The sequence below is a fragment of the Amphibalanus amphitrite genome, unplaced genomic scaffold, assembly GCF_019059575.1.
Source record: "Amphibalanus amphitrite isolate SeventyFive unplaced genomic scaffold, NRLGWU_Aamphi_draft 000590F_arrow, whole genome shotgun sequence".
NCBI lineage: Eukaryota > Metazoa > Arthropoda > Thecostraca > Balanomorpha > Balanidae > Amphibalanus > Amphibalanus amphitrite.
Window position 1 is genome coordinate 7,014 of NW_024882084.1, and position 72,089 is coordinate 79,102.

The 72,089-nt window shown below is 45.2% G+C and overlaps 1 protein-coding gene and 2 long non-coding RNA genes across 4 annotated transcripts; 1 reads left to right on the forward strand and 2 right to left on the reverse strand.

The window, feature by feature from the left end:
- Positions 1-7,516: 7,516 nt before the first annotated feature.
- LOC122394413 (cGMP-dependent protein kinase, isozyme 2 forms cD5/T2-like) lies at positions 7,517-37,869 on the forward strand. Of its 2 annotated transcripts, XM_043391282.1 has the most exons (14): positions 7,517-9,688; positions 15,102-15,215; positions 15,655-15,760; positions 17,372-17,435; positions 19,092-19,169; positions 20,881-20,975; positions 21,824-21,970; positions 24,596-24,743; positions 26,152-26,315; positions 27,912-28,089; positions 28,522-28,651; positions 29,074-29,263; positions 32,827-32,898; positions 36,544-37,869. In XM_043391282.1, the coding sequence occupies exons 1-14, from the start codon at positions 7,570-7,572 to the stop codon at positions 36,635-36,637; spliced, it is 3,699 nt and encodes a 1,232-aa protein (XP_043247217.1). In that variant the 5' UTR covers positions 7,517-7,569; the 3' UTR covers positions 36,638-37,869. The 2 variants fall into 2 exon arrangements, with proteins under 2 accessions (XP_043247217.1, XP_043247218.1); XM_043391283.1 differs by lacking the exons at positions 7,517-9,688; positions 15,102-15,215; positions 15,655-15,760; positions 17,372-17,435; positions 19,092-19,169 and adding an exon at positions 20,362-20,579.
- A 14,402-nt stretch (positions 37,870-52,271) lies between these two features.
- On the reverse strand, positions 52,272-52,901 carry LOC122394414. The gene is made up of 3 exons (XR_006258860.1): positions 52,857-52,901; positions 52,535-52,659; positions 52,272-52,356 (listed from the first exon to the last, which is right to left on the reverse strand). It is a non-coding gene; the product is annotated as an uncharacterized LOC122394414 (long non-coding RNA).
- Positions 52,902-57,955: 5,054 nt separating this feature from the next.
- On the reverse strand, positions 57,956-58,657 carry LOC122394415. Its single transcript, XR_006258861.1, has 3 exons — positions 58,587-58,657; positions 58,166-58,290; positions 57,956-57,998 (listed from the first exon to the last, which is right to left on the reverse strand). It is a non-coding gene; the product is annotated as an uncharacterized LOC122394415 (long non-coding RNA).
- Positions 58,658-72,089: the final 13,432 nt, after the last annotated feature.

A 72,089-nucleotide genomic window follows, 5' to 3' on the forward strand; every position in this document is an offset into this window, starting at 1 on the left:
TCTTCCATATTATCGTAATATACACCATACAGCTTTACATTGATGAACAGTGATTTTCTGTGTTAGTCCGTGTTATGTATGAATTTGGTAAGGTTGTTGAAATATTGCCGAAGATAAGATAATTCGTCAAATTATCTAAGCTCTCTAAGAATTTCATAATCTTTGAAAATAATGGCAATATTCTATTGCATTCATCACGAACTCATCATTGTTTCTGACGTGGCACGGGCTCAGCCTGTGATGCCGTTTATCAACGAGCTACGAGACCCCTGTGGATTAGGTGCTCTAAAAACTGATCGCATTATGCATGGTTTACATAAACACCGTTCAACTGTTTGATTTGAAGAGACAATCACTTACAATGGAATCCAATGGACACAAACTATCATATATGTATGTTTGTACAAATGTTCGTACGTTTGAGCCGTACAGTTTACCCTAAGTGCTGAATTTACACGGTTCACGGCCAGGAAAATCTCATGAGAGTCCCTCAAAGACATTCCCATGGCTGCCGAACAGAGGAAAATATCTGCAAACACACAGAGGAAAACTTTGAAAAGTCTTGCTCTGCGGCTGACTGCGTACATTTCCTCCGGATACCTTTTCCGCGGGAAATAAATGTATATCACTGCTTGCGCTGTTGTGTGAATGTTGACGTTTTGATTGCGCGAGAAGCTTTCACAGAAGCGTGCCGAATTATTCGTGAATTGTCGTTTTTTGTGTGCTGAAGCTCCTCTTTTCTTGTCTCACGTTTCTGTGTGTATTTTCGGGAAGCTTTACCATTTTTAGGTGCTTTTCATTATTTGCAAGATGTTTATCAGCCTTATAAACCCTTTTGTATGATTGTACATTATAATGTTTCCAAAATATTCTTATAAGGGTAGAAGCGTAGGTACTCATTGCTCAGTGCTTACATCTAACTTGAATGAGTGTTAACCATAATCTGGAAGAAGTAAGTCTTCTAAAGCTCTTCTTCACCGAGGCTTAGCTGTAACAGGTCATGCTAAGATAAAACATGAATGAATAAATAAAGAGTTTAAAATAAATAAAACATCGTAATGAATACGCATAATATGTGTAATATAGGCGCTGCTCACGCAGCGTTGATCTCAAAATATCCCTTATGTATTCTTCTTTAGTGCTTTTCATTTAATTACGTAGCCAGTGCGTACCATCCTATCCTCGAGCACTATAGTCCATTTTTTTTTTTTCAAAAGGCTCATGGCCCGAAACATTATTTTGGAGTTGGCAAGTGCGAGACGCTGGAAAATAACGCAAGCTGAGATGAATTTCTCGGCCATTTTTGAAAGATAAGCACAGTCAAGGCCATATATAGCACAGTGCAACGGAGCAAGTTGTTCAATTTAGCTTATAAATCGTGTCATATTGCAGAATGTTAGTAAATTCATATATTTGAGCGGTTGAGCCATTCTGTTCAATTTGCATGCTAATCTAACGTCACTCCTAGATTAACCTTGATTCCACAGCCAGGCCATCACTTGAGAAATAACAAGCGGCAAATCCTTAAATAATCAAGACAGAACAATATTTTTTGCTACAAGGCTCTGTCGGGCGCCAGAATTCTGAACGGCAGGCTCACTCATCATGTCATTGTTAGCTGCTGAAGCTGGTGACGTTCCATATTGTTGTCTTACATTGTGTTCTCGCATGCTACGTACAAACTTCAGTAGTCTTTTTATGAGTCTTTCCAGATTTAGTAGGCGCATACCCGACTTCTTCCCAATGCAGGAATCGATCGATCAACATTGTACTAGATCGGCAGATATGCTGGCTCATGTTTCTTTTTGTACTCAACAGAAATAAACGTAAAACAAAATGCCAATCCGTGTGTTACTTTTGTAGGTCTGCAAACAAGTCATCCACGTAATCATCTTAATCATTTGTTTAGTGCCTATGGCTAGACCCCGTGTGGAAGCATTTTCGATTCACAGTTCCTCATTATGAGTCGTATGTATATACTTCTCTCAAAACTATCGCAAATCAGAGACCAGTCGACCAGTCTGATTTCGAAACGTGCCAAGCCGGTGTTCGTTGAATTCTGTCAAAACCATCACTTTGCACGTGATAATTCTAAAATCGATTTTCGGGCCGTGCGCCTTTTGAAATAAAATGGACTATCATTGCAAATTCCCTCATTAAGCTGGTGTAGGTAATCAGTTATATGGAAGGTGAACATCATCAGCCGGTCCCGGTGTAATGTATTTTGTTGACAGGATCCGGAATTTCGTAAAAAGTATATTCCACTTTACTAATGATATGAGGCCTCTTGCACCAAACTACCTAGCTAGGTAAAATCGAAAAACCGGTTTCAGAATAAGCTAATCTAACGGTGGTAAATTTGTTTGCAATAGCCCAATACATAATCCTACATGTGCTTGCTAAATTTTGCACGCAAATTGTTACATTTGAGACTTGGACTGGGTATACGATGCAAAATAATCCAAGCATTGGTGCAAGAGGATTTTGGTGCAAGAGGCCTATGCTCTTGAATTACGTTCGCTTCATTGCCATTCTAAGTAAACTTTAATTACTTTTTTGTATTGTAGTGATCATCGGGTATTTTCCGATTCGACAAGCAGCGTTAATTACAATTTTTAATTGGTTCCTTACTTCTAGTGTATAGGTATTGCGTACGTCGATACACGTCATAGATTATAAGGCACGCTGCATTTTATTTTGATATCCGCATGTGGTAGGCATACCAAAGCTGTGTGCTTTTAATTTGTTATACACGTAAGCTATTAACTCGCCCTAGATGGAGACCTATGTGATGAAATGTCGCAGAATATGAAGATTTATACAGATATACGGCTCTCCACCATTTTCTCTCGTCAGTAGTGTCTCACAAACTTGAGATTTATCACATTCTCGCAAAGCAGGTATCCTATTTTTCATCATTACCAGACTATATTTCTCCATTTAATTGATGCTTTCGCTCACATTTTGCCTGTGGCCCAACGTCTTTTTCAATGCCGTACATAGTCGAAAAAGTGACGATGCCACAGTAGCGCGAAGGCTTCTGAAGTGAGAAATCCTGTCTGAATTATCGGAGCCTTATTGAAGGTCTGATATTGACAGATGAACTTTCTAAAGTGGGTTTCATTGTATCAAATTCCGCTACAGCTGTATGAAAGGTTTTCACGCATTTCAGTCCATCGTATGTTGACAGTCCAAAGAATAATTTCGTTGACTCGGAAAACCGTTTGTCGGCACTGGTATCACTGTAAATGTTACCAACTGCCGTGAATAGAGTATACGCGTTCACGGTGAGGGGAGCCAAAATCGAAACCAAAATTTTGTGTAACATACAAAATCATGTTACAAGTTGAAGATAAAGTTAATAGGTTGTTGGGTAAAATGAAGAAATTGGGTATGATCTCGAAGGAACTGTACAGCGACTTATTCGCGTCCGGCTCCGTCCCAGGAGTTCTCTACGGGCTCCCTAAGGTACATAAGATGCTTGTTCCATTGCGACCCATTTTTTCAGCATGTGGGACGCCTACGTTTAAACTTGCCAAATATTTGGTTTCGATTTTGGCTCCCCTCACCGTGAACGCGTATACTGTGCAAAATAGTTAGTCCGTGAATAGAGTAGTACGGCATTTTATCAGATTGGGCCCTTGTGAGCTTCTAGTTTCATACCAAGTTCCAACAGCTGTCTCAAATGGGCAGACGCGGCGCACTGTGCGCCATTTATGTCACACGTGTGCCTCTAATGGCGCAGGACCACTTTCTTCTCTTGTTGTCCCGTCTGAATGGTTCGTCAGCTGTGTGATAAATGTGTGTTCGTCACTAAGCGAATATATCCTCTTGCCGGGTTTTTCGTATACAGGTGAGGGTTGGAAAGGAATATTCAACTTCTATCACATGATTAGGCAATTTGTATAATTTTTTAATATAATGGAATGTAGGAAGTAAGTTGCAGGATTACTAAGGAGAAATGTATCGTACCGCCGGGCATGTGCAATGCAGGATTTTGAGTGCGTGAGTCGGAAAAACCGGACAGATAACATTCCAGATCAGGTTCCGGGTATGAGATTAGCCTGTTTCTAACGGTTAGATACTGATTCACACTGTGATGTAACTCTAGACAATCTGAAATGTCCGCAGTACGCACACTTTTCAAACATTTGTCTTGTTCCGGCATACAGTAACGGATGGTTTTTACGGTTATCTGACTTGAGACGGTTGATAATGGAATACGATTAGGTGCGAGTACATACGGCCTGATGTGTGCCATATTTACGGACAATTCAGTTGGGCAAACTAGACCTTTGGAATCAAAATATGGAGGCATCAAAAGATTGATTCCTTTTGGGCATAAATGCAGACCATTTCTAACTTGCCAATCTCATAAAAATAAGAGAGTGTTTCAAGAAAGAGCATGCCTGATCTTGAACAGAAATGCTTGAACTATCTCCTAAGCAAAATAATATTGCTCCTAACATAACAATTTGAATTCTATAGGTGGTGAAAGGCAATCAAGGAATTGATTCACTTTAAACAGATAATCATAATATTGATTCCCCATCAGCTGGCTAATCATTATTTTGATTCACAGGTAATGTTAACAGAAAGGCAACAATGACTTGCAAGAATACAGCATTTATCTTGCAGTTGCTATTGTTCTCATTTAGTGGTATCCTCAGCACCACAACTGATACCTATAGCATTGTTGTACTTTACCTTCACCACATTTGATAACAATTCACAATTTTTAAATGTCAAGAATACAAAAACTGAAGCAACAGGTAAAAACCATATAAATAATATAAAAGCACTACAACAATGATAATTAGCGGTTTAAAAATTTCATTTTGCCATTTTACACAAATACTGATTGGTTAGTATGTGATTCATGATACAAAAATAATATACAGTGTGATTTCCTCAAAACAGCTTTTACGTGATGGACAGTGGCTCTGTCTTTTTCCCATTCACAAGGCCAAAGGGACAATTTCTTAGCTTTGAGGTAACACTTTTTGCAAACCTACCACATTTTTCTACCTTTTAAAAGAAAAATCTCACCTTTTTTTCTCACCTGGGCCTTTTTTCAACCGTAACGATTCATTTGAAGTCAAAAGTGTGCCCAAATGAATCAAAAAATTGATTCCATGCCCATATTTGGTCATGGCTCCTCCCACCAGAATCAAATTATTGATGCCTCCATATTTTGATTCCAAAAGTCTAGTTTGCCCAACTGAATTATGATTACGATGTACTCTGATACGGTTTACATTGTAATTTAACTACAAGCGTTTTATACAGTGATAGTTTCATCTCCTCTCTCTCTCTCTCTCTCTCTCTCTCTCTCTCTCTCTCTCTCTCTCTCTCTCTCTCTCTCTCTCTCTCTCTCTTTTCTCTCTCTCCCAATTTGGAATGCACTATAGGTTTCATATCACGAACGTCGAACATGTCATCCCCCCTCTGATTGGTCAGATGACAGGTGGGTGACGTCACACGCCAACAGCTGACCGGCTGTCAGCCGACGACACTTCACTGTCAATGTCAGTAGCGAGAATTCGCATCGCTAGCCCGACTTTTGTCAAACTACCTATTGCAGCTTATATGCAATAGGTGTTATTTTATGGAGTGAATTGAGCTGTAAGGCATTAGACGTCACGTTATTGAATGATTGGGGTCGCTGGCAATTGAGCTACATTTGGTTTTGTACGAGAAGTTCGCACACATTGCCTTTCAGATCAATTCATGTAATAGTTCATTATTTCCTTTCATACGCACATACAAGTGAATGATGATTCCGTAACATCTCCGAGACAATAGCCCTTAAGTAACCACGTTACAACAATTAAAATGAACAATGGTGCATAATTACATCAGTCCTCTTCACATTGAGTCCGTCATAACCGCAGGTTGTTTGAAATAGACAAACACTATTCGTTAGATAATTACAACGGTCATCACCGTCCTGAAATCTTCACGAAACTCCGGCCCAACTCCGGCCTTGAAAGTCAGCGACACGCTCACTGAGTTTTATGAAGCTGAGTTTTGTGAGTTCGCGCATGTGACGCAATACGCACTGACACTTCCTTTCGCTAGTTTCGTTTCATTTCGTTGCACTTCAGCGAATTCCGAGTGCGAACATTTGAAGTCGACGTTTTAGACGGAGCTACGAGTTAGATGGTTTTTATTGATGGATTATCGGGCTGATGTCCTTGATCTCTTTTGCAATGGATTGCATCTTGCGAGTATTGTTTGAAACGTGTTTTATCGGGTTGCGTTGGTTGTCAGTTGATGTTGACATAAGACTTGAATAAATGACAGCACAATCACAATTCTGTCATAGATATCAAGTGATCCAGGCCGTTCACTTCCATATCGTTAGACATATCGCATGTATCCCGTATAGCGCGCTTTACCTAGGTTGTTGTAATGCTATAAATTATCATCTACTGACTGATATCCCCCCCTTCCCCCCGTATGGAAAGATGCCAGTTTTGTTGGTAGTCTTGAAGGCAGTAGAAGTGATGCCAGTTGCAGGTCATTACGACAGCTGAGGGAAACACAATGCCAACCAAGGCAATTTGCAGTTATAATGAAACGAACCAGCCTCCGGTTTGTAAATTTAAGGAAAAACTTTACTTTCATATCGAATTTTAGCCATCGCAGAAGTGGTGACTCATTACACCAATGAAGTACCAAAAAAGTCCAACCCCAAACGCCAGAAACACTACAATCCAGAGCAATGTCAGTTTCGCGCACCAAAGTGCGGCATCAACTTGGCATCTCTAACCAGGGGTCTTTAATGAAAGTGAAAGTAACGCTAACCGGTCGCAGCGGTAGCTCGTTCATTGCATTATGGACTGCCCAAGCGTTACGGGAAGTCGACTCGTAACTCGGCCGCGGGAGGTAGATGGTCCACGGAGACTATCAGATGAGGGGAAATCCGGCTGCCATATCTTGTGTCGTCTCTACGTTTGACGTTGGATCAACATACTGCACTGATACAATTTATATATTTAGGTGCCTGGAAAGAAACATGCACCATTCACAAATCTATCAAAGCACTTCTAATCTAGTCCAAAGAAATCCAACCTTCCTTTCCTTTTGATCCCGCCCCTTTAGTTTCCCCGTGCGTTTACCGAAGGTCCAATATGTCACATTTCGGTCCCGTTTTCATGACCTTTTCATCACGTTTTCGTTGCATTTAGTACCGCGAGGTCAGCCCCAGGGTCAGCCCAGCTCTCATGCCCAATGACGTCATGATTACCTCACTATGACGTCATTGGTGACCGTACATGCACACCGGTCGCAGCGGCGGCCGTCCGCCCGTGCGCTCCAATGACGTCATTGTTATGTGATCGTGACGTCGCTGTGACCGTGAGCTCTGTCAGTAAGCTCCGCCTTTGCATCGCACGGCGAGCGAGCCGGCGAGCTCAGTAGGCGAGCGTCGCGCAGTAGGCGAGCGTCGTTCCAAGCGCGCGAGCTCAGTGTATGAGCGTCGCGCAGTAAGCGACAGCAGTGAGCAGCATCAGTGTTCTTTCAGATGTGGCCGGTGTCTCCAGCTGCCGACGAGGCCCAGAAGCGATGCTGGTTCATCCGGGTCGTGCCGTTTTAATCGGAGGAAGTTCCCCAACACATCGCGGGGAGACTTGGAAGGAACGTCTGGATAGAGCTCAGCGCGGCGACGAGTACGGCAGCGGGAGAGCTCTTGGTGTATGCGGAGCTTTGGTGGTAAACGTGCGTGATTGCACTGACGAACGCCCGCCGAGGGTAGTTGGTGGAAGTGGAGAAGTGGGGGCGGATGGTGTGACAAGTGATAAAGTTGAGGTAGTTGGTGATAAGGTGATAAGTGACACCAGTGGTGAGGCTGGAAAAGTCACTGGTGACGTGACGTGTGGTACACCAGCCAACGGGCTAAATAGTGGTGTCGAGAAGGAAAATAGTGGTGCCAACGGACTGAACAGTGATTATAGTGGACTTTTCAGCGGTCCAAGTAGAATTCCCAGCAATTCGGGAAGACTCTCCAGTAGTTCCAACAAGCACACCAGTGGTATAGCGGCTGGTGCCGGCGCTTCCAGTACCAGTGCTGCTTACCAACCCTACAAGAACTCCAATAAATCACCGAGTGTGAGCCTCACAACATACCCTACCGCTACAAACGAAAGCGATCTTCCGGGTCATCACAAACGTTATATCGCCGGGAGGCGTTCCCCTTCAGACCAACGCTCTTCCTCTAATTCTTCTTCTTCCTCTTCTTCGTCCTCATCTTCCTCATCTTCGTCTTATACGACGCTCTCTGAAGACCGAACCTCATCCATCGCCGACATCATGAACCTCACGTTCGTTCCAAACTCCCGCACCGATCCCTCGGTGGGCAAATCCGGTCGGCCGAAACTCTGGGGGCCTCGCGCGGCTCTACAACTTCAGCATCAGCGCCAGGCCGTGTTGGAGAGCGTGGTGCAGCGCGTAAGACCGCCGGCGTTCCAGCGCAGTGTGTCCTTAGACCCAGGGAGAGGTCGACAAACTCTTCAGGAGATGTGGGAGGAAGAGAGTCAACAGAGACCTCTGCATCAGACCGCTTCGGCAGATCACCTTGCTGATGTGGTTGATGATGATGAAGCTGCTGAAGACGAGGCGAGGGACCGTGTGGTGGCTTTCAGACCAATGGGCGAGTGGAGGAGACATCGCGCACCAAGAAGTGCTGGACAGACAGCGTTAGCTACACGACGCCTCGCTTCAGTGACAGACCAAGCTGCATTAGTGGAGGAAGCTCCCGCCACTCGACGAAGAAGTCCTCGAGAGAACGCTCGTGAGGGTAGCACCCCAGCGGTTGTGGTAGACTCTGCTGTCACTCATCTAGACACCTCCAGTGATGTAGAAGAACATGATGAACTCGGTTCTCAATCTCCACGACGTGCGTCACCTCCTGGTGTAGCCCAATACGAAGAGCGAGGTCCACAGTTCTCCCCGCAGTATCGGCTCAACTCTGAAGTTCGCATGGAGCATGAGCTTCGTGATCGAGGCATCACACCACGTCCGGGAGATCTCAAGTTTTCGAGGTCGCGAGTGATCAAACGGAGACTCGTGGCAGCTGAAGGAGGTGACGACGTTGATGAAGATGCTGCTGTACGGAGGGGTGAGAAAGATTTGGCAAACTCGACGGCGCTACGGCCTGAGGTAACGCGAAGCCGAGGGAGTAGTAACAACAGCAACAACAGCAGCAGCAGTAACAACAGCAGTCACCTCAGTAATGGTAGTGGTGCTAGGAGCAACGATTACAGTCGTGAGGACGTATCCACAGATGTAGACGATCCCGCTCCTGAGCTTCACTGCCATGGAGTTGGTGCTCGTAAGCAGCTCTATGCTACCAACTGGTCTACGCTTCACGCGTCTCTTCAGGACCTCCGCGCAACCGCAAACGAACGACGCGCGCCCCCACCACCTCCACCAACTCGGAGGAGGTACGAGGGCTCTGTGAGCCTTCCTGGGAAACCGGCGGTGGTCCAGACTTCTCTTGAGAGCACAACAACACAAGAGGAAACATCGGAGAGTGTCAGCTCTCTTCAGAGATTGGCGGCTCTTGCGTCGGGGAGTGAAAGCGGAGAAGTGACGGCTGGAACGCTCATTCCGAGGCCGAAGCTGATCCCGGATGTGCACCAATATGGGAGGAAACGACGGACTGGAAATCTATTCCAGTATGCACGTGAGTTTTGGATTGAGGGGATTGCGCTATGGGGGGAGGGGTGCTCATGGAGGTGCTAAGGGGCAGTGTCTTGGGGAAATATGAAGGGTTGAAAGCATGAAAGGGAGGGTTTAGCTGGGTCTGAGAATGGGTGGGGGTGAGTTAGGAGGAAGATAAGCACCGGAGTAAACCCTTCCGTCTTTGAAAACAAAATGTGTGTCTCTGCCACGTCATATGAAATCGACGCAAAAACACAACTATTTTGTCTACTTTTTAGCTCTTGCTCCCATTCTGCCTGTATTTCATACAGGCATTTGGTAGCTTACTTTTTATTTAGGATTATCTAGATATTTTGTTATCACCTTTGGCCAACGATCTAACATGCAAAGTAAGTCGTACAACGAGTCAGAAAAGCCTAACCTCCATCGTCGCTGTAGTTTCATATGACGCATATTCTCGACTTCGAATCAACGCATCAAGGTAAGATAAACCATCGACTTCTCATCCACAACGGCTGATATTTTAAAGGTAAGACATGCTTGCAAGGCAGCCAAATGGTGCTCGACCATTGTCATCATATATTCCATGGTAACTTCGTCGTTGTTGTAGGTGGATAACTAGTCCACCGGCCAGTGGTAGAAAGTGGGGACTAGAAGTGGGCCCTGTAATGGTCCACAGAGCCCCAGGTCCTACGCAGGTAAGTCGTCCGCTAATGGATTGTGCCTTCGTTTCAGCTGTTTACTTGTGTTTTCCACTAGATCTAGTCATATGAAGTGCTACTGTTGTAAACTGTTCCCGACTGTTAAATCAAAATTAAATGTTTGTTTGGTTTCAGTGCTGATCATTGATGTTCACCATACTTTTCAGAAACATCTAGAAAGATGCTGGTTTAAACATTTTTTATTTGTTGCTTTCCTCTTGCATTTTTCAAAATACTTAAGTGTGCAAGGGTAATTTCAGTTTCTGTTAAACGTATATCCTCATATGTTAAGCTGAGCTTTTAAGCTGACTTCATGACAACGTAAATATCCGCAATTGACATCTTATAACGTAGACAACGTTGTATGTGCGGAAGTATGCGTTGTGTGTTTTCAGGATCTCAACCTGAACCAGTACTTCCAAATCCCATCTACATATATTATCTGGTAAGCCTGAACCCGATTAAATAATCCCTTCCAGTCTATCTCCCTCTCCTCTAAACCATTTTCCCTAAACCATTCACCACCCAAACCGGTTTATGAAGCGTCTGCTTCCGTGTGCCTGGGGCTATGTCCTCGCTTGTTCCTGTTCCGCGATGTTACTGTTCCGTGTTATCAGCTAGGTGTGTGCCCCGGAGGTGTTCCGGGTCCTCCCTCCCCCTTGCCCCATCCCCACGTGCCCGTCTGTCTGTCTGTCTGTCTGTCTGTCTGTCTGTCTGTCTGTCTGTCTGTCCGTCTATCCGCTCCTCCCTCCCTGACCGTCAGTCCATCAGTCAGTCTGTCTGTCTGTCTGTCTGTCTGCCTTTCGACCTGTCTGTCTGTCACTGTCTGTCCGTCTGTCTGTCTGTCCGTCTGTCCGTCTATGTGTCTGTCCGAGTCAATCTAGTCTGAGTGTTAATCTAGCTGACCTTGAGCCAGATCTAGTGGATTGGGCTGTGAGCGTTAGCGGAGTTCAGATCGCGTTGGCGTGGATCTTGCCGCCGGCGGTGACGCCGTGGTGGGAGTAGGTTGGGATTGATGGTCGGTGGCTCATAGTTCTTCCGTGTGTACGAAGGATGGTTCGGCCATTCTTATTCGAGTTTTCGTTTCATTGTTTGTGTGTTTCTTTATTCGTGTTTCTCCGTTTGTTTGTTTGTTTGTTTGTTTGTTTGTTTGATTGTTTGTTTTGTTTGTGTGTTTCTTTATTCGTGTTTCTCTGTTTGTTTGTCGAGTTGTTTGTTTGCTACCTACCTCGCTCGCTTCTTTACCTATTCGTTTTATTTTTCAATCATAAGTTCGGCATTTGTTTATTGATTCCATTTTGTGTCATTTGTTTCTTCGGTGACTCGTTCGTACGCTTTGTCGTTTTGCTGATTCGTTTATTTGTCCGTTGGCATTCCTTTTGGTACGTTATTTTGCTCTACGTTATTCATACCTGTATGCGCCGACACATAATGACAGGGTAGCTTTATCATCACGTCCACTTGTTTGTCTATGTAATAGTACCTTTTGGGGTCAGCCGTGCGCGTGAACACTTTTCCTGGGTTACCTGTGTGATGCCTGAGGATGTGTATGTTTTTGGCTGTGTTAACGTGATCGCAAGTACGACAGTGCATGCCTGAACGTGACCCGATTTGACTTTAGATCGTCACGTCTGTGTTTTTCTCGTTTTTATGAATGCAACGTAATTCTACGTGTTTGATACGGATCCTAGTATGAACCCACACCTTGACGCGTCAGCCTAATACCACCACGCCAATAGAGAGCCAGTGTGAACATACCTTTACTGAACGCATCAATATCAATAGAGAGTCAGTGGGAACATACCTTTACTCAACTCATCACCCACATACCTTCAGTGGCTAGATTCACTCCCACTTTTCTCCACTGGATTCCTTTGCAAACGGACGTCTAACCGGTTTCAATGAACGAGCTAGTCTCTTATAAATCTTGCCAGTCTTTCATGCACGCTGTACCTACGCTCTCCTGCTAACGCGCGTGTTATAATCCGTTGCGTAAATGCAGATTGGTGTGCAGCGTTGCAGCCGCCGCCGCCGTGGTTTCTAAGCTCGGTCCCCACTAGGTCACCTGGACAAGGTTAACCCCTCCCCCCTCCCCTACCCCTTACCCCCTCCCCTCCCCTCCGGGACTGAAGCTGGGCTGCTCCCACGGCCGGGTTAGGTTCTTGGAGTGGGGTGGCGACTGGATTGGAATGGCTGTTACACCACCGCAGGGTTGTTGCTGTTGGTTAGTAAACTTAGCCTCTTATATTGTTTTCAATGTGTGTTTAATAAAAATATAGGTTTTGTGTAAATCACTAGGAATCATTCGGAGTTATGTCCGATGTCAAAGCCTAACTCATATGTTATTTATATTTGTAAAATGTTATTTTATCAAACACAATATATAATGCAATATATAGCGCCGGGAGGTTTTCCCTAGTGAATAATATTTCTTGATTAAAGCACTCAGAAACACTGTCCACAAATTTGTTAGTACCTATACCTCTGCAATGCTACCTCTATGGATTTCCTTTATTATACCCAGCTGTCCTCTTTGAGCGCTCAAGAGACACCTGACCCAGTTTAGCCCTCCCTCTTTCTCTCCTCTCGACCCCTCTCCTATCTCGGCGTTCCCTCGTGCTCCCTCCCCTCCCCTCTATCACGATTGGGGGGGGGGGGAGCGCCACTAGGTCACGGGACTCACGGCGGGTCACGGCGAGTCTAATGGGCGTGGCTTTATGTTTGTAGGCGTGCTTATGTCTTAGTACGTGTGGCTATACATAAGTGAAGACTGATGGCTTCGATGCTAGCGTGTTCTTGATAGTGACTTCATTCTCACTTGCAATGCCTAATTGGACAGTCTTGAAAGTACCGCATATCGGTGCGGCATGAATCAATCAAGCCTGACCCAAAAAGGGCTGCTAAATTTGATTATCGCCGAACCAGCTCACATCTTCTTCCATCCCCCATGTTAAATGCTTCGTGACTCTCACATTTAGCAGCCATTCCTCAGTCGGACTTAATAATCCACTGCACTGTTGCGCGGTACTTTTAAGACAAACTGTACATGACATTGAATCCCTACCTTATATCAGGCGACCAGGCGTGACCCACCGATACGCCCCGCTCCCCCACAGCCGATAAGGGGTGGCCTGCTAAGACTGGTTTTTAGAACACGGTGACCAGACGCGATACAGGTTACGCCCAAATCTCTGCCCAAAACTGGCCGAGCCTGATGTAACTATAATTTCAGGATATGAGTCATGGGGTCAAGATGGGGCAAGTGGAGAGATTGTGGCTATTCGGACAATGTTAGAACTTTGCTTCTTATGTAATTATACTTTTTCGTCTACTAGTCATTCATTAGGTAACCCAAGCAGTAAATGACAATGGGGCAGGATTAAACGTATGCCCCCCAAAAAGATGGGCACTGGTTAAATGTAACAGTGAACCCAGGTTGCTTTAGGTATTGTACTGACAGTACTTGCACTTCCACAAAACAAACTACCAAAACAGTTGATTTGATAGTTTGTTTCGTGGAAGTCCACGTACTGTCAATACAATGGTTACCTACTTGTCCAAATAAAACTACTGCTTGCTTTAGTAGTATGGCAATCAGTTGCATATTGCCAAACTTCCAAGACACGCCCATTTAACACAATTGCAAGCTGTGACCTTGCACATTGGATACACATACACAATGCAATGACGAAACATGTCATTTCACAATCCGAACTCAAATCTACACACTTTGATAACAGTATCACAATATTCCGTGGATTGGTCCAGCTCCCTTGGTTTTTACATCTGGTCGTATGTTACTTGTGTATGCTACAACTGCCACTCTATGCAGTTCACGGTCTTGCTTTTAAGACCGTGAGTTTTAGCCGTGATTGAAATTATCGCACCGTGAGGCTGTGGCTATGTGAAAAGCTGTGATTTGTGTGAGTATGGCTGTGGTTTTGGGTCTGGACCGATGTTGCTAGGGTTTACTTCACCGTGTACGTACACATAGTTCACGGCCTTGATTTTGAACTGCGGGAGTCACGGCCGTGATTTTCAAACCGTGAGTTTTAGTGGTGATTTAACGTTATTGCACTACTGGTTACTTGCTGGCTCAGAGGCGATGTGATTTCAATAGGTGCTGTTCCCTTGTTCCACATGTTGTCAATAGAATTGTTCCAGTTGTTCCCTGGTTTACCAATGTGCGCATATGTCACAGTGTGAGTCTATGAGACTTGGTAGAAGACTCTAGCAGCCCCCACTGTGTGACCTGTGCTGTGTACTGCTAGTTTACTTACCCCTACCCTTCTACCCCGCGCTTCGTCCCTCCTCTATCTACCTCTGTGGATCGGTCCCTGAAGAGGTGGATATACACTATGACATATATGTACTCTGATGCTGGGTTCAGGGTGATGTTTTTTTAGGAAACGGTTATAAACTCATAAATCCAACTATGAAACCTGACTCCTCAGTCCTCATGCATTGAATTCATACGAGCTTCAGCTGACCTTTTTATCCCTATTCCCTTACTGACCAATGACCTCGATGACCTCTGGCCTCGCTAAGCGACCTTTGTTGACCTTTGGCCCTCCTTTTTCGCAAAGGGCTCGTTTATGAGTTCAGCTAGCATCCCCTGCTGGCTGACCTATGCTGGCATTTAACCTCGTATGCATTGACCTTCGAGTGTATTCCTCGCGACCTCTGAACCCTTCTGACCTACCTTTGCTGACCTTTGACCCGGTATTTTCACAGAGGGCCAAGTCGAGGTCTCCAAAGATGGGAGGACCCTCAGTCAGATGGGACCGGGGAAGGTGTTTGGAGAGCTGGCCATACTCTACAACTGCCAGAGGACGGCCACCATCAAAGGTCAGATTTGTGGCGTGGAACATGGGGTTGTGACCTTTATTGACTAGTAGCTTCCGATAAATGTTGGTTTTGTATCGTACAACATCGAATTGTGAGCCTTATTGACTAGGATCTTACATTAAAGATGAGATTTTTATCTTACAACATTGACTTGTGGCGCTTATCGACTATTAAAAGAATGGCTACCATTAAAAGCCACTAAAGGAATATCAGCGATATGATCATAATATCATTTAAATATATGTAATTTTGATATAAAAATATACTAATTACAATTTTTACGGTTACAGAAATCCCAATAAAAGACCCCATTTAAAATATGTGTAATTGTGTGCGTGCCTTTCTACGCTTGCATATTATGTGTACCTATTCCTGCCGCTCTCTGTATCTATCTTGTTTGTATATTCTCTCACATTACCCCCTCCCCCTCCCCCTACAGCGGCCACCGACTGCAAGCTGTTTGCCATCGAGCGGCAATGTTTCCAAACCATCATGATGAGAACTGGCCTTCAAAAGCAGGCAGAGTACACGGCCTTCCTGAAGAGGTGAGGCATTCGCTAAAGCTCGCTTTATATCGTGCTGTACCTTATAGTTCTCTCGAAGCGGGACTAGTTAAACAGCTGTCTTCAAGATCTGAGGCGGAAGTAAAAGCTTAGTTTATGAATTATGCCTTGTAAAGCTCTTTTAGTGAATATCAGATTGACATGATATGTAAAAATGCAAGTGTCAGTAAGGCCGTTCCGTCGCTCATTACATTGTAAAAAAAAAACACTTTAACTCCCTTAACTTTAACTTAAGGTAGGGAGTTAAAGTGTTTTTTTTTTTTACAACGTAATGAGCGACGGAACGGCCTTGCTGACACTTGCATTTTTACACATCTGTCAAATAATTATATTTGACATGATATGTGCTGTAGGTATATCAGGTCTGCTTTCCCTGTGCACTTCCTGAAGGAGTGAATGTACAGTCACTTCATACTGTATCAAGTTCATGTCGTGAAGCAAAGTCGTCCATCAAATGGATGACCACAATTCTATGTTGCAATTTGTTTTATTGCATGCTACCAATTTTGACTTGCCCCATTATATCCGGTTTTCTGAACAATGATGCTATTTCGTCCATCTATCCGTCTTCTTGTCCTCAGGATTAACCCTGATCCTGATCCTTGATCACCTATACTACTGCTGTGAGGCTGAAGATCTCACCGTCACAGCGGTAAGGGAGTAGCGCTCATCCCTCTAGCTATAGGGAGTAGCTATTCCGTTCAGCTCCTATAGGGACGCTGTCTCTGTGGGATGGCCTTTTGAGGCACCGAGTGTTCTCAGTGCTCTCCCATCGGACGATCCTCTCCCATCGGGACACACCTATCCCAGCGGGACGTTCTTGTCCCACCGGGACGTTCTTGTCCCATCGGACGCTCTTGTCCAACCGGGACGCTCTTGTCCCAGCGAAATGGGTTCAGCCGCTGCGGCGCACTAGCCGTTGGTCGAATATCTGCCAAATGTTTTCCAGCATTCTCTCATCTCTTGGTCCCCGTATTACCATAAAATGAAGAGTTCATTATCAACAAACCAAATCAGTTTTGATAAGTCTTGTTCTTCAAGTTTTACCCCTTAGCCATTTCATTTGTCACCACATGGTTGCTGCAATAAGTAAGAGCGTGTGGGCTATAATTTACGCCGACACTTTGGGCGACGTAGCATGATAACTAATATATATGTAAATACACAGATATATATATATATATATATATATATATATATATATATATATATATATATATATATATATATATATATATATATATATATATATATATATATATATATATATATATATATATATATATATATATATATAAATCTCAGTGACTTATCTGTCTCTGACTCCGCCTCCTCTGTCTCTGTCTCTGTCTGTCTGTCTGTCTGTCTGTCTGTCTGTCTGTCTGTCTCTGTCTCTGTCTCTGTCTCTCTCTCTCTCTCTCTCTGTCTCTCTCTCTCTCTCTCTCTCTCTCTCTCTCTCTCTCTCTCTCTCTCTCTCTCTCTCTCTCTCTCTCTCTCTCTCTCTCTCTCTCTCTCTCTCCCACCCCCTCTCTGTATCCTTACATGCTCTGGATGATAGCTAACATTTCAATTAACATGTTTTTGTTTTGGCAGCGTGCCAAGCTTCCAGAACCTGCCAGAAGAAACTGTCATCAAGCTGGCCGACGTTCTAGAAGAGGTAAGAAAAGCCGAGTCGGTGTTTCTCACAAAACTTTCAAGACAAGTAAAGTTAGATTTTTTAAAGACTATGCCTACTTACTTCTGTGTACCTACCGCAATGAATGCAACTACAGTAGATGAAGCCTGTCTTATCGCTTTAATTAACCCGCGAGTTGCTGGGGGGGGGGGGGGGGCGTTAAACGCCCCCACTTTTTTCGCCGGGCCATAGCATAAAAACGGCGCGCCGCAGGCGCGCCAAATTTTGGGTACCTGTAGGAAATTGATTGAAGTTTATTGTGACAAAGTTTCAAAAAAATCAGTCGGAAAATTTTTGAGATATCGAGGTTTTAGTGACGTCATGATTTCTGAGTTTTCGACCAAAAACGGCATATGTTCAAAAAATCATATAAAATCACAGAATAGACATATAGACATGCCGTAAATGCCATTAGACTGCCAATACCATGAAGAATCAAATGGCTATCTTCGATTATTGATTATCGTTCCGCATTTTCCAAAATCTTGAACTGAATCTTGGCAATTTCTCGTGACTACTTCACGACCATGATACATGAATATCTTAAATTGAACTTTTTTAGCCAAACACGTACACATATGATAAAATGAATGTCACCATCGTGTTCTACGCCCCAAATTACCCATAAAACATGTGTCACAGGCTGCGAATATCAGTTTTTATTTTCGGGGATATGCACCCGCCCGGTTGACCTGACCTTGACCCTGACCTATGCTTGACTGACCCCTGCATGGAGCTGACACTCTTGTAGGCCTTATATGATGGATTGTGCACCGTTTTGACAGAGTTTATGACGAGAGGCGCCCATTGCGAAGTCCTGAAGTCCATGCTACTGAAAGCCCGATTTCAGGTGTTTGACCTGACCTTGACCTGACCTGTGACCTCAAAATTCAACTTAAAAGTACTCATCTGAAGCGTCTCGTCGCGTTCTTTCGTTTGCCGCCTCGTGCGTTTCGCTGCGCCTATTGGTTCTCGAGTTATCGGCTGGGGGCGTTTAACGCCCCCCCCCCCCAGCAAACGGTGGGTGGCGAAATACCCCAGCAACTGCCGGGTTAAGTGTTTTAATGAAAAGCGAACGTGAAGCGTGAATGCCTTGAACAGCGTCCAGCTGAAAATATCATGTAGGTATAGTTTGTTTTTATGTTCGACTTTCACTGTAGGTATACCTCTTTTTGAACACTGCCGAGATTTGCTAGCGAGATTTGATGTCTCCTTATTTATTCGTTTATTTGCTCAATCGCCAACAGAGCAATATCCACTTATGGACAAAGTCATAGTCTAATGAGAGTAGTAAGGAGACGTGTTATCTGTTTCTGTCTAGTTGAGGTTTATATGCCATTGGGTCACAGTGCAAGGTTATTTCTATACCGCACTCCATTGAGATGCAAAGATAATAATTTGTTATCCTTGCACCCCTCTGAGCTGCGCAAGCAAAGATTAAGTCTCTAGGGTTCATGCAAAAAATCACTCGTGCAGAAAGATCGGGTAGGTATCTTTTCTTCGCGTGTTCCAGAAAACCTCGCTCCTTCTTCGCTCGTTTTTCTTTCAGTAACCCGCTTGGAAAAGCTATCCTTATCTTCCACTCGGAGCCATGAAGAATCCTCTGTATCTTGCTAACGTTGTTGTTGTTTTTTTCAGACGTACTACAGTCAGGGCGACTACATCATACGACAGGGAGCCCGCGGAGACACCTTCTACATCATCAGCCGGGGACGGGTCAGTAATCGGTGACGTCACTGTGATGTGTGTTTGTGGGACGTCAGTGGTATGCTCTGTGACGTCTTATGTGATGTCAAATACGGAACATTTGGAAATCGATACTATACCAACTACCAACGGAAACAATAGAATAATACCGAAAACCGAATCTAATTGTAAAACTAATGGAAATGCGAACTTTTTGCCAAGTACGGAGCATCTTATATATAACTGATGGTTCCTAATACCAACAAAATACCAAATGCATGAGGTTTGAAATACTAAATCCCAAGTTGGGATCGGTTTGGTATCGGTAAATTAAAAAGGTGGTATCCGATTGACATCACTTGTGACGTCATATATGATGTGGCGGTCCATGGTGATGGGATGTCAGTGATGTTTTATGTGACGTTGATATCAGCGATGTAATGCAAGGCGTCATAAATGATGTGACGTTATGAATGAGGTGATGTGATGTGGTGTGTGACTATATATGTATGTATTTACCTACATGTGTTGAGTTCGGAAATTATTACGGAGCGAGCGAAGCGAGCGGAGTCTCATACTGAATTAAGGGAAAATCCTGAGTATGAGCCCGGCCGTGGGGACGCTCTTCAAAAGCTAATATCTTAGGAACGGGACATCCGATTGACAAGCGGTCTTTTTTACTGAATGTCACTTGGACGTAAAAGTTCTGTGGTGTGATGGCCACCATGCGTTCTTGCCTACCACCGCACGTGGCGCGTGGTAAAGTTGGACATTTTTTAAGAACCCCCAAAATTGCAACCTCAATAACGGCACAACGGTTGGGCCGATTGAATTGAAACTCGGTACACAGTTAGGTCTCCATCAGATAATTCATCTGCATGTGTTAAGGTTGGGGTGCTACAGCACGTGCGCACGTGCAGGGGGCGCTCCCAGATCTCGAGAACGACTGGGCCGATTGCGCTCAAATTTGGTACACGGTTGGGGACCAGTTAGTAGGGTGCCGTGCAAAAGTCAGTTTGGACCCCGCTTGCACGTGCGCACGTGCAGTGTGCCTCTTCCAGATCTCGAGAACGGCTAGGCCGATTGCGCTGAAATTTGGCACATCGCTAAAGACCGGTTAGTAGGGTGCAGTGCACAAGTTAGTTGGAGGTACCCCCTCGCAATTTCGCACGTGCAAGGCCCATCCTCTCGCTTGCTCCGTTGGTCGCCCAAAAGGCGTTTTACTGGTTTCATATTGGCTTTGACTGTGGAGTGATTGGCAATGTAAAAACTAACGCGAGTAAATAGTAGTGACGCATGCTTGTAAAAAAAAAATGACTCGGGAGCAATAAATTACGTATCGCAAGGTACGAAGGACGAAAATACTTGCGGAAATGCTCAAACGTAAAATAACGTAAGCGAATGTACATACCTAAGGATAAAAATTAAAAGTACATACCGGTAAGAACCTGGTTTTACCTGACCAAATTTAACCTGTCACATGACCTACCTAACCCTATGTTATACATTTCTACATTCGTACGCTGTACCTTACGTACATTTGCGATAATTGTTTTGTCTTAAGTCCTGTTGATGATGCATTTTTGCCACACGAGCATCTTCGATACGTACTCGTACTTTTCTCTAAAACCCGTAAAATTTGCATCTCTCCCGCCCCGAATCACTATGATGCAATACAACCGGTCCCCGCTTCGCTGTGTCCATGACCTTCGATATGACCTTGACCCCTTGCTGACCCCAGGTCAACGTCACCATGAGGTCACCCGACTCGATGGAGGAAAAGCTGATCCGAACGCTCGGAAAAGGAGACTTCTTCGGCGAGAAAGCGCTCCAGGGGTTAGTGCTGCCACCTGCTGAGAGGGGCGGGAACTGTAGTTGGGCGGATTGTGCCGTGATGGCGCTACTTGAATGTGCTTGTATGAACTCGTATGCCGTCGTGTAAGCAACACGGCGCCCACGGTATACAAGATCATCCCTACCATCCCTACATGGCGACTATTCAATCCCAAAACTTCATGAATGCAGTGGCGGATCCAGGGGGGGGGGGGCAAAATGGGCATTTGCCCCCCCCCCAAACGGCATAATTATAACATTACGCCTATGGACGAGGCATGGAAAGAATCGATAAATTGTTATGGTTTGCCCCCCCCCCAAAAAAAAAAACTCTGAGCTGGATCCGCCTCTGCATGAATGAGAAATGCGTGTGTATTTGAGTTGTAACCTCGTTTGACTCCAAATGACCCTGCACCTCCGGTTTGTTTGTGGTTTGTTTGTTTGTTTGTTTGTTTGTTTGTTTGTTTGTTTGTTTGTTTGTTTGTTTGTTTGTTTGTCTCGTTGCGTCTGACCGGAGGTTAGACTTTTTGGTCTGACTGACCAGACCATTTCAGAGCGGAGGGGTGATAGGAATTAGGGGGAGACATTGGTACCCTGGTGACCCGGTGAGGCCTGAGCCCATGCAGTGGACAGGCTACCCAACCCCCCGACACTCACCACGTCCGGCTTCGGGCCTGCTCCTGAAGGACCTATCCGCATGGGATAGCGCTGCCCGTCCAGCCCGGAACAGGGGGTGGAGACGTGAAGGAAAATGATTTCACTGTCCTGCGGAACGGATGTGACAGTTCTCCCTTGACTTTTCCCGTGACGTGACCTCCTGTCTGACCTATCGTACGCCCTCCTGCCTTCAGTGAGGATATTCGCACTGCCAACATCGTGGCCGACGACCCCGACGGCGTGGCCTGTCTTGTCATCGATCACGACACGTTCGATCAGCTCATCAGCAGACTGGAGGAGGTCAAGAACCGATATGTTGACGAGAGTCAGCTCAGAAAACAGTGAGTGGCGGTGCTGACATCTAGCGGGGGTTTGGTGCTGACATCTGGCGAGGTATTGGGGAAACATTGGTGACTGGGGTGCTGACATCTAGTGGGGGATGGGGGAAACATTGGGTGAGTGATAGCGCTGACTTATGTGGGATGTATTTACGGCGAATAAGAACTCGTTTGAGCCTTATGATTTTCCAGACCCAGGTATTCAGAAGCTTATCACTATCTTACAGTGATGTATGTGTGTTTGCGGGAAGGGGGAGGGGGTAAATTTCGGTCGGCAATAGTTCAGGTTGACTTGCAAACTTCATTTGAAGTTGTGAAAAAGTAAGCGCTGTATTCGGGACAAGCATATTGTCAGCTGAATAATGAAGCCGGTAATTCAGATATAATGCCTTGAAAGATAAGGGGCTTTCCACTTTATATCCGGAAACAGTGGACTTTGAGTGTAGGTACCCCGGTGCTCTTCGGGGTTATTTTGCATGTTTTGTCCAAAAGTTGAATAGGTGGACAACCTTGGCGTCACCCATGAGTTAGTACCGATTTGTGGCACTTTGGCTGCTTAGTGTCAGTCGTAGCTTGAAATGCATGTCTGAAGTGAAATGTGTCTCGTAAGTCATTAAAATGCCCCGTTTGATATTTTAATTCAAAATGAAATGGGGTGTTAACGAAGTTCTTGTGTGGCATGGAATTCCCAGTCCTGTCTCAGGATAGTCTTTAGGAGAGTAAATCGCGACTTTCTGCAGCGCATGGCCTACCACTTGCCCTATCTTTCAGGAGTATACCGTTCTTTGACGAACCAGATACGAAGGAATCCGATCACAGGTTGATTTGATGCTATAGTATTGAGTACCACTAACCTCTTATAGTCTGGCAAACCCAAGAAAGAACGGAGCTAGAGCACCTTGGAGTTCTTTACACGTGCATTGGATAATGGAGATAATATAGGTACCTGTGTTTTAAGACTGTTGACTGAAAGAAATGAAAGAACTATCGGGCGTATAGGAAAGTGAATATACGGGCACGTGCATCAGTAACTGTTGCGCTTTGAATCCGTTCTTTTTTATGTTTGTCAGACTGAACTGTTGTGTCGTGAATTAACCAGGGGTGCGATAGCTTTAGATGTATGCCGTCATACAAAAAAAGATACCCAGTATCCATGTAACTGTCAGCTGAAGTCAGCAACATAATATCTGTTTCATAAACATCTAATCGCACCAGCTAATCGCACATAACAAACCACAGTTATAAATGTGTATTATTCGAATTTTGACTCGTAACATTTTTCAAAGTTCCCAAGATGAACACTTGCTATTTTCTTTCACGACGCATTCCCATTTACACTTGGGTACAACACTTTGGCATCATATTTTTTAGGGTGTGAAAGACCGTCTACCCAAATATGCTTGCCTAATATTTGATAGATGTTTCCTCTTTCTTTTTCGGATGCCGAGCATATACGTTTGCTGTACATACAATACAAGCTCGTGATAGGCACATTTTGTAACAGGCTACAAATTACAATACGATGCAGCTTTTGACACAGTAGTACCTACGACTAGCGGTAGCACTAGTAAACATGATTGCTTACGAATTTTATTACTCTGTGATGGTATTTGCATTTTATTATGATTTAATTTTTATTGCCACTAATTGCATCCACACGTAAGAAAAGCTGCTCCCCCTACAAGGGTTCACAATCATACACGAGTCATCATCTACCGAAGGGATGACCTCACCTTGTTTTTCTCTGCCTAGCGGAATGTTACTTCCGAACATATTCGTACATATCAATTAGTTTATTTGAGCAAATCCACAAATTTGACGTTACAAGATGGTCGACCACCTTGTTGATTTCGGGAAGGCGTATGTGGTTTATCCATAAGCTTATGCTCAGCTTTCAATACATTGTCATATAGACAAAACGTTACCACTTGTATTGATGTTTTATACCATGTTGTTGGACGCAGTTTTCAGGATTGTCTGACTAATGTGTGGTTAGTGTGTTGAAACCGCTTTATTTCTTACATACTTCTCTTACCCTTCGTCCTTTGAGTGTTACTTTAGTAAATCATTTTTCGTATGTTTCTCTTCTCTCAGAATTAACTGTTACTTTACCGACGTCATTCCCCACGAATTCCCAAAGGTCCCCACGAATTTCCTACTATTAACCCAATTATCCCCTATTAACCCCTCTGTTACTCCCTCAGAAGCAACCATATATTTCCCGACCTCACTACCCTCCAAGAAATCCTCTATATTCCCCCAATAACCCCCCCATAGCCCTACCATGACTCCCTCAGAATCAACCGCGAGTTTGCTGACGTCACTCCCTCATATTCCCCCAATAACCCCCAATAACCCCTCTATTACTCCCTCAGAATCAACCGCGAGTTTGCTGACGTCACTCCTATATATTCTCCCAATCCCCCTATTAACCCCTATTACTCCCTCAGAATCAACCGTGAGTTTGCGGACGTCACTCCCCCATATCCCCCCAATAACCCCTCTATTACTCCCTCAGAATCAACCGTGAGTTTGCTTGTGAGTTTGCTTGTGGGAGTATGGGAGAGTGACGTCACTCTCCCATACTCCCCCCAATAACCCCCAATAACCCCTCTATGACTCCCTCAGAATCAACCGCGAGTTTGCTGACGTCAAGCTCTCGGATCTGGCGGTGATTGCCACGCTCGGAGTCGGAGGGTTCGGACGGGTAGAGCTGGTTCAGATGGTACACGACAAGTCTAGGTCGTTTGCACTGAAACAGATGAAGAAAGCACAGGTGAGTGGAGGGTAGAAAAGGGGTAGAGGGGAGAGGGGGTGGAGGAGGCCATAGAGCGTTAGAGGAGGGGGCTAGACAGTGGTTTTAATCATAAGTTGGATTGGATATAAATGGAGTGAATACTGGATTGTATAATATGTTGTATAATGTGTTGGCCGTTGGGTTAGCTGGATTATTTGTCGGATAACCTGCAGTGGCGGCGGAAGCAGGGGGGCAAGGGGGGCAGCTGCACCCTAAAGCTATGGAAAGGGGCGCCTCGAAAATCTGTAGAGGAGGCAGGAAGTTAAGAGGTGCGGCAGCCATAAAGCTGAGCAGTGCGAGGCGACACCGTAACTGATAAAGGCACTTGTGACACGAAGAGGGTGGCAATGAAGTGGGAAAAGTATCTTTTGATATGCTGAAGAGTGGAGGGCATCCTTATCTGAAACAAAGGCAGATGCTGCCGACCCTGTCGAATATAATCTTGCCAGGCGATAAAGGCTAGGAGGGCGCAGCTACTCGAGAAGCGCGCCATGCGGAAGAGGGGCGCCTGCATGCGAAAGAGGGGCGCCTGTGTGTGGGACGAAAAAGAAACATTTGGAGACGTCTTTGAAGGCGATAGCCTCCGAACGCCAACACGAACATATGAGGGATTATAGCGTTGCAGGCTCCATGCGACAAAAAGGGGCGCCTGATGGCCGATATGCGAGAGGAAATTAGTTTGTGTAACATTTATCGGGGGCGGTTTGCCGTTTACAACATATGAATGTTAAGGGAGGTCCGAGATTGGGGCCTGTAAAATTGCACTGTCCGTATGGGCGGTTACACCCCTAGTGCTAGGGCGTATTTTGCATTTTTTTTACTGGGGAGATGATTATGACCAGGAATAGCACTCTGCAAACTTCTATGGGCGCCTGTATAGGGGCGAAACTGATTTTCCAGTGCAGGGACGGCCATCGGCATGGTAAGGGGCGCCCAGCGGGAAGGGGCGCTTCAATATCGTTTGCACCCCTATCCTTGAATACCTTCCGCCGCCACTGATAACCTGCTCGATGAGGTGGGTTATTAGTTTGATACTGGGCTGTGAATAATGGGTTGGATAGTAGGCTGGATAATGGTTCCGATAATAGGTTGGATAATGATTTGAATATGTGATGGATCATGAGTTTGGCAGTTAACGAGGCATGTGAAGTGGGCGCCTGGGTTGGAATGATGCAGGATTATTGCATTGTTTGTTATGTCGCAGTTAGGTCAATAAAAAATGATGTTTGATTAAAATTATCAGATTTTGCTATTTTCTCCGTAAAGATGACATGCTATACAAATTCTATTACTTTCAGACCCCCCTCGAAATTATCCGTTAAACATTTCCTCCCAACTCACCAAAAACATTAGCTCATCTCGGGGTTTGAACCCTCGCCTCCCTCAGATTGTGGAGACGCGTCAGCAGCAGCACATCATGTCCGAAAAGGAGATCATGGAAGAAGCCAACTGCGATTTCATCGTCAAGCTGTACAAGACGTTCAAGGACAGGAAGTACCTCTACATGTTGATGGAGTCGTGTATGGGAGGAGAACTGTGGACCATACTCAGGTGGGCAGTCACAGAGATGTGGACAACTGGGGTATTATACAAGCGATCTTACTCGCTTCGCGTCGCCATTGAGCCTTTGATTTGGGATCGATATTGCATGGACGGAGGGCTTTATACTTAATATTTACAGCTAGTTAATCCTATTCGCTGCCCAAGTGTATAAACTCTCCTCTCTCTCTCTCTCTCTCTCTCTCTCTCTCTCTCTCTCTCTCTCTCTCTCTCTCTCTCTCTCTCTCTCTCTCTCTCTCTCTCTCTCTCTCTCTCTCTCCTCTCTCTTTCTCTCTCTTTCTCTCTCTCTCTCTCTTTCTCCAGTCATTTTTACATGTCTGTTTTTTCCTTTTTAACCCGCGCCCTGCTGGGGGGGGTGTTTGAACACCCCCCTTGTGGTTTTTCGCGAATATCTCAAAAACGGCGGCGCGGAGCGCCGCCGTTTTATCATACATCAATTCTACACATGTTGTGAAAATTTCAGACCAAGGTCATTCAAGGTCAGGTCACCAGGGCACTTGAAGTGACCTCACCTCATAAAAAGTGTTAATGTCTGTCATAGCTACACCGAGTAACCGATCACTTTGAAACTTTCAGCGATTGATAAGAGCAATAGCATGTACAAAATGTATATCTCAGAATTTTGATATCGGTGACCTAAGGTCAGGTCAATTTTGCGACCTCCCCATTATAAGTCAATGGGAGAAAATTGAAATGCGCCTCTTTTGGACGAAAGACATTATGAACACTCCCAAACACCAAATTGCAATTGGTTTCGACACACTGAACATGAAAATGGTGTCCGTGACGCTTGTTTATGCCCTGAGGTCATCTTAGGTCACGAATGGTATCTAACAGTTTTTCGCAAATAACTTTTGATAGAGGCATGCTAGAGCGATGAAAACGCCTTATATGTGTTCAGCTCGACGATACGGATCGACTGATATGCAACATGACCCTTTCCGGTCAGGTCATGACCTTGACCTGAGGTCAAATTTTCAAGTTGACCTTTCAAGGTCAAGTTATAGTTCATTCGATGCGTCTTGACGAGAGGAACACGATGCCGGTGAAAGTAAGCTCGTACAAGGCTTGGGTCAAAAGTTATTGCAGAAAAACTGTTTCCGAAAAAATCGGCTATTTTTGCAGTTTTTGCCCCCTGCAGGCAAAACCGTTGACGTTAGGTCAAATCTGAGAGAATTATTCAGAAAGGGCGTTAATAGGGTTATCGAATGCGCTTTTCCGCGGCGCTGTAGCTCTATTGGTTCCCGAGTTATGCGTTGGCTTTTTGGAAATTTTCGACATTCGACCTGGAAATCGGCGAAATTTTGCCTTCAATGACCTCTGGTGACCTGACCTTTGACCTGACCAAAAAATTGACCGAAGTGATTTCGTCTTTATTTTTTACGCTCTTTCGAACGCCGCCTTCCGCGTATCGCTACGTGGCTCAGGAGCCGAGTTACAAGGGGGGGTGTTCAAACACCCCCCCCAGCAGGGCGTGGAAATCCAGGACCCCCAGCAGGGCGCGGGTTAACCTTTCTTGTGGAATCTTGACATTAGGAAGTCGTGTTTAGCCCTCTTTTTACCTCTATTTTGTATTACCTCCGTCAGGGACCGAGGCAACTTTGACGACGCCACAACACGCTTCTACACCGCCTGCGTAGTGGAGGCGTTCGACTATCTGCACGCACGAGGGATCATCTATCGCGATCTCAAACCCGAGAACCTGCTGCTCGACAACAGGGGCTATGTGAAACTGGTGGACTTTGGGTTCGCCAAAAAACTGCTGGTGAGGAGATGAGAACGGGAAGGAAAAGGGAAGAGAGAAGGAAGGAGAGGAGAGGAGAGCTAGGGGAGTTGCACATTACGAACGTGTGCCGGTGTCCCTTTTTGTCAATGTGTAGTCCTATCGCGGTTTAACTTGTGCCCCTTCTCTCTTCAGGTCTGCGTGAAGACGTGGACAAGTATATTGTTTAATAGGATGTGCCCCTCCCTCGTCAATATAGGACTTACTCTGGTTTAATAACGTGTGCCAAAGGTCGGTCGGAAGACTTGTAGTTCTGTGGTTTGATGACGTGTACCCCTTCCTCGTCAAACATGACCTTGTTGTGGTTTAATAACGTGTGCCCTCACAGGTCGGCCGGAAGACGTGGACGTTCTGCGGGTTAATGACGCGTGCCCCTCCCTCGTCATGACATGACCATGCCGTGTGCCCTCACAGGTCGGCCGGAAGACGTGGACTTTCTGTGGAACTCCGGAATATGTGGCGCCAGAGATTATCCTGAACAAGGGTCACGACATCTCAGCCGACTACTGGTCGCTGGGAGTACTGATGTTTGAACTACTCACTGGTAGGTGCACTAGCCAACTGGTACACGGACAAGGATAATACGCACTGGTTGCCGGGGTACCGATGTTTGAACTGCAATGCTGGTTTTTAGCTGCTAGCTTAGAGAACTAAACAATAAACTAATATAATGAAACTAATGAACTGGTATAATTGAACTCTTCACTGGGGTTACTCATCTTTGAAATGCTGATTAGCACGTGAACTAGCTACCTGGTACACCGACACTCGACAGCGATGGGAAACTAGCTGAGCCGCATTTCCTAACCTTCAGCCTTGCTGCGGATTGCATGCCGTAGCCACCCTCCCATCTCCCCTATATTTTTCTTCCCCCGGGAACGCCCCTATAGACCTCGACTTCCTTAGGAACTAACCTCCCTTCTTTTTCCCTTGAATGCCCCAACTAACCCCTTTATCTTCCCCCAGGAACGCCACCATTCACCGGACCCGACCCCATGAAAACCTACAACATCATCCTGAAGGGGATCGACGCCATTGAGTTTCCTCGCAACATCACCCGAACCGCCACCGTGCTCATCAAGAAACTGTGCAGAGACAACCCGGCCGAGCGACTGGGGTACCAGAAGGGCGGCATCCGGGACATCCAGAAACACAAGTAAGGAGGGGGCGACACATGAAGGGACTGGGGTACCAGAAGGGCGGGATTCGGAACATCCAGAAACACAAGTAAGCAGCGGGGCGACACATAGAGCGACTGGGGTACCAGAAGGGAGACATCAGGGACATCCAAAAACACAAGTAAGGAGCGGGGCGAGACATAGAGGCAGTGTCAGAAAAGTGGTTTGGGGATCTAAGTTCGCAGACTAAAATTTTGAAAAGGTCGCAGAACAAAGTTGGAACTTAGCTATGGTTCCAAAATTTTTAATGAAGCTACTGCATTATATTAGTTTCTTTTTAGCATAATGGGCAGAAATTGTTGAAATGCAGCACATATCAAAGTGAAACACCTGCACATGACCAACATGCAATGGTAATCATTAAGCAGGCACCTCACGAGATGCCAGATCTGTCTACGATAGCAATGTAGGTTGTAGGTTGTAGGTGTTAGGCTTGTAGGTTGTAGGCTAGTAGGTAAGGTTAGGTCAGGTTAGATTATGTTTCAGATCTGGCATCTCGTGAGACGCCTGCTTAATGAATCCCCATGCAATCTTGTATCTACTTAATAGGCAGGTAGCCTACATTGCCATTGCTCAAGTATAATGATGCATACCTATATAAATATTAATATTTCACATTTGCCTAATTTTAACAAGGGAAATCCAAAAACATATAACTAAATGCAAGAAAACAATCTTAACCCACCAGAAGGCTACTAATGTGAAAGCAGCTACCCTTGGATATCACTTTCTTAGCCTAGGTAGAAGTGAAGGTATAATCAAGAAAGGGAGAAGTTAAGACAAACTGAAACACATGGTTTATGTTAAGTATTACCATTACCTGAGCTTGTTACAAAAATAGACATGAACAATCCATCCCACCTCAGATTCCTTGAACGAAGATGGTCGAAGTCGAATGAGTCTCAGTATCTCAGCCTTTAAACAAAAATCATATTGTTGAGTATGAAAAAACGAGAAAAATTGCACATAAACATTTAGCTATTTAACTACCCCACGAAAACTCACGCAAATTGCGAGACTAACCCGGCGCAGTCGCGTAAAAGCGCGCGGAGACGCGCCAGACAGCGCTGCCTAGTCTGAGAATGTATTTATTTTTTAAAAAGTATTTGTTGCTAGTTAAGTTCATTACCGAATGACAAAAACGATTTTGATGTTCAATTTATTTTAATACAAAATTTAATGAATAATATGCAGCACAAAATAATGCCTTCGGTCGATTTATTACAAGTTAAGATATCTTACTGCCATGAGTTCGAGAAAAATAAAAAAAGTCATTTTTTTGTGTAATTCAGATGGGAAAAGGGCATCAAAAAGACAGTAACTGTTTATTTTGTTCATTTCAATATCATTCACAAAAATTTTGCCATAAATTCGTCCAAGTTCTCTTATGCCGGCACCAAAAAGGTGATACCTCAAAAGACGCTGTCACTTATTATCCCCATACGCATTTTTTTGCTCATTTTTACGAAACAAAAACTATTCTATAACTTTTTCCAATCAATTTCCATTCTAGCCATACCTTGTTTTGCAATGAATGATGTCTAGGTGTCTTAAACGATCCAAGTTAAGCTGACCTTAGCAGGCACGGAACGACCCCGCAGACTAACGTAAAATATGGGCATCACACGTTATGAAATTGCTAAATTTTGACATTTTTGAAAAGAAAAATCTTTTTTACATCTACTGATATCATTTTTTCATACTTTACTGCAATTGGGAACTTTTACCAGGGGATAGTCTGCCACCACGGAAACACCAAATATGTTCTGCGAGAACTCAGAAAAAGTTTGCGCCCGGTTGCGTTATGAAGGGAGCCGGGCGGGGAGCGAGCTTGTTGGTGCGGCGATGGCAGTGTTTTAGACGTCAAAAGGCCAAGGCTTATGACTCGTCTCCCGACTCGCGTGTTATTTTTGTGATTTGTTTGGTACCTTCGTTTGATTTGTGTGAGAATGTGATTTTAAAGGTAGGATAGGTTGTGCTGATATATGTATTCCAGTACCCATAATTTTCTGATAGCATTTAGGTACTACTCACTAGCTTGGTAAATGTGTCATTTCTCAGAACAGTGTACATCAACATGTAAATTAATCAAGCTGAGCTTTTCAGGTTTATCTCGCCTGACTACGTAAAGTTTGCATATCCATTTGGGGCATTGCCCATTTACTACTCACTAGCTTGGTAGTGTTGTTTCTCAGACCAGTGTACGTGTAAATTAATCAAGCTTTTCAGGTTTATCTCACCTGACTACGTTATTAACTTGAACTGCTGTTGCCTGTCAGTTAATTTTTTTAAGCATTCACTACTTTGTAGGCACTGCATGCTAATATGGATATGAAATCGAGCTTTTCAGGTTTATCTCACCTGATTACGTTAAGTTCGCATATCCATTGGGGCATTGCCCATTTCCAGCTCCTGCATGCTGTGTAGTCCTTCATTAATATCATACGTGTTGAACTAGATGTTAAAAGAGTGACAAAATTTTCAACATTTGTATTATAAAATACAGGATTAATTGTTAATGCACACACTGTGTGATCACAATTCACAGATCACCTGTTCATAACACATCACATTGATGGGCTTCAGGCTGCCGATCAAATACCAGTTATATCTATCAATCTAATACCAGTGAAAGTTTTGCCAACAGCTGTCAGCCGGTGAACCAAGAGTAGCAGGCGGTGCTGGTTCTTGGGAGTAGGTCAGTAGTTTGTACTGCATTCTATTCAGGAGTCCAGGTCTTCATTCAGTAGCCATGGAGACTGGAGAGAGATGACTTGATCTGCTGAAGAAGAAAAATCAGTCAAAATGGGTAGGCAGTTGGGTTTTTATTAAGTGACCCATTGTGAAATGCTCCATCAAGCCTGATAATGCTGACATAGATGGGTAGAGGTACTTTGTTGCACAGAAATCATCTGTTTAGGGAACGTTTGCTCACAGAACAAAAATTGCTTTTCTTTAGTCAAGACTTTTCGCAGAACAAATCTTCCGAGTTCAAGAAAACTTAGAAACGGGCCACTTTTCTGACACTGCATAGAGGACTGGGATACAATAAAAAAGATGTCAGGGACATGCATAAACATGGTAACTAAGTAGAGGGGGTGAGAAAGGGATGTACAAAAACACTAGTAAGAGTGTTAATGATGAACTCAACTTAAGGTGGTTCTCAAATCGTCACCATATATCACTGTTGTACTCAATTCGCGTCTAGTTGCCGCCATCTCCAGTAGATGTCACTGCTGCGCTCTGTTACCGTTTAGTTCCCGTCCTCACCAATATTAGCCGTGTGTACATAGAGATTGTTGCAAGCTTATAGATCCGCCCGATCATATTGCAAAAGATGTCAATGTTATTTTACAATTTACAAAATGATCCCCTCGAAATATGCAAAGATCACTGGATCGAAATTATCGCAAAATAAATGAGCTAGAACCTCGTCAAAAATGCTATGTAGGTATACGCGACTATTGTCACAGCCGCGTTGTGTTTCGCTTAGTTCCCGCCCTCACCTATAGATGGCACTGATGTCTGTGTGTTTTTACAGGTGGTTCGACGGCTTCAACTGGGAAGGTCTGATCGGACGGACCCTGACACCCCCCATCATCCCGCACATCAGGTATGACCGTCTATGATCAGTTATATGTGTTTATATGCAGGGTGTTTCACTGTCAAATGTATGCCGCGCCGCCACCCATTGTCAGGTGACCAGGAGTGTCCCCTTCCTCTATCCCAGCTACACACAGAACCTTACTTTAGCATGTATGTTAGTATGTATGTGTTACGGGCCATATGCTAACTTGGGCAGTATGCAAACTACCCGGGCAGTATGCAAACTACCCAACAGCCCGGGCAGTATGCATACCGCCCGGGTAGTATGCATACTACCCGACCCCTTGGGCAGTATGCATACCGCCCAAAAGTTTGGGCAGTTTGCATACTGCCCGCTTTTTGTTTTGAAGTTGTGTATTCCATGTCCATTTTAACCCGCGCCCTGCTGGGGGGGGGGGGGGGTTTGAACACCCCCCCTTGCGGTTTTTTCGCGAATATTTCAAAAACGGCGCGCGCCGCCGTTTTTGGTACACCTTATCATACATCAATTCTACACATGTTGTGAAAATTTCAGACCAAGGTCATTCAAGGTCAGGTCACCAGGTCACTTGAAGTGACCTCACCTCATAAAAAGTTTCAATGTCTGTCATAGCTACACCGAGTGACCGATCGCTTTGAAACTTTCAGCGATTGCTAAGAGCAATAGCATGTACAAAATGTATATCTCAGAATTTTGATATCGATGACCTAAGGTCAGGTCAATTTTGCGACCTCCCCATTATAAGTCAATGGGAGAAAATTGAAATGCGCCTCCTTTGGACGAAAGACATTATAAACACTCCCAAACCCTGAATTACCAGTGGTTTAGACACACTGAACATGAAAATTAAGTCCATGACCCCTGTTTATGCCCTGAGGTCATCTTAGGTCACGAATGGTATCTAACAGTTTTTCGCAAATAACTTTTGATAGAGGCATGCTAGAGCGATGAAAACGCCTTAGATGTGTTCAGCTCGACGATACGGATCGACTGATATGCAACATGACCCTTTCCGGTCAGGTCATGACCTTGACCTGAGGTCAAATTTTCAAGTTGACCTTTCAAGGTCAAGTTATAGTTCATTCGATGCGTCTTGACGAGAGGAATACGATGCCGGTATAAGTAAGCTCGTACGAAGCTTGGGTCAAAAGTTATTGCAGAAAAACTGTTTCCGAAAAAATCGGCTATTTTTGCAGTTTTTGCCCCCTGCAGGCAAAACCGTTGACGTTAGGTCAAATCTGAGAGAATTACTCAGAAAGGGCGTTAATAGGGCTATCGAATGCGCTTTTCCGCGGCGCTGTAGCTCTATTGGTTCCCGAGTTATGCGTTGGCTTCTTGGAAATTGTCGACATTCGACCTGGAAATCGGCGAAATTTTGCCTTCAATGACCTCTGGTGACCTGACCTTTGACCTGACCAAAAAATTGACCGAAGTGATTTCCTCATTATTTTTGACGCTCTTTCGAACGCCGCCTTTCGCGTATCGCTACGTGGCCCAGGAGCCGAGTTAGAAGGGGGGGGTGTTCAAACACCCCCCCCCCCCCAGCAGGGCGTGGAAATCCAGGACCCCCAGCCGGGCGCGGGTTAAAAAGCATTAATGGCTCTATAAGTATTTGGCCGGTCCCGTAGCTCAGTCGGTAGAGCGTTGGACTCCGCGTGGTGAGAGCACGCGTTCCCGGTTATAACAGTCCGGGTTCGAAGCGCGACGGGCGATTGACGTTTAATGAGCCTCCTTACAGGTATGATTGCGGTTTGTGGCAGGCCGTAGCCAAACGAAGTCAGTGAGAGGACCGGCCGTGCGCGGCTCTGTGCGCACTTTAAACTTTGGACTCCAAATTCTGCCATAGAACCGGCATTGCGCGATCGGAGGGTAGAGGGCAGGGCTACCTGTCCATAAGCTTCGCTTAGCGGGGGCTCTGTCCCTGTGAATCCTTCTATTCAAAAGGTTCGGACTAAATTTAAAAAAGTAACGTAGTTCAATCGCGAAGTCTTTTTTACCGTCAAACGTGATTTATCGATCGAAGGGTGAAATAATGTTTTTAATTCCCCAGAATTTCATTGAATTTCATTGCCAGCGGCCAACAAGTCATTTTTATCTGAAACGACGACAGATCTATAGTGCCTTCACTCGCTGGCTTTGATTTGGCACTTGGACCTGTAGAGGGCGTTATTATAGTTTCAATAGCTAATGTTACATGAAACCATTTACATGTAAGACGTTACAAGTTATTATGGTCGGGTTACCAGGTCAGGTCAAGTGACCTTACCCCAGAAAAAGTTAGAATGCTCGCCATACACCGACCGAACGATCGCTTTGAAACTTTAAGCGATTAATAAGAGTAACATTAGGTTCAAAATGCATGTATTTGAATTTTGATATCGTACAGATGACTTTAGATCAAGTCAATTTTGCACAGTCTCCCTAAGAAGGTGACAGGAGAAAGTTGAAGGAAGCCCTTTATGATGAACGTCATTCTAAACACTCCCAAACATCGGGTTACAGGTAAACATGACGCACTGAATCGAAAAAAAATGCACTTGTGGCCCCTTTTTATGACCATGAGGTCATATCAGGTCATAAAAGGTCTCCAGCAGTTCTTTGACCATTATTTTTTATGGAGACGTATTTGAGCGATGGTCATGGAAACAACCTTAGATGTGTTCAGTTCGACGATAAGGAGCGGCTGATAAACAACATGATCTTTTCATGTCTGGTCATGACCTTGACCTCAGGTCAAATTTTGAACTTAGATCAACTTCAAGTACCTATTCCAGAAAGCGCTAAAAGAGCTTTCGAATGCGTCTTTTTCTGCGGCGCTGTAGCTCTACTGTCTTCCGAATTATGGGCGAATTTATAAAAAAGAAGAAATTTGATCTTTGATAACCTCTGTTGCCCTATTCTTTGATCTGACCTTGAAAATGACTAGGGCACTTTCGTCATGATCTTTGACGCTATTTCGAATGCCGGTTACCGCATCTTACATGCCGCTTACTTCTGTTCCGCTAAGTGGCACGGGAGTCGAGCAGGGGTGTTCAACCCCCCCCCCCCTCCCCCTGCCCGGCACGACTGGCGCCGAGCACCGCCCCGGCGCGGGTTAAAGCGTCTGTCATGTGAGCTATTGCATTAACTAGTCTCACGGGCCACGGTCAGCATATTGCCCGAGTAAATATCTTGCCCGTGAGAGAAAAGGTGGGTAGTATGCATACTACCCGGGCAGTATGCAAACTGCCCGGGCGGTATGCATACTGCCCAAGGGGTCGGGTAGTATGCATACCACCCGGGCGGTATGCATACTGCCCGGGCTGTTGGGTAGTTTGCATACTACCCGGGTAGTTTGCATACTGCCCAAGTTAGCATATGACCCGTAACATATGCATGTTACTAGGTATGTCTGCCCGCTATCAGCTATGGCTGTAGGTATGGTGTATAATATCAGATATGTTCTTGGCTGCTTTGTTTCAATAGAAATTATTGTAGGCATATGTGAAAAATATAAAATATACACATAACTTTGAGGTACCCCACTTCTGGCAACATGTAGCGTCATACTCATGTTTAGCCCCGCTCACTATTACATTCGATAACAAGCAAAACAGTGCGTGACAGGTTGTTATCACGTGCCTCTCCTAGGTCCGCGTAAGACTCGTCTAACTGCCATGTGACCTCCCCCAGGTCCGTGTTGGACTCGTCCAACTTTGACGACTACCCTCCTGACTCGGAGCCGCTGCCCCAAGACGATCTCTCCGGATGGGACGCCGACTTCTAAACGGCAGACGACTGCTCAGCATGGGCCTCACAGCGGCTGCCATCTTGGAAACTACCGCCATCTTGGAAAACTGCCCCGCTGCGTCCGCCATCTTGGACTGCCTCTTCGCGGACGATGTTTTGTGTCAGTCTGCTATGGTGGGTTCTTACTTCTTTGTGCAAGTGGACGCCATTTTGAGATGCGGCACAGTGGCGGCCATCTTGGTCGGGCCTTGTGTTGTGGCAGTGTGAAGTAGTTTCTGGGTGATCGGGCTTCACTTGGCGTTTCTACCACTCACTCCGTCCGCCATGTTGAGTGAGGCCCACCGTGTGGCGGCCATCTTGTGTCAGGCCCACCTACGGCGGGCGCCATGTTGTTTGTGTGCGTGCGTGCGTTGTGTCAGGCAGGACCTTCAGGAAGGGAAACGGCAATCATAAAGCGTTGTTGACCTCTGCGCTCAGACGCATGTTCTCGCCCCTTACGTCCGCTTAGTGCTCCCAAGACTCCGAGTCGTTCTATGTGGGATCATGACTCTTTGGTGCGACTCTGCGCTCGAGTCGTAACTGTGACTCGAGTCAGTCGTTGGCGTTTGACTGAGGAGTCCATGTGGTGGGGACTCAAAGAGAACTATATCCGACGCGGGAATAAGATTGAGTGTCGCTCTGTGACGTCATCGGTGGTGCTCAGTGCTGGACGGTGATTGGTGGATGGGTGATGACGTCAGCTTGGGGTCTACCAGAAGTGGTGGAACAACAGATATCTATCTATAGCCTACTATGTGTTACACCAGAAACCATCGACCGGCTCCGCTGCTCACCAATGACTATGGTAACTAGTTAACTGAAGTGTGCGATCGACTTTTGGAGGTAAAACACTCTGACTGAATGAAGCTTCCCATTCAACAACAAAGACCCTCACTGTACCCGCAACCACGTATGACAATAACCCAAACACTTTGCATAGACAATGCCCAGCACTGGTCTTCGCTCTCGTGTTGTTTACTCCTTCACTACACCCCAAAACGGTGTATTACACCATACAATAACAGAAAATACTGTGCAGGGGTGTACATACCTATCGAGTATCCGATCGCCGTTGTGCCTTACTCTCGGATGACGTCATCTGTGACGTCATGTGAGGAGGTCGTATACGTACTCTGGGTGTTCTATGCGGTGTAATTTTGACAAGTTGGGGAGGGGTGAGATTGTTGTTGGGAGACGTTAGTAGCAGGTTCAATACACTCTAACAGAACACTGGTGTATTTGTGTGTGTGTGGTAAATGAGAGAGATGCGGAGACTCCACGGAACTCCGACTCCGACTCCGACTCCAGCTCCGGTTAGAACTAACCGATACTTCTGGCTGATTTCAAGCCTAAATAGATACTGAAAATATTGTGACGCCGTAAGAACAGCCGCTACTTTTTCAGTCATTCAAATGCCTATGTCTCTGGCAGTTTAAAGATATTTTGTTAATTTTTGGCATGTGTAAGGCGTGTAAGGCCCGTAAGGACTTTTCTGACATTTATTCCGTTTTTTTTACAGTTTTCTTAAATTAAAAAAAAAATCTCAAGAAATCGAAGTTTTTAGTTAGAAAATCCCTAGATCGTGAGATTTTTGTGTTTGGAAAATGTCGAGATAGCCATATTTGTTCGCCATGCTTTTTTATACCTACAGTTCGATTTTCGAGTCTAGGTCGAAAGTATGATTTTCTGCAATTTTTCTTCGTTAACGACTTTTTCGAAGCAAAATCGCCGAAAATGACCTTAAACCTCAACAGATCGTGACCTGAGATGACATGGGATCTATTTTTTTCAGGAGTTGTGTAGAATTGATGCCCAGAGCATAGGCGGCGGAACGGGGAGGGCACCGGGGCACCGTGCCCCCCTTTGATTTTGGCATTTTAGCATTAGCCCTATGGGCGTTGCATGGAAATAATGGGACCAAAAGTACGCAGTGCCCCCCCCCCTTAACCCGCGACCTGCTGGCGGGTGTTTGAACACCCCCCCTTGTGGTTTTTCGCGAATATCTCAAAAACGGCGGCGCGGAGCGCCGACGTTTTTGGTACACCTCATCATACATCAATTCTACACATGTTGTGAAAATTTCAGACCAAGGTCATTCAAGGTGAGGTCACCAGGTCACTTGAAGTGACCTAGCCTCATAAAAAGTTTCAATGTCTGTCATAGCTACACCGAGTGACCGATCGCTTTGAAACTTTAAGCGATTGCTAAGAGCAATAGCATGTACAAAATGTATATCTCAGAATTTTGATATCGATGACCTAAGGTCAGGTCAATTTTGCGACCTCCCCATTATAAGTCAATGGGAGAAAATTGAAATGCGCCTCTTTTGGACGAAATACATTATAAACACTCCCAAACACTGAATTACAAGTGGTTTAGACACACTGAACATGAAAATGATGTCCGTGACCCCTGTTTATGCCCTGAGGTCATCTTAGGTCACGAATGGTATCTATCAGTTTTTCGCAAATAACTTTTGATAGAGGCATGCTAGAGCGATTAAAACGCCTTAGATGTGTTCAGCTCGACGATACGGATCGACTGATATGCAACATGACCCTTTCCGGTCAGGTCATGACCTTGACCTGAGGTCAAATTTTCAAGTTGACCTCTCAAGGTCAAGTTATAGTTCATTCGATGCGTCTTGACGAGAGGAACACGATGCTGGTAAAAGTAAGTTCGTACAAGGCTTGGGTCAAAAGTTATTGTAGAAAAAACGTTTCCGAAAAAAATCGGCTATTTTTTGCAGTTTTTGCCCCCCTGCAGGCAAAACCGTTGACGTTAGGTCAAATCTGAGAGAATTAGTCAGAAAGGGCGTTAATAGGGCTATCGAATGCGCTTTTCCACGGCGCTGTAGCTCTATTGGTTCCCGAGTTATGCGTTGGCTTCTTGGAAATTGTCGACATTCGACCTGGAAATCGGCGAAATTTTGCCTTCAATGACCTCTGGTGACCTGACCTTTGACCTGACCAAAGAATTGACCGAAGTGATTTCCTCATTATTTTTTACGCTCTTTCGAACGCCGCCTTCCGCGTATCGCTACGTGGCCCAGGAGCCGAGTTAGAAGGGGGGGAGTGTTCAAACCCCCCCCCCCCCAGCAGGGCGTGGAAATCCAGGACCCTCAGCCGGGCGCGGGTTAATTGAAGGTGTTCCGCCGCTACTGACCCAGAGGGGTACTGAAAGTTTCAAGTCGAAATTTGCGGCCGTTTCTGAGTAATCTGCGAAAAACACAGGGGGCCCCTCCCCAACAGGTCGCGGGTTAAAACACTGCTATGGCACAAAGCGTACCTACTTCCGTAGTTGGCTTTTACGCGCAATAACCTTGCAGTTTCTGCTTTTGACACTGAAGCGTTTTCAGGACTTGTGGCGTTTACAGTTCCAAAACGGTAGTGCCTAAAACCTGACTATGCATACACAGTGTCTCAACTGAGCCTTTGTTTGAACTCCATAAAACAAAATGTGACAAGGTTTGTACGCTTCCGGGTCGATGTACCGGTGAGGCCGAGAATAGACAATGGTAAATAACACGGCACAATAAACCAGTAAAACGCCTTTTGGGCGAAGAACGAGCGAGCGAGATAGTGAGCCCTGCACGTGCGGAAGGGCGAGAGGGTACTCCCAACGGGCTTGCGCAAAGCACCCTTCTAACCGGTCGCTAGCGGTGTACCAAATTTGAACGCAATCGGCCCAGCCTTTCCTGAGATCTGGAAGCGGCATTCTGCACGTGCGCACGTGCAAACGGGGTCCAAACTGACTTTTGCACGGCACCCTTCTAACCGGTCCCCAACCGTGTACCAAATTTGAGCGCAATCGGCCCAGCCGTTCTCGAGATCTTGAAACGCCCCCTGCACGTGCGCACGTGCAGTAGCACCCTAACCGCAGCACATGGGAATGCATTGCCTGGTGGGTGCCTACCTGTATGCCAAGTTGCAGCGAAATCGCCCAGTAATTACCGAGTTACTGAAATGGGAACAAATTTGGCACCTCTTCTTTTCGTATTTTGCACGTGCAGAGGGCGTCACTCACATAGATCAAGAGTATTCGACCTTTGGTAGAAGGGATGCAACTACCCTATAAAAATTACCGCAAGACAATCGCTCAAGCGGCTGCTGAGATATGGGCCTCTTAAAATCATTACTTTTGCAAAACTGCTTGAACATCCTTGACTTTTCAAGCGGCACGTGCCACGACGGTCACTGAGATGTATCAAAAGTAGTCAATTACGGGGTAGAAGGGATGGGGCTACCCGGCAAAAAAACGCAGGCCAATCGGTCCAGCGGTTGCTGAGATATAAGCCTCTCAAAAGCGTCACAGGCCGGGCCGGGCCGGGCCGGGCCGCTCATACTGAGATTTTTCTGTTATATTGAAAAGACATCGCTTCGCTCGCTGCGCTCGCTGGCTCGTACTTGTTCTAAAATATCATGTGATGCATGTTATATGATCCATTTTACATGACAAATACGATTTTGTGGGTCAGGCAGCCTTTGGGGCCAGTTTCGGTTATGTTCTGTGAAGGTCAGGTCAAGGTCAGGTAAAGGTCAGGTCAAAATATGGTCAAATCTCAAACATGATATTTTTGCATAAAATGGCATCGATTCGATGCAGCTCGTCACGGGGAGTCTAATGGAGATCTTTATTTTGCGCTACGTGGTCTGGAATTGCTAAAAATTGAGTTCAAATTTTTGACGTCATCAATTTTGAAGTTTTTTCGCTATAACTTGGCTAAAAAGGAGGTATCGATGTAAATTTTGGTATGTAGATAGCAGACCGGAGGGACTATTATACGTAACTATTGCGTTTTTTTTCGAAATTCGATTTAAAAAAAAAGATCTTTTAAAGTTTTTCTTAAAAAAAAAAAATATTTTTTTTTGGTGGGAGGGGGGGGAATCCCAAAATTTTGAAAATCCGAGATAGCAGTTTTGTATCGCTTTCTTTTCTCTACAGGACCACATAAAAAAACGTTGAAATTGTTTGTTATCTGTCGATTTTATGAGCGTTTCAAGATGTCATGTTTTTTGCTCATTTTTGCTCGAATATGACCTCAGTTTGACCTCAATAACTCCTGACCTAAGGTGACCTGTGCACTAGGGCGGGTCGATGAAAAAAGTTTTCAAGTGAAGAGCGATTTTCCTACGGGCTGATCCATAAAACGGTTAAAACATATTTTTTGCGAATTTTTGAAAAGGAACTGGGCGCGCCGTACACGGTTTTTCGAGACCACTTTTGCTAATTTTTCTCGTTGTTTGCAAAATTTAGTAGGAAAAAATCGAGAAAGATACTATATTTACCACTTTCCTAGTTCTACATGCTTACCCCCACCTCTTCACAAAGTTTGGAAACCCCAGTGGCAGAATCGTGCTCAGAATAGCGATTAGCATCGGCGATCTGAGCGCAACGAAACCAGCGCCATCTATTGAGCGAGTTTGGCATAACATTGGTTTTGACGGCTTTCCGACCGTTAAAAGCTGACGCAGCCGCTGCCAGGGTATATTGCTGCTGCCACGTCGGGTATATGGTGTTCTTTGGTGTTCCTAGGTGTCTGGTGTTCCTTATTTGACACTAGGTGAGTTGTACCCATTCGATCCATATACTAAGTTGCTCCGGAAGCTATACCTATAGTGATTTCGCCAAGAAAACAGCGAGATGCTTAACTTTGATATATGTTTATCAGTTAAATTAAGTTTTGCAGACAGATAACATCAGTCCAAACCGTATGTTCATTTTTGAATGTAATGTAGCCAGCCACCTTACCGTCCTAGGACAGTCAATCACACTTCGATAATTGATTCAAACGCCGGCATGAGAGCGCTGCATTGCGTCCTGATGGCACACGTGATGTAACTGAGACGTGCTCTCTTAATAACAACAGCGTATGCTGCCTAAGTTAGGAGCCGGACGGCTCGCTCCACTGCCTGAGTAGTGAGTATGGGTATGCACCGGATCGAAATTAATTTGCTAAGCAGCGGGTCGAAGGTCACCCTCTTCCAGCGAGATTGCTTTTGGTGACTCTGTAACGCGTTTTTTGGACCGATCTATGAGCTGCATGTAGTGCATGACTTGTTTATTGCAAAATGCTGATAGAATCGCATATCTTTGTCTCCTGCCTCATTCACTTCCTATACTTTTTTGCCGTAAGTGTCTCGAGTCTTTTTATCACCATTCCTTAGTTCAGCAAGCATCGCAGCGTATGCACTGTTTGCTGGCTGTCTGTATCGGCTAGTGGCAGTCCAAAAAAGTTTCCTATAGTGAGCCCGGTACTTATTCCTGTCGATCACTGGGCAAATGACACAGACCGATGAGCTGAGAGGTCTCGCAATAGCGGGATGCTTTGGAGTAATCCGTCTCTGCAATGTTTACTCCGTAATTTCGGACCACATTGGGACATAGTGAACAACATTGAACTCGGTAATAGTTCGAAGCTGGTCAATATATGTTGTATGATGGGCGATCGCGACGGAATACGTAACTTGCAAGCCGCCAACGTAAGCCATTTTACCAAATTCAAGGGCTCAAGCTTCCTTACTGACAGCTACCTCAGGATTTGTCAAGAGGTGACGTCTGCTTCCGGGCTGTTCAGAAGTGTTCTCTGATCTGGACTGCATGGCGTTGCCCGAAACGGCACGAACGGTTCCTGCTCGATGCACAGACACTCTTAGTAAATGGTCCACTGATCGGCGCGGCTTTAGTCCAGTGGCTTTTCCACAAGTCTTGTAAACTTGTTTACTAATTTGGCCCTTGTCTGATTCTTGGTGTAAAATAGAATAAGCACTGACTACCGGCTCATTTACTGAAGCAATATGCTCGTCCAGCAGGCTCGTCCTAGCCGATGATCCAGCACGGCTATCCTATTTATCATGATAAACGACGCATCCTTATGCACGTAAAATGCAGAAGGGCATTTCCTTTGTAATCACTTGCCTATCCGAGAACAGAATGTGAAGTGTCACCGAGGACCACCACGCGGCATTAGTTCCGTTTCGACATGGAGGCTCCTTTCCACTAACTGCAACAATGTCACATGATTGGGATCACAAATTGCGCCGGCGACCGCTTAGCAGCTACTACTGCGGTTATTATGAGGTCAGTTTCCCTCAAAGCTCGATGCTCCACTGCTTGTTGCGGTGGCCCAGCCCCAATAGGTCATCAAAATGGGATCTGATGGTCCGATGAGAACGCGCGACTCTGGCAGTGATATGATACGCGGATCGCCGATCAGCAGGATACCTCGCAACTCATCCTCAGTCTGCTGTCAGATGAAGCCGGGCTAACTTAGTACTTATTCTGCAATTGAGCTGCTACTGTTCAGTTCTAACACTAGGTTTGCATTAACAAAAGGTTAAATTTACATGCAAGAAAATAATCGAAGCCAAAACTGAAAATAATGCTGCTGAAGTCTCAGCGCAGAATTAAATGACTAATAGGTCCAGCGGACACTATCGCACTTGGCGAATAATGGCTGTGCTAAAGTCAGGTGAACCCCTAATATGTAAATTTCATGGCTAATTTAATTGCAATTGACAGCTTTCACGCTATATACGCACCTGTGCCTCACGTTTTTTCATCAGCGTCCTAAGATCGCATCAGCAGAATGCATACTGTCTCGACCGACGCAAGGTTAACAGTCCTCTCAAGAGATGGCGCTGCAATCGAGTTGCGGAAAACCGATACAGAGAGCATGGCACCATGGCCACAGTTAGAGAGATACAGCCAACAGACTTACAGAATAGGTTGAGGAATAGCTGAAGGTTCGAGGTATATATTTGAAAATAATTAATTATATGATATTTGTGCTCAAAACTCGCGTGCAGTGAAAATGTAGCGAAAAACCCGGTTGATTAATTGGCTGCGGCGACCCGCAACCTCAACCAAAAAAATTGAAAAAAATTCACACAGTCTTCTTGTGACATGCTCCGTAGGAATTTCGGTCTTCATTTTGTGTCCTCGAAAAAAAGTTCTCGGATGACCCGCCCTACTGTGCACAGTGGGCGATCCGGCCGGTGTAGCCTCGCGAAACCTATCGGCATTCATAACATCCATGTTTTTGAAGCTAGAACCACAATATTTAGGAGCAACCTTAATCTTGAATATCCAATGAGCATATGTTTTAAATAAGGACTATCTCTTATCCCGGCACCGACTGGGCTATTTCCGTACCCACGACAGCCTGGGTGGGGGGTCGGATCCGACCCCCCCCCCCCTGTTATCTCGAGAACCAATGGTCGCATCGAGCCCCGCGAGGCGGCGTTCGAAAGGTCTCTACGAGACCTTCCCAAAGCACTCTTAAGATTTTAAGATTGAGGTCAACTTTCGGGTCAAGGTCAGGTCAAAGGTCAAATTCTGGGGTTTTGCATGATTAGGCTTACGGACAGCGGAATCGATAGCTGCTGCTCGAAACTCACCAAAAATAACCTCAAAGGCCTAGTGAAGGTACCATGTGCGTATAGGGGTCATACTAAGTACGGGTCAAGGTCAGGTCAGGTCACGAAAGGTCACGGTTTTCACTTTCTGCTACATAGGCGTGCGACACATGTTTTATGGCTTATTTTTCACGCCGAATCCGATGGTAATGGTTATATGTGACCCCAAGTCACTGTGCTGGTGATAAATGTGCATTGAAAGCATAAAAAATTGTTTATACCATACGAGGGCTGAGAAAAAAGGTCAATTTTCAACTTTGTATTTTTGACATAAAAATGCACTTTTCTAGACGAGCTTTGTCCCAGGAATCTAGTGGTGCCATTTGTTTTCATATGCGATGTTCAGAAGTGCCTCTAATTCACGAAAATGCTTATGACGTTACCATGCCCTATGCATGTTGGAGCTATTTTTTACAATTTGGGGGTCAAAAATCAAGATAGAAAGTTGAAATTTTGGACATCTAATGTTCTAACAGAGCTCTATACCATATATTCCGTTTTTCGGAAATTCTCAAAATTTTGGATTTTATTAGCTGTTTTCCAAAAAATGTAGTGTTTTGAATTTTTAGGGGTGAAAAACGCATTTTAAGGAAAATCCGAGATAGCCATTTTAAAGAACTCGTTGAGCTGCGTCTATTCATGTCCTTAATTTGCAATTTGCTTCAAATCCTGATTTTTGGCGATTTTTTAAACATTTACCACTTTTTGACTAAAAACGCCGTGTAGTTACATCACTAAAATCGATATATCTCAAAATTTTTGGAAATTTTTTCTTAAAAATTACACAGAAGACGTCAAATTGATGGGGGAGAAGGTATGCCAAGTTTCAAGTTGATAGCGTAAGCGGTTCTTGAGTTATTTAAGAAAAACGGAGGGGGGTCGGATCCGACCCCCCCCCCAGGCGGTCGCGGGTTATAGGATTAGTGCTCTGTGGCGAGCTTGCAATTTGCCTAATTGCTGCTCGAATAACGCATGAATACTTTTGAGGGTAGGTCGAAATTTATGACGGTATTAGCTGGGTAGGACATTGAAATGGTGTGTACCTCCGTAGAAAATTGCTTCCAAACCAATTTTTTATTCAAACGATTATGCCCTACCAATTAATACTTATAATGAAACAGCGTAAATCTCGCCCGGCAAGGCCCCGTTTCATAACGTGACCCAAGCAGCGGGTTTGGTTTTTGGTAAATAACTTCGCAAAAAATGGCCGCAGAACCACGATTTTGACATCGTCGTGTTCGCCTTGCTCAGGCGCGTCGAATGGTATACTTTTGTTCAGGTGAGGCCACCGTAAGGTCAACCTGACCTTGACCTCGAGTCAAGGTCAGGTCAGAGGTCTTCAAATCACGAAGTTGGTCGAAGGAGGTCATATCGCATATCATTCGATTCGGCAGGTCTTCCGGAGTCCATTGGTGACCTTGTCGACTCTCTAGCTCAATTTGATCGGGAGTTATTGACGAAAAACTCGTATGACCCTAGTGACGTCATAAATGACGTCATGCAAGGTCAACAATGCAAAAATGCAGCATCAGATCTTGCAAGGAGTGCATGAAGTAATGATTCCATGTACTTGAGATAATTGAATATCATTCCTGGCGCCAAAATAACAGTTTTCATATTTCCCCATTGACTTATAGGTGAGGTCACGTGACCAACCTGACTTTATGTGACATTTAGGAAAAATCTGAGGTATACAAGTGTTAAGACCTCTAAAGGACAATAAGTCCTGCAAGTCTCACCTCCCTGTGAAAGTTACTCTGGCACTGAGAGCGTTGCAAGGTTGCGACATCTGAGGATCGTGCAAAGGTTCATGTATGACGTCATAGGTCAGTGACCTGACCTGACTTGAAAGTGCGGTTGGTGTCACAAGATCCAGCGTGCAGCAAAGGTGAGGTATGCCAGGTTGCAGCTCTCTATTGCCTGGGTGTTTTGAGCTATCGCGAAAACACCCTTTGGGGCATTTACCACTTATGCTCAAGTGCACCAAGCCACGGCCAACCCTTAGAAGAAAAAAGTGTCTGGATGCCAGGGCTGCAAGTGGCTGCAAATTTTCACTGGCTCCCCTAACAGATAGTGTCTTAGTGCATGCGATACAGCATTATTTTCAGTTCATCCTCGTAAAACTTTTTTTGTTGGGCTTGGTTAATTCAGTGAACGTAATGTTCAGTGGTAGAGAAAAAATATAAAAAGTTAACCTAATTATAAGACATTTTGAACTGATTTTGTCTACTTGCTTTCTATGGCGGAATCGTCTAAACATCTAAATTTCACTTTCCATGCAAAATGGATACTCAACACCTAGCAATTTCATCGTTCCGCAAAATATTCAAAGAGCGTAAAGATCGGCTGTGATTATCCCCCTTATGAAGTGTTACGGAACGCTGTCTTTAACGATGCTTTTGTCTACGAAAAAAAATGTCTCCTGAGCCATGCAAATGCACTAATCGCAATCTTTGATGAATTTTCTGTCGACTAGTATGCGTTGCTTTCCAATTTTCGGAAAAAAGTGTCTTTGAGGTTTCGAGAGGCTAGACCGGCCCGATCGCCTACCGTGCTGTGACTTGAAAGTTTGTGTTAGGATTTCAAATTGATGCTCGGGAAGAAAAGAGAAAATTTGGTGACGCTGCGCGCCGCCGTTTGTTTTTCGCTATTCTAGAAAACCACAGGGAGAGGGGCAAATGGCCCCCCATCAGGGCCCGGGTTAATATTACGCCATAAGAAATGTACTTATGGGCCCTTTTCACTTTGCAAGAGCTCTTTTCACCATGAGCTCCTTTCACTATGCATGGACCCTTTTCACTATAGTACCCCACAGTCAAAGAATCGTGGCGGCGGCGCCACCTGCCACGAATTTTGCTGTTAGGTACCATTCTTGACCTGGTATGACCTTAGGGGCATAAACAGAGGTCACGGGTGCCATTTTCATGTTAACCCGCGCCCGACTTGGGGGGGGGGCTATTCACAGCCCCCTCCCGTTTTTCTGCAATAACTTCCAAACCACTTGACGTATCGACGCAAAACTTTCAGTACCTTCGGCTGCATCAATTTGACACCTTGTGTAAAAATTTAAATTTCATAGATACCATAGGTCGGCCGGAAATGACGTCAGAGTGACGTCATGTTCGGCCGATTTCGACGCAAAACATTGAACCACAGCAATCACTCCCAAGAGCTCAGTTTTTAACCTAGATCCAATTTCTATAGATGAAAGGACTCAGAATTGACAGCTCTATCCAACTGCTATCTCGGATTTTCATTTTTTTTAAATTTCGATTTTTTTATAATATTCAAAATTTTGGTTTCTATATTTTTTTTAGTGTTTGACTTTTCAAAAAAAGGAAAACATGTGACAGAACGCATGCTTATGACTGATCCTAGCAAGTTTTAGCTAAATATCTTCAAAATTGGCCAAGTTATACGCATTATTGCAAAAAAATTCACAATTATTAATTTTTGAAATCAATTTTTATGTACTATTTGACATCGTACACCAATATAAAAAGCACCATCGTGTTCCTGAGCTCAAACTGCATCCAATAGACATCTTTTTGTCGAAAAACTTTAACTTCAAAATTTGACCTTTTTTGACCTGAAAGTGACCTGACCTAAGCTAAATTCGACTCAAAATGACCTCGAATGACACAGACGACATCAAATTCGAAATCTATGGCCTGAATTGACCATAAAACATGTGTCACGTGACCGACGCATGATATAATATTTCCGTGACCTGTGATGACCTGACCCTGACCTGAAAATCAAAGTACAAGTTTGGTACCCTCAAGGTATCCATCTAGAGCATCTATTCACGAGTGTGTAAACCAAAAATGAGCCTGATCTGACTTGTAAGACGGCGGCCAGAGCCCAAAATGTGAAAAGCCAAAATGCTAATAATTTTTACTTTGACGTCACCTGTGACATCATCGGTAACCTCGATGTCAATGAAATTAGGTTTCTCTCGACAGCTTTTCCGGGGCTATTAGACACCGTTTGAATTTTGACGATCGGCCCAGTAGTTTCGGAGTTAGGAGGGGGCTATGGAGAGCCCCCCCTCCAGTAGGGCGTGTTATACGCAGACCCCAGTGGGGCGCGGGTTAAGTGTCAAAGTTACTTATGATTCAGTGTTTGAGAGTGTTTAAATTAAAATGACTTGTGTCCAAAAGAAGCGCCTTTCAATTTAGTTCTCCTATTGACTTACGTGTAACGGAGAGTTCGCAAAATTGAGCTGACCTTAGATCACCGATATAAGAATTTCGAGATTATAATTTTGTACGTACCTACTGACTGTTGCTGTTACCAATGGCTGAAAGTTTCAAAGCGATCCGTCACTCGATGTAGCTATGGCAGACATTGAAAGTTTTTCCGAGGTACGGTCTCTTGAACTGAGGCGGTGACCTCACACCTTGAATAACCTTTGTCTGAAATTTTTACAGCATTTTTACAACAATATTACAACGCCGCCATTTTTGGGAAATATTTGCGAAAAGCAACAGGGGTGGATGTTCACCCCCCCCCCCCCCCCCCCCAGCAGGGCGCCGGTTGCCGGCCGCTGACCGCTCGAACCTCAGGTGTCTTATCACAGCAGCTCTGCTCACAGTGCCCTACGTTCTGCGCACACAAAGGTTGTCTAAAGCTGGGCTGAATCTTGGCTAGATCTTGGCTAAGCCCGAGCTGAATTTAAGCTGTTTTGACGAATATCTTCGTCCCCGCCCAGCCCACAGAGTTGAAGCCCAACGCCTGAGAAAGACGGCGTCGTCATCAACATGCTACCGATGACTGCTCCGCGGACAGCACCTCAACATCTCCACATCATCAACGGCTGCATCACTTGTTCCCTCCTCGGGTTATGAGCGGGGTCAGAGGTCAGCGCTCAGCAGTATGGTCGGCCCCTTGACGGCCAATGCACCGTCCCTGCAATCCCCCCCCCCCCCAGACGCCAGTCGAGTTCACGTGACACAGGACAGAGTTCACCAACAGACACACCTTGTTTGAATTAGTGAAGACGGGCTGGCCTTCGCTGGGCATTAGCTATATCAATATCCCGGCCGGGCCCGGGGGGTAATCCCAACCACCGCAGCCCGGGGGGGCGTTTTTCGCCCCCCCTGTCTAACTCCGTAAATAAGGGAGCTACGGAAACAAAAGCGATACCAAACGAAAGGTCCTTACGAGACGATTCTAATGCACCTAAAATTTTTGACCTCAGGTCAATTTTCAAGGTCAGAGGTCAAGGTCAAAGGCAAAAACCGCCACATGTGTAGTGATCTCAAAGTAAGCCTTCTAGAGGACGACAGGCTGCATCAAACCGGCAAAATTGGCTGTCAAACGAAAGAAGAGAATCTGAGGATTCTGAAAATGTGCTCAAAGTGAAAGGTCAAGGTCAAGGTCACGCTCAAAATTGACCTCAAACTTGGCACTTTTTCGCATATCTTGCGTGCTAACTTCCAAGATGTTTTGAAATGTTTTGAGGCTTATCAGTTCCCTATTTGTGGTTCATCTTACGATACAAGGCTGCTCAAAGGTCAAGGTCACAGGAGAGTATCCCTGCTAGAGGCTATTTTACTGATTCAAGTTAGTAATAATAAATAAGACAATTTTGCAATCCGGAAGCTCTAAATGAAGGCTTAGAGAAAAATAGATGCCAGATTCGTGATCAGCGGGTACAAATCCATCATAAATGACCTTTTATGTGTCAAGGTCAACCAGAGGTCATTCGAGGTCACATGAGGTCAACATAAAATTTGACCTTTTCCGAACAAAATATATATCATTCGACGCGGCTTGACAAGGCGAATGCGATGGTACCACTGCCGTAGCTCTAGGACCATTTTTGTCGAAGTTATTTGCGAAAAACTAAAACCACATTTCGGGGTCGTTGACCTGACCTCTGACCTCAGGTCACCAAAACTATTTTTCTATTTTTCTCTAGGTCAAACGCTACACATCCGTGCTCGTAATTTGTCTTTATCTCTAAAACTCTATTTTTAGCAGCTATTTGAAGTTTGCGTCTGTGACGCCGAAGTTTGCCGTGCAGAGGTCTAGAAAAATGGACCTTGTGACGTCATCAAGGGGGCTAGGTCCAAATTTTTTACTTCAGAAGATGTCAAATTGATGGGAGAAAAGGTACTGAAAGTTTCGCCTTCCTATCCCTAAGCGTTCGGGAGCTATCGCAAATATTCGCCAGGGGGGCGAAAAACGCCCCCCCCCCGGGCCCGCGAGGGATATCGGTCCACTCATTGCAGTGGAAGTTTCCCGTTGGAGAGCCGTTAGCGTCTTGCAATATTTGACCAGCGCCGCGTTATCGAGCCAACCCGATTACGCTCAAATTTGGCACTTTGCTAGAAACCGGTTAGTAGGATGCCGTGCACAATGAAATTGGAAGAACGCTTCGCAAACCGCAAGTACAATTCTCACACTCTTGCTCGCTCGTGTGTCGCCCCGATAGGCGTTTTACTGTGTTAAACAATTACATCAATTTAGCAATATGTAAACGGACGGTGGCGTCCAGACGCCACCGGGACTCGGACGATACTGTCGGAGAGCCCGGTGTGACGCTCGTGAGTCCTCTGGTCAGCAGCAGAGCCGGGCTCCAGAGCACACTTCACCACGTCGTCATTAGAAGCGGAAACAGCGGTACAGGGGACGTCACATGTCAGGCTCCTGCAACACACTCAAATCTGGTGAATACTACATTGTAATACTTACGTGTGGCTCTGTGTGGCTATTAGCATGACCCGCAATCCGCCACGTGGAGGCTGCCACATCGGACTGCGTCTCTATTATCGCCCGAGACCCCTCAGGTAGTGCAGAGCCCACCATGTCCTGAGGGAAGACAGGGCAGCCATCCGGCCCCGAGTAGCACTCGGTGTGTGCTACTCGCAGCCGATTGGTGGCGGCACAAACGGCCGTTGGGTGAGTCAGCTCTCCAAGCACGGCGGAGGCAGGCTTGTATAGCACTCATCTGTCGTGGATGGCCTACACCAGCTGATCGTGATGGCTGAAAATATACCGGTGGGTCAGGGCACTGTTATACAACGACTGGCGTTGTATCATATATTTTTCCATAATATGTCATTGAATAGATTGGTTTACATTCTGATAAATCATAATGTATGCTCGAGCTGGGAAGATCACCCAAGCCAGCTCCGATAACATGTGCACATGTCAGTTTTCCATTTGTTGGCCCCCGTACACCTGTCCACCCGTGGCTGAACACTGGCTCCTCCAGAGAGACGGACACCCGACTGAGCGTCTGTCCCCGGGCTCTGGTCACCGTCATGGCGACAGCTGGCCGCGCGGGGAACTGGTGACGCCACCAGAGGAAGGAAAACGAGTCATACCGGGGACTGGTAATGCAATAATTATGAGACTGGTGTCATTTGTGAATGCTGCTAACTACAAATCGCCTCGTATCAAGTATATTCACAAACGTTGGGACATAAATAGGTATGCATCACACAAAAATCGCTCACCAAACTAACCTGTCTCGGGAGGCCTCTGATCCTGTGACGGGCGAGTGTGCGGCAGCTGAAATGCCGGACTGCCGGATTGGCTCCGGCGGTCGACGGCTCGGCTGCGCCAGAGCCGCACACCCGCCTCCGTCAGCCTGCCAGTGTAGTAAATGGACAAAATATTATTCAAGCTGATTTATGAATGGTGTTTTTAGATTCATGTACTCGAAATTATTTAGAATAAAGGAAAGGCGGACTTCATAAAGCACAAAACTGAAGCGGGACACGGAAACAGGACAAGATAACCGGACAATTGGTAAAATCAATAAGCAGATTCCGCTGGTGAACTCACGCCCGCTGGTGGTGGGCTTGGTCCTGAGGCCGGCGGTGCTGGTGGTCAAAGGTCATAAAAGTGGGCGGGTGGCTACCCACGACGCTCCTGTTGTTACCAGGTGGCTACCTGGGCCTTTGTGTTATTGAAGCTATTGAAGCAAAACAGTTCGTAAAAACGGCTTCTTTACTTTTTGCCCTCCAGAGACTAAACCTTGACGTGGGGTCAACTATGAGGACACATTACGGATCGAGCGTTAAAAGGGTTATCGAATGCGATTTCTCGCAGCGCTGTAGCTCTACTGGTTCCCAAGTTAGGTATGCACCGGATTTTCGAAGAATGTTGAAGTAGGCAACATTTTACCTTTGATGGCCTCTGGTGACCGGACCTTTGACCTGACCTAAAGATGACCGAAATGTTTCGTCTTGCTTTTTGACGTTCTTTCGAATGCCACTCAACCCTCGCCGGTATTGGTGTCTTGCCAGCAGCGAAGGTAGGGGGGGGGGGGAGGGGGCCCGTTGGATCCCGCCTTGCCGTTTGGCCCCTGATCGAGCTAGAGCTTTGCGGTATAAACGAACGTGTTGCCCGTGACAAGAGAAAGCCGATGATACCTAACTTTTAAGGTCCAAGGTCATTGGTTGACATTCCGGGTCAGAACAATGACCCAAACGACGTACAAGTCGGGACCTGTTAGAGCGTCATTGAGTAAGAATATTACTTTTTTAGGGTTGCTGATCACGAATATCCTGTTAGTTTTGATAATCAATGATGTTTTCATCCACTTAGGCCAGGTCAGGTCAGGTCAGATCAACCAATAGCGGTCCTGCCAGGTATTCGCAGTAGGTGTCAACGGCCTCTGACAGCTGCGTAGCATGTTACGAAGGCACCAAAACTACCTCGTAAATGTTCAAATGGTTGCTAAATTCGAAATTAGCACCAAAAACTAGATTAGAAACAAGTAAAACTCGCGAAAAGTGAAACGAGGTCATCAAAAGTCAATGACCTGACCTGACCTCTGGGTCACCTTGACAGCTGACACCCACCATAATGCATGGGACCAGCATCATATCACATGTTTGTACGCGTGAAAGTTGAAACCACGAAAGGACTGCAAGCGCGCGGCTAATGCGAGCCGACATACGCCGAATCGCAATGCCGGTCAAACATGGTCTAGATAAATAGATCACAGGTCAAAGGTCATTTGGGTCAGGATAATGAAATCTTAAGAGTAGATGTAGAATTGATAAACCTGAGGGCACTGAAAGTTTCGTCGCAATCAGCCACTGTTTACGCCAATTATTTGCGAAAAACCAAGGGGATCCATTCGACCGCCCCCTCGCCCACGTCGTATCGTGGCCCAGGAGCCGAGTTTAGACGAGGGGTGTTCAGACGGCTTACCCCCCCCCCCCCCCCCCCCGGCCCGGCTCGGTTGGCGCCGAGCACCGGGCCGGCCCGGCGCGGGCTAGAAACTAGAAAGTCCTTTTGTATGATTTCCGTCAGCAGTGTGTTAGTCAGACATAAAATGTCAATCTGTTTTGATTCCTGGAAAGCGTTGATTTGTTACAATTTCGCAGTCATCGACCATATAATGTGCAGATGGCAGATGATCATTTTGGGACGGACCAGAAACCCGGCCGTCCGCGTCTGCTCCGTTGACAGCCGTGTTGGACGGCTCAGAGTCCTGCTGTGGGCGGACGGTCATAGTGGACGTTCTACACGGCGGGGAGGTCCCCAGCGCGGCGTCCGGAGCGGTCAGCTGGTCACCATTCGCTCTCCCTTGGCACGGCGGGTGGGCCGGCGCCCGACCCACGCGCACCCGCGTCCCTGTCGCCTCGGAAGTGCCCGGAATGTTGACTTTAGCCGCCAGCAGCGTCCCCTGACCGTTGGGCCTCCCTCCAGCGGCTCCGGTTGTCATGGTTACTGGTAGGGGAGACGACGGATTCTAGAAGCTACTCCGCGCGGTAGGGGAGAACGGGGCCAGTTGAAACACGGGGTCAGATGAAACATGGCTTTATTTTCAACAGTATGCAACATATGGCGTTGCCGACACCACTGCGCATCCGCGCTCGACCACTTCCTTTGTCAACGGCGTTTGGGCGGCAAACGGACGGTAATTTTGATTTGACACTTGTTTTTGTGTTTTTGAGGGGCGTTTGGGAGAAAACGTTTTAATGAATATTTTGTGATATCTCATATACCTTTGTTTGCTGAAAGAAGAACTCCTGGCTCCGGAATAACACCTTATTTGGCCCTTCATTCAGCATGATGCCGTCCCTCCAGCTCGTTTGACATGTGCTTTACGGCGCGTGCGAGATGGCGGAAGCGGATGGGGTCAATTGAAACGCTTCTCTGAGGGTCAGTTGAAACAGGGCCACAGGCCGTTTCAATGGACCCCGGTGACCTTTGCAATGGTTATTGTTCAGGGGCTGTAAACATTAAAGGAAATAGTCCACCTTTGAAATGAGCTTTTAAACTGAAATAGTAGTTTAATAGAGCTCAATTTTTGACCCCTTTTTCTCCAGCCTCTTGCTTGAAAGCACACTATATGCCTGAGATATTTCTCATTTTCCTCATCCGCCCATTTTACCATAATCTATGTGCTTTATGTCACCTATTATGAGGAACTTTGCACTTTTAGCTTTCCAACGACCTATTGAATGTAGCATTTGGAAAAGTAAACCGGACAAAATATCTCCTTAAGAAAGTGGCCTTAAAGAGGAAAACATCCCATTGTTAAGAATAGGTGCAATTGACCCCATGGGCTGGTTCAACTGGCCCTCGCATCGGGGTCATTTGAAACGGGCGTAGAGCTGTTTTATAAGCATGCGTTTGGCAGCAAAATATGTTTGAAACATAATTTTATATATCTTAAAATAAAGCCAAAAGAGCTTATTTTTTCATGGCTGTGTGCATTTTTCGATATGACAACTAGATCTCGCTGTGCATGTCAATATATAAAAAGTGGTTCAACTGGCCCCGCTCTCCCCTACCATGCGTAGGAAATAAATTAGTTTAAATAAAATTGTGCAGAACTTGCGGTAGAAATGTAGAAAAAACGCATAGGTATCCTATAATCACCTACTGCAAAAATAATTATTATGTTGCTAAAATTAAGTTCTTAACATGGTATGGAAACTTCGGTTGGTATAATTAGGTACATAGGTAGGTCTAAGTTGAAGTGGCAGGCACCTTAATTGTATTCGATACATTATGTCTCCTCTCAATGAGTTTACTTAAACACTCACCTGGTTTCCTGGACAACAATGAGCATGAGCCTCGCCTGAAGCAAATCCAGATCCAGATCCAGCAACCGACACTAGCAGTCAAAATATTAGGATTTTTCTGTGCACCAATTGATGATGCCTCTTCGAATTCACGCCATAAAACTGCAGACCTTCCATGGTTTCGCAAGATATGGAATGCCGCACTTTATTTTCGCTCGTTGCATAGTCATACTTCAACTTTGGCTTCCACTCCTTGCACTTATTTGCACATATCCAACGTCTCACTCTCAAATGTTCCACGGCACATATACGCAACACCAAAGAGAAAGTCAGGGAAGACGCTAAGGATTAGACGGTGACCGCCTGTAGTTTCAAACCCTTCCAAACAGCTGACGCCAGACTGGCCTCAGTCCGCCAATCAGACGCTGGCTACCTCGCTGTCGGCGGTTCCCATTGGCCGCTCCCCCTCGGCTCTCGGTGGCTACCAGGGTGGCTACCCCGTGGCCGGAAGGTTGGGGTAATGCATTTTCCCAGCTCTATTTCTCTGTTACTTGCTCGAAGATTGCCACAAAAAGAGCAACGAAACGAATGACAAATCCCTCTTTTAATGTTTTTTTGGAAGAAAAGTCGTTAATAAATGCAAAAATATAGACTCCAAACTTACCACAAACTGATCGTATGATGAACAGATTTTGGTTTCGCATATCTAAGTCCAAGTACTTGTACTTGCTTGCTACCTAGATGTGTAAATGTTCGTGGCAGGAAAGTTGCCGAGCGTGTTACCTGAGACCGGCGCTATCTCAGGTAGCACACGACATCACTTTTCACTAAATTTGTTGACTGTGCACCTTTCTTTTGAAGATATGACAAAAACACTTGCTTTTTTACAGAGATAAGGAAATCAATGTTTGCTCTATATTCTAGCAAGATTTGTTCCTCTTTTCTAAAATGGCTTTGCCTTGAGTGGTTACCTGGCTTGTCAGTGAGAGACTTGAATTGGTTACCCACGGGTGTGGACGAGTTGGCGACTTTTATGACCTCTGCTGGTGGTGGTGCTGCCAATGCTGGCAGAGAGCCTAAAAGACGATAGATGTATTACCAGAGCCTAGACATTTGACTTTTGTTTAGTGGCAGCTTATTTCTTTGCAAAAAAGTCGGATATGTCAGATCATTGTAGTTCGTCACTTTTTACAAACGTCTTTTATGAATCAATTTTCTACAGCACGTCTACTCGATACTCTCCTCGATATTCTATATACGACTGGATACTCGATATGGAGAAGAATAAAGCACATGCCAAACGTCATGTTAAAAGCTATTCAATGAAATTATTGCCTACAAATGGGGTAAAAGTCCACTTGTGCTATCACAACATTCTTCAAACGTTCTCCAATTTCACATTGGACTTAAAGAGACCCTCCCACCTTCAAAAAAGTTTATGAATTGGCATGAAAGTGATGTCGCTCGGTTCAGAAAGAGCGAAAACGAATATCTACCAAATTTCACCAAAAAATATTCACCGGTTTTCAAGATATTAGACTTTTACTTTTGTTTACTTTTTTGGGATCTCCGCTGTTTCTAGCGACTTTATTTTAGAAGTGCGGCGTTTGCGGCAGATGCTGCGCGCAAATAGCATATACCACCGCGTGCTACAAAACATTTTAGTCAAACATTTAAAAATCGTTAGATATCTGCGCTGACGTCACACATTCAGAGGGGTATTCCTAAGCATTAGCCCCTCTGAATCAAAATGCTGCAATTTTGAAATTCAATATTTCCGATTTAAGGCATTTCTCGATGTTGTGAGTGCCGAAACCGGTAATTGTGAGCCAGGGACCCCATTTTGGCTATCTCAACTCAAATCTAATGTTAAGGTGGGAGGGTCCCTTTAATTACCACCCGAGGAGCGGTGTGGTGAACTTCGCCGTCTCAGCTGCACCTGAAATGAGATAGCTAAAATAATTGTTTTCATTAGATATATAAATTCCTGGATATGATTGAGAAATGGTATGATCAACAGCTTGCTTGTTGTCAAGTATAACTACAAAAGTAATTCCAGAGCATCAATTCCTCTCCCCCCCAAAAAAAAACCTTCCCGAAACTAACCTGTCTTGGGAGGCCTCTGATCCTGTGACGGGCGAGTGTGCGGCAGCTGAAATGCCGGACTGCCGGATTGGCTCCGGCGGTCGACGGCTCAGCTGCGCCAGAGCCGCACACCCGCCTCCGTCAACCTGCCGGTACAGTAAATGGACAGGTGATCATTCCAGATGATTTATGTATGACGTCATATGTATGTTACTAGTTTTACTTTAATTAGCACCATACACTACTGTATTACTATTACTACTAGCTACTGTAATTCTGACAACTGCATTATTGACATAGAGTAGTCTATGTTAGCATATATAACACAAAGAAGGACGTTATATATAAAAATACACGGGGACGGGACACGGGGAACGGAACACAGGTCATTGACCCAGGAAATTATGTGTATATCATAAGCAGATTCCGCTGGTGAACTCACGCCCGCTGGTGGTGGGCTTGGTCCTGAGGCCGGCGGTGCTGGTGGCGGTGCTGCCAATGCTGGCAGGGGGTCTGAAATAGATAGATAGGGTAGTGTGGGGTAATTTGAACATATTTTTACGTCTTCTCCGTTGTACCAAATTCCAGCTCAACCCTGGATGAAGAAAAACTGTTTCAGTAGCGCATGTGTCACTTGGTTTCACCATGCAAGCCTCATTTTTGGACGAGCCGAGCATACCTTGAATAGCATAGCATCACTTCTCCACCAAGTCACGGTGTGTTCAAATTGCCCCACCATGGGGTAATTTGAACATACTGCCTTTACCTGCCATAAAAACGATAGTCTCGCCAGCACCGATGTTGTTTGACCCATAAGCGAATAGGCAGAGCAATTCTAAACATACCATCATTTGAAAAATCAACACAACAACAAAAATAAGAGTTGCAGAGTATCAATATCTGCACACTGCACACCGGTCATTTGACAGAATTCGCCTCTCTTCAATTAACAGATCGTCTATCATCTCTGTTCGATAAAAACTCTACAAAACCTTACTTTATCTGTTATAGTGGTGCCAATCGGAACCTGGACATTCGGAGTTCCGATTCTTTATAACGTCCAATTTGGAATTGATTGCACAAAGGTATAGTAGTCTGGACAACGTTGGACGATGGCCTGCCACACTTAAGCATTTTTATCAAGTAATCGTGCGTAGCATTGATTGGCGAATGGAAAGCTTGTTAATTAACCCGGCAGTTGCTGGGGTATTTCGCCACCCACCGTTTGCTGGGGGGGGGGGCGTTAAACGCCCCCAGCCAATAACTCGAGAACCAATAGGCGCAGCGAAACGCACGAGGCGGCAAACGAAAGAGCGCGACGAGACGCTTCAGATGAGTACTTTAAAGTTGAATTTTGAGGTCACAGGTCGGGTCAAGGTCAGGTCAAACACCTGAAATCGGGCTTTCAGTAGCATGGACTTCAGGACTTCGCAATGGGCGCCTCTTGCCATAAACTCTGTCAAAACGGTGCACAATCCATCTTATAAGGCCTACAAGAGTGTCAGCTCCATATAGGGGTCAGTCAAGCATAGGTCAGGGTCAAGGTCAGGTCAACCGGGTAGGCACATATCCCCGAAAATCAAAACTGATATTCGCAGCCTGTGACACATGTTTTATAGGTAATTTGGGGCGTAGAACACGATGGTGACATTCATTTTATCATATGTGTACGTGTTTGACTCAAAAAGTTCAATTAAAGAAATTCATGTATCATGGTCGTGAAGTAGTCACGAAAAATTGCCAAGATTCAGTTCAAGATTTTGGAAAATGCGGAACGATAATCAATAATCGAAGATAGCCATTTGATTGCTCATGGTATTGGTAGTCTAATGGCGTTTACGGCATGTCTGTATGTCTATTCTGTGATTTTATATGATTTTTTTGAACATATGCCGTTTTTGGTCGAAAACTAAGAAATCATGACGTCACTAAAACCTCGATATCTCAAAAATTTTCCGACCGATTTTTTTTTTAAACTTTGTCACAATAAACTTCAAACGATTCCCTACAGGTCCCCAAAATTTGGCGCGCCTGCGGCGCGCCGTTTTTATGCTATGGCCCGGCGAAAAAAGTGGGGGCGTTTAACGCCCCCCCAGCAACTCGCGGGTTAACCCGCGCCCTGATGGGGGGGGGGGGCCATTTTGCCCCCCCTGTGGTTTTTCTTAAATAGCGAGAAAACGACGGCGCGCAGCGCCGCCAAATTTTGGGTACCTTACCGGGCATCAATTTGACACCTTCGCACAAAATTTCAAGTCACAGGTCACCTTAGGTCAGGAGTTATTGAGGTCAAACTGAGGTCATGTTCGAGCAGAAATGAGCAAAAAACATGACATCTTGAAACGCTCACCAATTCTACAGTTAATAAGCAATTTTAAAGTTCTTTATGTGGTTGTGTAGAGAAAAGACGGCGCTACAAAACTGCTATCTCGGATTTTCGAAACTTTGGGATTTTGACCCCCAAAAATAAAAAAAAATGATTTTTTTAGAAAAACTCTAAAAAATCCAAAAAAAAATTCGAATTTCGAAAAAAACGGAATATATGTGATAGTCCCTGCGCTCTTCGATATACATACCAAATTTTAGATCGATACCTCTTTTTTTTGCCAAGTTATAGCGAAAAAACTGTTAAAAATTGATGACGTCAAATCTTTGAACTCAATTTTTAGCAATTCTAGACCTCGTAGCGCAAAACGGAGACCACCATTGAACTCCCCGTGACGAGCTGCATCGAATCAATACCTATTTTATGCAAAAATATCAACTTTGAAATTTGACCTAATTTGACCTGACCTTGACCTGACCTTGACCTGACCTTGACCTGACCTTGACCAAAACGTGACCTACGCTGGCCCTAAAGTCTGTCTGACCCACATAATCGCATTTGTCATGTAAAATGAACCATAAAACATGTATCACACGACACTTTCATATTGTGACCCCCCCAGTGACCTGATCTCTGTGACCTGACCTGGTATCAGTGACCTCAAATAGCAAAATATGTGTTTGAAGAACATTTCTCCATCGATGATTTTCAATGAAATGCATTTTACTCGATTTTACAACGCATTTCTTGAAATGCCTGTAAACGGTGAAAATTCAACCTTTGACCTGACCTGTGACGTCATCGGTTTGACCGAGGTCAATGAAATTGGGTCAAAAGGTAGTTCCCCGCTGGGGCTATCCAACACCGTTTACCGCTTGTCGCTATGTTGCGTGGTTCTCGAGATCTGAGGGGGGGGGCCAAAATGCCCCCCCCCCCCCCCCATCAGACCGCGTTGCTCGGCAGACCCCATCTGGGCGCGGGTTAAGCTCTCAATATAATGAACACTTTTCGGCTGGTAAAATTACATGATAACCAATATAAATGACGGTTTTGAGTGTTGATAGCTGCATAATTTTCGGACATATTTGGACAAATAGTTGAATTTAACATTTTTGGACGGAAAATCAACGAAAATGCCGGACATTAGACGGATACCTATTAGACGTGAATTTTCTAAAACTGGCATCACTTATCTGCTACTGCTTTGGGTCGAAAATATTGGCAAAAAAACTGGGAGCGTTGTTTTTTCGGAGCTATCCCTGTCTTCATTGAAATTCTCACACTATGTTCAATTTACCCCACGCTAAAAGTTATTTTTCCATTTTCAAAAACAGGGTTCAAAAGCAAATTTCTTGGATTGAAGGCACTGATTAGGTCATTGTACAACAAAAGCCGTTGCGTATTAGGCGCTAGCAATGCAAGATTTTGCGCTGCAATGAAGTTGCAATGACGTGTTGTTAGGCGTTTATCCTTGCGAAATTGATTTTTTACACTGTGCGTCAACATCCTCATTCCCTGAAACTTTAACCCGCGCCCCAGTGGCGGTCTCAGCCAACTTCGCCCTAGTGAGTGGGGGGCATATGTTACCACCCACCTCTAACTCAAAAACTAAGAGGGCTAGAAAGACGCGGTAAAAAGCAGTCGATAGCTCTCAATGCGTTCGTTTGAAAGTATCCCAGTCATTTTTCACCTTAGAGCAATATTGGGGTCACCAGAGGTCATCAGAGGTCAAAATTTGCCAATTGTCATTATATTTTTCAGAAAACATGCCGCTATCTCAGGAACTATGGTAGCTAGAATAACGCAGGGAAGAGCAATCGATAGCTTTTGAACTCTTCTTTTGAAAAGGTCATTATCAATATTGACCTCAGGTCAACGGTTTGGCCTCCAGAGGGCAAAAAGTCCAAAAATAGCTGTTTTTACGAAAAGTGTTTTTCGACAATAACTTTCAAATACAAAAAGCCACGACATTTCTATTGCCAGAATCGTGTTCCTCTCGCCGAGACGCGTCGAATGAACTATAATTTGACCTTGAAAAGTCAAGTTGAAAATTTGACCTCAGGTCAAGGTCATGACCTTACCGGAAAAGGTCATGTTGCATATCAGTCGATGCGTCTCAACAAGGCAAACACAATGAGACCATCCCCAGCGTTCTATCTCTTTCCAATCGCGAGTTATTGGCAAAAAACTGTTTGTAGCCTCAAGTGACCTCGGATGACCTGTCTAGAGGCTATTAGCAAAAACGACACCTTGGTCATCACGAGTGGACTAAATCATTGTGATTCTGAAATATTTGGACTGTTCCGATGCGTACACACGGATCTAGGGGCATTTTCATTTTTCTCCATTGACTTGTAATGGAAAGGTTTCGCCACTGACCTGACCTTAGGTCACGGATATAAAAAATCCGAGATATACAAATTGTAGGCGCCCACTGCGGTAGGGTGGCATAGCAGCTATTTCAGGTGACTAAGCAGACGATATCTCGAAAAGTAGCAGTAATAGGCAATAATCGTCAATAGGGCATGGCAGACAATTGACTAGTTGTTTGCATGACATGCTCATCTTTAGCGGCTCGAAATAACATTTCTCAAAAAGTCTAACTAAAGAGCAAGTTGTTGTTGATTATCACTGACTTGTGTTTGGGGGTTCATAATGACTTAATTATTGACTTTGGCCCAAAAAATTTGACAGCATTGTGTGCGTTGATCAATTCTGAGCTCAGGGACATATATTTTATTCAGAATATAAGCATTCGTTTTTCATAAATTTCGGCGCTTTAAAGAGCGCCGGGCCGTCAGTAGAGCGGCGAGGTGACAATTGCCCCTACATCATATGGTTTACTGGCGCATATCTCGAAAAGTAGCAGGGAAAAGCAACAAAGCACCTATATGGAACGAAAGATGAGTAATCAGAGGCTAGTATAAGATTTTCATTTTTAGCCGCTCGAAATAACGTTTTTATAAAAGTCTATTTAAAAATTTAGATATGATTTTTATTTAGGTCTTGCAGCTGCTTGCAAAAAGCTAACTTATCTGGCAGAAAAGCGATGCAATATGTAAGAATGTTGTTGGTACAGTGAACAACAGTGCCCTGAACTAGTCTGACAGAAAAATTGCGTTCAAAACGACAACTGGTCAACTAATAAATATCAACTAAAGATTGGCATTAAAATCGGCGAATGTGGTGGCCACTAGCGGGTCTAAGTAGTCTTGTGTTTGGTGACAACTGACCACCTCAATTTCGACCTTAGGGCAAAAATGGCATCAGAATCGTATGCTTTGATCGATTTGGGATCGAATGATACATATTTTGTTCAAAGTGTGGGAAGTCACTCTTGGGGGTATTTCTAGCGCTTTTCCGGTCCGCCGGCCCAGCGTGCGCTGGGGGGGGGGGGCATAAAGTTGCCCCCCTTTAACCCTCGCCCGTAAACGGCGATCTGCCACCTTCGCCCATGCAGGGGGGGGGGGTTGGTGCGACCCCCCCCCTTGGCGTTTGAAAACGGAGCGTCGTAGAGCTTGGCGGAAAAGACCAACGGATTGCTCTCGCCGAGATCTCGCGATTGGTGGTATACTTTTTGGTCCTAGGTCAACATTTGACCTACTTTTGACCGGTCAAAGGTCAAATTTTCGGAAAAATAGACTTTTTCAAATTTTCCGCGGCGATTGCGGCAAAACGGTAGGAGATATCGACTTGAAATCTTCACTATCGTGTTCCTTGATCAATTCTCTATCGTTTGGTATGTATTTCGTTTCCCTAGCTCTAAAAATGGCGCGTTGCGAGCGCCGGAAGTCGGCAAGGTCACAGTCGGCGGCAGAAATTCGAAAAATCAAAATTTAAATTTTTGAAATCTGATTGTATTTTTGGATTTGGGATGTCCATTTGCTCCCTATAGAAGCTAATATTGCTGCATATTCCCATTGAGGTGACAAGAATTAGCAAAATAGTGGTTCGGGCGCTTTTCAAAAATAGTACCGGACGCTGTTCCTCTTGTGACGTCATAGCTCCGTGACCTGACCTGACCCGGTCAAGTTTCTTATACCATATGATAGCCAATACTTGCCCCAACATGCATGGGAAGTTTCATCACGATTCATCAACCGATGTCCGTACCACCGGCAGGAAACCTCGGGCGTTGGCACTCAGTTTGTGAAAATCCGGCCGGAGGCTGTTCCCTTTGTGACGTCATAACTCCGTGACCTGACATGACCCGGTCAATTTTTTTTTTATCAAAAGATGCGCAAGGTTTTCCCCATAAGGTACCAAAAATTTGGCGGCGCTGCGCGCCGCCGTTTTTGCACTATTTCCGAAAAACCTCAGGGGGGGGGGGGGGGTTGCACCAACCCCCCCTACATGGGCGAGGGTTAATTCTGCGACGATATCGTCGCAACGCGAAGAGATAGAGAAGCGAAACTTTGTACACATCTTCCTGAATACCTAGCCGAGGTTGTGTCTAAATTTGGTGTCGATCCCATTTGAAATGACGTCACAGTGACGTCATAAGTGAAATCATAGATTTGCGACTCTCATATTCCTCACGATACATCAGATATATGGGACCGAATATAAAGGGTCGATTATTGGTCAGAAACTAGATGGAAGTGTAGTTAGATGTTTTAGGATGACCGCAGGTGCTGTCTAGATCATTGACAGTTGAGTTTCATGCTCAGCGTCATCAGAAACGGTCCATATCGGAAAACGACAAAACTTTATGACGTCACTGTGACGTCATCTTAGGTGCTACAACCACCAAACTTTTATCAAACATTGCCTAGGTATTCATTTGAAGCTATGCCAAGTTTCACGTTCGTAGCTTATCAGGTTTCGGAGATATTTCACAAAACGTAAAGGGGGGGGCAACTTTATGCCCCCCCCCAGCGGCTCGTGGGTTAACCCTCGCCCGCACATGGGGGGGGGGGGGTTGCCACCCCCAAGGCAGTCTTTCTGCTCTGCACTCGACATTTTTAGAGCTAGAAGGCTGATTTTTCGTATAGCTGCTCCTCTATCCTTTCTTGATGTCCACTGCAAATTTCAAGTTTTTGTGATTTTTGGTTTCGGAGATATGACCTTGTTTTTCAGGTCATGTCATGACCCAAATGGCCAATTCTCGACATCTTTTGTTTGCTATGGGCCTTGTGAGCTTTTGACACCTTGATTTCGGCCTTTTTTGCCAGTCTTACCTCCCACCTATCATGGAACATGTTGTTCGACGATGTACAGGTGTCAAGGTCAGGGTCAAAGTCAACCTAGGTCATCTAATGCGTGGTTCACACCGGATCCGTAATGACCGTTACGTTCCGTAATGAATACGGTGGCGATTAAAAAATATCTCGAAAGTGGAGGGCACAATGCAACGCGCATGCGTAGTTCGATTTTTTGACGCCGTAACGCCGTAATGGTTACGGATTCGGTGTGTACCGGGAATTGCCATCGCTGAGCGTCACCGTTCGCATCAAGTGCGCCAAAACTCTATTTTGTTTATATGCAAGCGGAAAATGGGCTAAAGCCAAGAGCTGTTTTCAATATCAGAGCGCCGGAATGTAGACTTGTTTTACTCTCTTCCTTTTAATTTGTTAATTTCACTCTGACATAGCGGTCTGCAATTGTATCGAGTCATATCATTGTTAATTAAACGCCGGTGGGCAGAACACTGGACGGAGATTCTTGCATTATTTCTTGCATTACAAGAGGGCATGTCTATGCCCGTCAACGCTGCAGTTTATTTTTTACATTCTTTGGTATTCGTGGGTGGTGGGAATACCAGCGGACGCCAGAATCTGTATTGTATACCCTCTGCTCGATTGGCTTGCCAAGAGTAATGTGGGTTCAAACGTCTGCAAATATCTACAAGTCCAAGTATCAAATTTAGCAAGTAGCAGGGACAATATGGCCGGTGAACTTTGCTCAGAACTCCATGAAACTCAGCACTCAGAACTCCACATACAAGATACAAAGTAAGCCGTGAGCGTTACACGCTGAGGGCATGCTCACAAGAAATAATAATTATTGGCAGGTTGATTCGAGCTAAGGTAAACGGGTCCGCACGTGCGCACGAGCAGACCGCTGCCCTCGTCGACATTTAGAAGCTCCATAACTGCTCGGCGATACCTTGGCTTAACCTACCAAAGATGCAATCCCAAGCAATCGGAACATGTCATTAAAAAGGGTAAGCACGCGCACGTGTGCAGACCAATACGCTCGCTGACCTGCGAGGTCTACTAATATGCATGGTGTTATTCAGCATACTTAATATAAGTTCTATCGGCCCAGCCGATCTGCGGTTATGGAAAAAGGGTGCGCACGTGCGCACGTGCTAGTCAATACCCTCGCTGACCACTACAATCTGCAGGTCAACATGGTGTCATTCGGCATACTTAACCCGCGCCCTGCTGGGGGGGGGGGGTGTTTGAACACCCCCCCTTGTGGTTTTTCGCGAATATCTCAAAAACGGCGGCGCGGAGCGCCGCCGTTTTTGGTACACCTTATCATACATCAATTCTACACATGTTGTGAAAATTTCAGACCAAGGTCATTCAAGGTCAGGTCAGCAGGTCACTTGAAGTGACCTCACCTCATAAAAAGTTTCAATGTCTGTCATAGCTACACCGAGTGACCGATCGCTTTGAAACTTTCAGCGATTGCTAAGAGCAATAGCATGTACAAAATGTATATCTCAGAATTTTGATATCGATGACCTAAGGTCAGGTCAATTTTGCGACCTCCCCATTATAAGTCAATGGGAGAAAATTGAAATGCGCCTCTTTTGGACGAAAGACATTATAAACACTCCCAAACACCGAATTACAAGTGATTAGACACACTGAACATAAAAATGGTGTCCGTGACCCCTGTTTATGCCCTGAGGTCATCTTAGGTCACGAATGGTATCTAACAGTTTTTCTCAAATAACTTTTGATAGAGGCATGCTAGAGCGATGAAAACGCCTTACGTTAGGCGGCACGGGCGGACATCGATAGCAGCGCCTCTATCGGTCACTAGGGAAAGCTGGGCTGTAGGCGACGAAATACCGGCTGAGTTGTCACACGTTGAATAGGTTTATAGACATCCGTCTTGTGAAAAAGTTGAACTTTTGCCTTCAATATTTCTACAGGCAATTTTAGAAGTGTCTTCACATAGATTACAACACCGTTAAGATTATTGTATTCACTTCAAGCCTTCCCTATTGTTCTTGATGATGCGGGAACTATTTCTAATTAGTGTTTCTATTTTAAAAAAGAACATATTGTGCAAACGATGAAAAAAAAACATAGATGGAAGATTTTAAATGCAATTTTCTCTAGCAATTAATGGTAAATTATCTACAGAAAGGAAAAGATGCATGCTAACTGATAATATAAAGTTCTTGGGGCCAGTTGTTTTCTTCTTTTCTTACGTCGCCCCAATGACCGCGAATACACTTGTGATAACGCCTATCGAGATGTGTTCAGCTCGACGATACGGATCGACTGATATGCAACATGACCCTTTCCGGTCAGGTCATGACCTTGACCTGAGGTCAAATTTTCAAGTTGACCTTTCAAGGTCAACTTATAGTTCATTCGATGCGTCTTGACGAGAGGAACACGATGCCGGTAAAAGTAAGCTCGTACAAGGCTTGGGTCAAAAGTTATTGCAGAAAAACTGTTTCCGAAAAAATCGGCTATTTTTGCAGTTTTTGCCCCCTGCAGGCAAAACCGTTGACGTTAGGTCAAATCTGAGAGAATTACTCAGAAAGGGCGTTAATAGGGCTATCGAATGCGCTTTTCCGCGGCGCTGTAGCTCTATTGGTTCCCGAGTTATGGGTTGGCTTCTTGGAGATTTTCGACATTCGACCCGGAAATCGGCGAAATTTTGCCTTCAATGACCTCTGGTGACCTGACCTTTGACCTGACCAAAAAATTGACCGAAGTGATTTCGTCATTATTTTTGACGCTCTTTCGAACACCGCCTTCTGCGTATCGCTACGTGGCCCAGGAGCCGAGTTAGAAGGGGGGGTGTTCAAACACCCCCCCCCCCCAGCAGGGCGTGGAAATCCAGGACCCCCAGCCGGGCGCGGGTTAATATGAGCGTTATCGGCCCAGCGGATCCCCAGATATGGAGAAGGGGTACGCACGTGCGCACGTGCAAATCAATGTCTTAACCAACCCGTGCAAACTGCTTATAAACATGGTGTTATTCAGCATACAAAATATGAGCGCTATCGGCCCAGCTGATCCACAGATATGAAAAAGGGGTACGCACGTGCGCACATGCAAATCAATGTCTTTGCCAGCCCGTGCAACATGCCTAAAAACATAGTGTTTTTTCATCATACCTAATATGAACGTTATCAGCCCAGCGGATCCCCAGATATGGAAAAAAGGTACGCACGTGCGCACGTGCAAATCAATATCTTTGCCAGCCCGTGCCATCTGCTTATAAACATGGTGTAATTCAGCATACAAAATATGAGCGCTATCGGCCCAGCCGATCTACAGATATGAAAAAGGGATACGCACGTGCGCACGTGCAAATCAATGTCTTTGCCAGCCCGTGCCATCTGCTTATAAACATGGTGTAATTCAGCATACAAAATATGAGCGCTATCGGCCCAGCCGATCCACAGATATGAAAAAGGGGTACGCAAGTGCGCACGTGCAAATCAATGTCTTTGCCAGCCCGTGCAATATTCATATTTACATGGTGTCCTCTAGCATACAAAATATGAGCGCCATCGGCCCAGCAGATCCCGAGATATTAAAAAGGGGTACGCACGTGCGCACGCGCTGAAAGGAATTCAAAACCGTTCAAAGGTCACCGGATGTGTAGTGTGCACCCAGCCAAAACAACAAACAAATTTTGAGCTGTATCGCTTCAGCCGTTCCCGAGTTATGAAATGACGAGCTCTTCTGGAACCTCTCACGTCGCACGTGGCACGCGCTGTAACAGGCACTCATGAGTTTTATGGATAGCACAGTTCCATGAAGAAAGGATACATCCCCTCTCCAAAGAAGACCACTCATCAAACAGTCAAACCGTTTTGGAGATACATGTCAACAAAAGTCATTACGGCGGCCGGTCGGGCCGAAAAGTTCAATTTTCCCAACTTCTGTTACGTTCCGTAACGAGTACGGTGGACGCTGCCAGTTTACGGCGGCTGGTTGCCACATTTCAACTTCGTCTAGAAAAGTCGCAATGCTTGGGGAATATTGAAAAATGTCTAGCTCATTACGGCCGTAACGGTTACGGCGTCATTACGGATCCGGTGTGAACCACGCATAAGATAATTGCGTTTTAGGCAAGCTGAATTTACTTTTTGTGAAGTTTTTTGACTGTATTTTTGGTAAAAGCTTCTCAGATCATGATTTCATGTAATATGGACACATAAACAATCGGTGCCGGGTGCACACATCAGTATACACACAGACACAGACATGGCGCGGGGGGTGGCAACCCCCCCATGTGCGTTCTAGGATGGGAAAATGGCATGTGCGGGCAAGGGTTAAAAAAGGGGAGTATTTCTGGAGCCGCACCTACCTGCCGGTGACGGGCTTGGTGCTGAGGCCGGTGGTGCTGCTGGTGCTGCTGGTAGATGACCTGAAATAGAATCAGCACATTTGAGTTCAAATTGCTATTCATTGTAAGAAAATATAGCGTTCTCTTCTTTGTTTTACGCTCAATAGCATTCCTGATTGAATATGTGTAACAATACAATGTATAGCCTATCGTTGTAGATTTGGTGATGAAAAAACAAACTAAAAATGTGCCTCGAACAAACGACCAAAATAAAATATATCCACCCTAATAGTTGATTTGTAATAAGACACTTACGAACGCTGGTGGCGGGCTTGGTGCTGAGGCCGGTGGTGCTGGTGGTGGTGATGGTTGATGATCTATAAGGGAAGAAATACAAATTGACCGCAAACCGATGCAACTGTTATAAAATACGGTTGATTCACCTCTCAACCAGTCCAACGGTCAACAAAATCCTGACGGAATCCGTTATCAGCGGATTATTATTATTTAAATTTATTATTACAGCGTTTTTTATTATACATATATTCTTCCTATTGATCTGATTATGAAGAAGAAATTACCGACAAAATCTCCTACGTAACATAGCGAGAAGAACAAGTTTTACGTTTTCAGCTTTCAATAAAAATCAGACACTCACGGAGACTGGTGGCGGGCCTGGTCCCGGAGCCGGTGGTGCTGGTGATGGTGATGGTGATGGCCGGTGTTGATGGCGGACCTGGAATAATATAAACGATTGAATTATTGTACATGACAGACCAAGTGATCACCTTATCATACAGACAGAGCGGTAGCAATGTCTACGGTAAAATGAACAAAATTAGTCTGACACTACAATACAAAAAGTTTCGATAACATATAACGAAACCGTGAAATCTGCAACTAAAAAACAAGTTCATGGTGCATTTCACACAGCTAGATGGCTATTGGACACAGCAAAGAAGAGTCACAACTGACAATTTTGTATAGCGAATCTAAACCAGTATAACGCCTTTTGTGGCGACTAACGGAGCGAGCGAGAGGGTGGGCCTTGCACGTGCGAAATTGCGAGGGGGTACCTCCAACTGACTTGTGCACGGCACCTTACTAACCGGTCTCTAGCGATGTGCCAAATTTGAGCACAATCGGCCCAGCCGTTCTCGAGATCTGGAAGCGGCACCCTGCACGTGCGCACGTGCAAAATGGGTCCCAACTGACTTGTGCACGGCACCCTACTAACCGGTCCCTAACCGTGTACCAACTTTGAGCGCAATCGGTCCAGCCGTTCCCGAGACCTGGAAACGACCCCTGCACGTGCGCACGTGCAGTAGCACCCCAACTCTGGCACATGTATATGCAGTGCCTAGTGGGTGCCTACCTACATGCCAACTTTCAGCACAATCGGCCAAGTAGTTACCGAGATATTGCAACAATTACAAAACTGACACCTCTTCGTTTTGCACGTGGCACGTGCATAAGGGGTCACCCACATGCATCGGGAATAGTCCAATACTTGGTAGAAGGAATGAAGCTACCCTACAAAAATTACCGCGCGTAAATCGGTCAAGTGGTTGCTGAGATATAAGCCTCGCAAAAGCGTGACCACGGCCGGCCGGCCGGCCGGCCGCTCATACTCAGAAATTTCCGTTAACCCGCGCCCCACTGGGGGGGGGGGGCTATTTATAGCCCCCCTCCCGTTTTTCTGCAATAACTTCCAAACCGCTTGACGAATCGACGCCAAACTTTCAGTACCTTCGGCTGCATCAATTTGACACCTTGTGTCAAAATTTGAACTTCGTAGCTACCATAGGTCGGCCGGAAATGACGTCAGAGTGACGTCATGTTCGGCCGATTTCGACGCAAAACATTGAACCACGGCAATCGCTCCCAAGAGCTCAGTTTTTAAGCTAGATCCAATTTCTTTGCATGAAAGAGCTCAGAATTGACCGCGCTATCAAACTGCTATCTCGGATTTTCAAAAGTTTGAAAATTTCGAAAATTTATATAATAATATTCAAAATTTATATTTTTATATTTTTTTCAAAAAGTTTTTGACTTTTCGAAAAAAAACGGAATATATGTGACAGAACGCATGATTATGACTAACTCTAGCAAGTTTTAGCTAAATAT

What these genes read in the sequence shown, in the direction of transcription:
- LOC122394413 (XM_043391282.1), top strand. Translation starts at nt 7,570, where the DNA reads ATGCTGGTTCATCCGGGTCGTGCCGTTTTAATCGGAGGAAGTTCCCCA. An exon ending in AAATCTATTCCAGTATGCAC is followed by an intron (nt 9,689 to 15,101) that starts GTGAGTTTTGGA and finishes GTATTTTCACAG; the next exon opens with AGGGCCAAGTCGAGGTCTCC. An exon ending in GATGTTTGAACTACTCACTG is followed by an intron (nt 28,652 to 29,073) that starts GTAGGTGCACTA and finishes ATCTTCCCCCAG; the next exon opens with GAACGCCACCATTCACCGGA.